The 72089-nt window shown below is 40.5% G+C and overlaps 1 protein-coding gene across 4 annotated transcripts; it reads right to left on the bottom strand.

Annotated features, from left to right (window-relative positions):
* Positions 1-918: 918 nt before the first annotated feature.
* On the bottom strand, positions 919-57752 carry Maged1 (MAGE family member D1). Of its 4 annotated transcripts, XM_070040352.1 has the most exons (14): positions 57669-57721; positions 46075-46185; positions 8764-8835; positions 7367-8086; positions 5745-6410; positions 5567-5630; positions 5052-5131; positions 4797-4888; positions 4485-4564; positions 4351-4393; positions 4030-4092; positions 3117-3231; positions 1345-1730; positions 919-1140 (listed from the first exon to the last, which is right to left on the bottom strand). In XM_070040352.1, exons 2-13 carry the CDS (start codon positions 46165-46167, stop codon positions 1353-1355), a joined length of 2466 nt encoding a protein of 821 aa, XP_069896453.1. In that variant the 5' UTR covers positions 46168-46185; positions 57669-57721; the 3' UTR covers positions 919-1140; positions 1345-1352. The 4 variants fall into 4 exon arrangements, with proteins under 4 accessions (XP_069896453.1, XP_069896454.1, XP_069896456.1 ...); XM_070040353.1 differs by lacking the exon at positions 46075-46185 and having other exon boundaries at positions 57669-57752; XM_070040355.1 differs by lacking the exons at positions 46075-46185; positions 57669-57721 and adding an exon at positions 34065-34072.
* Between the last annotated feature and the right edge of the window lie 14337 nt (positions 57753-72089).

A 72089-nucleotide genomic window follows, 5' to 3' on the forward strand; every position in this document is an offset into this window, starting at 1 on the left:
ATGGAGAAAAGGCCATTGAGGATGTCTTCACTGTCCATGAAAACCTATCTCTAGGGCTAAAGGAGCAGCTACCTGCCTAGCAAGCTAGATAGAGGCCAAGTTCAAGCCCCAGTTCTATGAAAGAGAGAGAAGAAAAGAAAGGAAGTACAGACATGTGAAGAAGGGAGGGATGAACAGACTCACTCCTGTAATCCTACGTAGTTAGGAGGCTGAGATCTGAGGACTGAGGTTCAAATCCAGCATCAAGAAAAGTTTCACTAGCCTTGAATGAAAAAGCCAAAGGACAGTGCCCAGGACACAAGTTCAAACTCAAGTAAGCATGCACGCGCACGCGCATGCGCGCGCGCACACACACACACACACCCCAAAAACAAATCTAGTATCTGTAATGAAATTTCCTAAGGAATAGCATTCATAGGAGTCCATTCCTTTATGAACAATGCAGCTACATGACAATTCTCACAGAAACTTAGGTACCTGGCTTCAACAGTTCTTAAATTTCTACTCCTTCCTCCATCCTTGATTTACTTCATTTTCCAGAGAACTTAGCACCCTGGAATCAGAATCCACTGACTTTTCTCTCCCCACTCTGGATCTTGTCATCACCTATATGTTCTAACTTACCAGTCCTTAAATTCAACTGTCTATTAACAGACTCAAATTTCACTATTCCATTTCTAATGTTTGAAATGGAATGAATGACCCCAGCATACTTACATGGAATTTACTGAATAATATTAGTTATTGGGTCTCATTAACACTTACATTCACTGATCCCTCTGTTCATTGATTCATAATTAGCAAGATACACACATATTTCTATCAGCTTAAAAGCTGATCTGCCCTTAGCTTAGAGCTAATTTTTCCCATTAAAGGCATTATCTCCCTAAATACAGAATAAAAACAAAGCACATAAAATTCACTTTGCAATTTCAATGTTTATTTCTGATACCAAAACTTGACAGCACACAAGAAAAAAAAAACAAAGCAATAGACAGGAACAGCAAATAAAGTTATCTTGCATGCCACTTTCTATCAACAGGATGTGGCTCTCTAGATAAGATGGGTTTAGAAGGAATCTGAGGCTTCAGCCTCACTCGAGGGAAAAACTATTCCAATTGATGATGAGTATCCATGAACCTAAGAAAGAAATTTTTTTTAAAAATCCTTGATATATATTAAATAGATGCAACATGACACCAAATACTGCTTCCTTTATTTCCCTCACCTCCACACCATGGCTTTTCTATGGCTCCTACTTTATGCATACAAATTTGACCTCATCAAGCCTATATCCCTAACTCCCAAGAACCCCAGTTGCCCAATCCAAAGTGATATACTTACCCAACATCTTACTCGACCCAGAAAAAACCAATGGCACCAAAGCTGGCAGCAAAGTTGGCACTGGCTGTACCACCAGGACCAATAATAGGACCAGTAAAGGTCTGAGGAAACCTGGAGCGGGCATTCTGGTGGTATCTAGCCCAGAAGGTAAATGGGATTCTGGACCACGGATCTCCAAAATCTCCTTCCTCGTCCCAGGTCAGCAGCTCAAACTCAATGTCATCCCAGCTCCACGGACCAGACACAGCCTCATCTCCAATCCCCATTCGGCTTCTTGCTTCAGCCCGGGCCTCAGCCTCAGCTGCTGCAGCATCGAGAGCATCCAAAGCCTCATCTGCAGCCTCCATGAACTGTGCAGTCCAGTCACGAGGATCCCTCTTCTGAACCTGAGATGAAAAATACAAAATAAAATAAAACTCAATTCACAATATAGCCAAACATACAATCATAAGTGTATTCTAATAGATGAACAAAAAATTGTGATATATATATATACACATACATGTATGTACACACACACACACACACACACACACACACACACACACACACACACACACACACTAATGGAAAATTACTCAGCTTTTGGTATCAATAAAACCCAACTATTTGTTGTCAGTATGGACAAAGCTAAAGGAAACTGTGCTAAGCAATCAAGATACAGCAAGACAAATACTGTATAATCTCTTATTGGTAGAGTCTACAAAAAGCCAAATTCATAGTAGAGTAGACCGGTAATTGCCAAGACCTGGAGCAAAGTGAGCAAGCAATAGAAAGATATTATTTAAAGGATATGAAGTTTCTGGTAGACAGGGTTAGATGAGTCCTGGAGACCTATCATATATAATCATGATTATGTATTAATGATTAATGATTATGTATTACATATTTGAAAACTGCTAAGAGATTGGGCTTTAAATGTTATTAACTGAAAAAAGGTAAATATGTGAAGTAATGGATCATACACAATAAACATAACATAATACTGAACCCCACAAATACATACAATTTTTACTAATAAATTAAAAATAAGTGAAAAGAACAGTCAACACTTAAGAATAAATCATGTTGTAGCCCATAAATATTATCTATTTCTGTCAGCTATACTGTAAAGTTTAGGGGAAATTTTTCGTTTTTAAAATATGGCATTTTATCTGCAGAACTTATTCATCTGCTCTAACTGAAATTTCATACTCTTTAACCAGCATCCTCCAATTCCCTATCCCATCCCCAGCCCTGGCAAGTCCCATTCTGTTCTTTTATAAGTGCAACTCTTTTTAAGAGTCCACATTGAGATCATTCAGCAAAATAAAAAAATGTGTCTGTCTTGTGACTCTAAACTTAGGGCTTAGATGCTGTCCCTGAGCTTTGTTGCTCAATGGTACTAATCTCCTACCTGAACCACAGCTCCATTTCAGGGGTTTGGGGGTTGGTAGTTAACTGGAGTTAAGAGTTTTATGAATTTTCCTGCCTGGACTGGCTTTGAACCTTGATTCTCAAATCTTAGCTTCTTGAGTAGCTAGGATTACAGGTGTGAGCGACCAGCACCCAGCAATAATTTTTTTAAATCTTAATATGCATTAACCATCTAACATACATATCAACATATCAATGACCCTATTTGGTTACTGCTCACAGAGCAAGCAATATACCTAGGATATCATCATTCTTACTCTTGGCCATGGATATACCTCATCTTTTAACTTATCTTTCCCAGACACAGATATACCTCATCCCTTAACCTAACAATTTTAGAACAGTTCTTCTATTACCTCTGCAATGAATCGCAACACTTTCATCTTGCTAGTCTCATGGTAGGAACGAAGGCCCCAGAGGAACTCATACTCCGGAGGGTTGCTATTGGGCACTCGTCTATAGTCCAGATATCTGAAAGAGTGAAAAAGTCTGTGTCTACCTATCCAGGCAGAATAAAAGCCCACCAATACCTAAGAATCTCAGTTTGAAATTTATTTCAAGTAGTAACTCTCTTACCCTATATTCATTCCCAGACACAATTTAGGACATTTACTTATTAGGCCTTTGAATCCTGTGCCAGTTATTGTACACTAAGCAATCACTCACAGCTAAAGTTTGTACAATCACAGAAAAGAAAACATTAATCTTACCGTAAACCTATGCCAAAGCTCTAGCTCCACATTCTTGTTAATCCTGTTGAGCCATAGATAGGCCAATACCATCATTACACTACTGTGCAAATACCTCTACCTGACACAGCCTTGAGAATGTCTATAGTGAAGACTATGGACAAGTTTCACTTATAAGATAACTATATATGGCAGAAACATTCAACCTTAAGAAGTATAATCAATAAACACAGTACAGATTTGCTTCTCTATGAACCTATATACCGAACACTGTTAAAAAACAAAGAAGCGCTGGGTGCCAGTGGCTCTCGCCTGTAATCTTAGCTACTCAGAAGGCTGAGATCTGAGGATCACAGTTCAAAGCCAGCCTGGGCAAAAAAAGCTGTGAAACTCTAATCTCCAACAAACTACTCAGAAAAACTGGAAGTGGCACTGTGGCTCAAGTGGTAGAGTGCTAGCCTTGAGCTGAAGAGCTAAAGGACAGCGCCCAGGCCCAGAGTTCAAGCCCCATGACTGACAAAAAAGAAAAAAGAAAAAAAAAGAAGCATGGACAAGAAAAGGATCCATATACATTACTTACTTCTGCTTTACAAACTCATAGGTAAGAAGTTTTCTTAGGTCTCCTAGAAGGGGATGCCTCACCCTGATAGTTTAAAAAAAGAAAAAAGAAAAACTTAATCAGACTATGACTTTGTCCAAAGGCAAAGGACTTTCCAGCACCAGGTCAGAAATATGAAAAGAGGCAGAATTCAAGACTTTCTATATCCCTCTATCCACCCTTGGGCTATGAACCTCCCCAAACAAACCTCTCCTCCAACACAACCAGGTTAATGCAATTCTGTGACCATCTTCTGTTGCCAAAATATGATTCAAACAAGCAAGAGATGAGAGCCAATCATACCCTGGTCGCAGTCCCATTTTGCGTAGTGCCTCCCAGAGGACAGCTACAGTGGGAGGCAAGGAGAGACAAGACATACAAAATGAGCTTGGAAATCAGGTTGTGGCCAACCCCCTACTGCAAGTCCAGCCACTCACCCTCACTGGCACGGTTGCCATTCATAAAGATGATGCCCAGTATCACTAAGAGGAGACCCAGCTTGGGTGTGTCTTTGGTCCTAAAGGAGTAAAAAGAATATATTTTCAGTAGCTATTTGCATGAGCAAACCTCAGCCACTTTACCCAGGTAGCCTCCTCAATACAGTTAGATAGGAGAGAATTACACCCCCCCCCAGCTCTGCTCATGACCTCCTTTATCACCCTAAACCCTCAATAATTTGAAACTCTTGGAAATGGTTTAACCATCACTAAGAAAGGTCATTTTCCTTTCCACCTCCTTTCCCAGCTTACGTTCCCAGTATGCCAGCAAGAGATTCAGGGGTACTGATGAGAATATACAGGTGTTCTTCCTTGTCAATTTCCTTCAGTTGAATCCCAAATTTCTATAGGGGTAAGAAAACAGACTATGAAATTACAAATCTGGCTACCCATAGGTAGTCACTCAGGTCTCTGTGAGACTTGCCCCAAATACCCAACAGGAATCCCATGAATCTTTGAAATCAAGACTTTTCCCATCATTCCATTCCTTCAAGGCTTCATTCTTACCTTCTCCAAGACAAAGCAAGCACGTTCAATGATTTCTGGATAAACATCAGTGTATTCTCGGATAATGTCCCTCAGCATTTCTGTAGAAGGGGGCAACTGGAGTGAGTGAGGGGAACAAAGCAGTAGTCCCTTTGCCAACCCTGCTCAAAGGTGGAAAGACGGTACCATGCATGTATGGAAGGAAAAGGACAGGAAACTAAAGGGTACCAGGCACCAAGGAGTCATGCTACAATCCTAGCTACTCAGGAAGCTTGAGAGCTGAGAATCACAGTTCAAAGGCAATCCAGGGAAGGAAAGTTCATGAGAACCTTATCTGCAATTTACAACCAAACAAAAATTGGAATTGGAGGTGTGGCCCCAGTGAAAGAGCACCAGCCTTGAGTAAAAAAGCTCAAGGGACAGTGATCAGACCCTGGGTTCAAATGCTAGTACCAGCACACACTACATAAGGAAAAGACATAAGCAAAAGCAAAGGGATGTCAACAGAGCATATGGAAGGGGCCCTGGATTCCTACCTGAACGCTTGATGGGTACCTTTGTGTAGTCTTTAAGCATCAGGTACTTGACCAACTTATTTGCCTTGGAAGAGAAAAAGAAATAATCATATTTGTAAAAAATTTGGCTAAATATAAATTAAAGGACAATAATAATAATAAAAAGAAGGAAAGTAAAAAGTGGAAGGACAGCTCTTACTCTTTCCTGAAGAAGGGCCACATCTCGGGGCTGTGGGGCACCTAGATTCTGAGAGGCACGAGAGTTGGGGGAAGGTCGAAGATTAGGTGAGGGTCGCAGGTTCTGCCAGTCAGGTGGAATTGGCCAATCAGGAGTGATCCAGTCAGGTGGAATTGGCCAGTCAGTGGGAAGTGACCAATCAGGTGGCAGTGGCCAATCAGGCGGTAGTGGCCAATCAGGAGGGCCTTGCCAGTCTGGAGGGCCTTGCCAGCTTGCTGCGGTCTGCCATCCTGATGGGGCCTGCCATCCAGGAGGATTCTGCCAGGCTACGGGGTTTGGCCAGACAACTGGGCCAGACCAGACAATGGGATTTGGCCAGATCACTGGATTCTGCCATATCACTGGGCTTGGCCAGATTACTGGATTTTGCCAAGCAACTGGATTCTGCCAGGCTGGTGGAGTCTGCCTAGCCACAGGGCTCTGACGTGCTGCTGGGTTCTGCCTGGCTGTCTGGTTTTGCCAGCCAGATGGATTCTGCCAAGCCAGTGGGGTCTGCCAGAGCACATGAGGGGGTACACCAGGTGCATTCTGAGTGGTCACTGGAACAGGTGGAGATCTCCATGTTCCTGCAGCCAGTGGAGGCTGTCTCTGATCCCCACTGTTCTCTTCCACATTTAAGTTATTAATCTGCATGATCAGAAATAAGTAAAGTCTGAGGTTACTAGTTGGTCCTATGCCTTTATTGTATCTACTTTGGGAAGGTCCTCTAAACATTCACTTATAATGACAGCAGGATCACTAGCTACTGGTCACCTTGAACCCTAGACTTGTCTTTTACTGTCTTACAGGAAGGAATTTTCTCTCCAAACCAAACCAAGAGCAACCAAAGGCAAGGTCTAAGGCTTTTCCTCTTCTTATTCCCACCATTGCTTAGCTTATATAGCCCTGGATTCATGTCATTTCATCTTTCTTACACGTATGCTTCCTTCTCTGTAAAACTGAGACTAGGAGTTTCAGTGTGATGGTTCATACCTTCAACCTCAGCTACTGAGGAGGTGGAAGACAGGATTGTGGTTTGAGGCCAGCCATGGCAAAAAAATTAATAATAAAGTTATTGAGACCCTATCCTCATTTGCACCTGAGAACTCAGCTCACAGGAGTTGAAGTTAGGAGGATCCTAACCCAAAGCTAGGCCTGAAAAAACTAAAACAAAAGGGCTGGGGGGCATGGCTCAAGTAGTAGAGCACTAGCAAGCACAAGGCCCTGAGTTCAAACCCCAGTACCACCAAAACAAAAAGTGACAACCAAAACAAAAAACCCTCAGACTATGATCCCAAGCTAATAAGGAGGTACCTGTAATTACAGATTTAATGAAGAAACCTGTATGAGTGTGCCTAGCTTGAGCCCTAACACATAGTGGCTGCTATATGAATGTAAGATGAATTGTACACAGGTAGTATATATTATCTGTGTCTCTGTATTAACTGTCCATCAATTTGTGGACAGAAGTAAGCATTTAACTCAACATCTACTACAAACTAGTTGAACAAATATAGGCAGTTATATTTATATGTGTTTTTGTTTAAAACAAACCTCAAAGAAAGGATAAAACCAAAGCAAAGTGATGTTAGTAGAGATCTCACCTTGCGGGTTCTCTTGCCTCGAATTATAGTCCGAGACTCCAGATTCTGAGCCTGGGAACCATCTGATGTCTGTGCAGCTGCACCATCAGGTTCATATATACCTAAGTTGGTCTCTATGTCACCCTGGGAATTGGCCATTTTGGCATCAATTAAGTTCTGGCTCTGGCTATCAGCTGTAGGAGCCTTAGTGGTATCATTCCACACCTTGAAGGTTGTCTTAGGCTGGTTGTTAGCTATCTCATTGGCCTTAGGAGATGGAGACAAATTGTAGTTGTCATTTGGGCCCACCTTAGTAGTGGCTTTCTGAGCCTTAAAGGCCAACTCAGACTTGGTAGTGGCTAATTCACCAGTACTTCCAGCATGGGAAAAATCACAGGCAGTATTTGGACCCCTCAGAGTGGTATTGTGGTACTTAACAGCTGCCTTAGGCTGGGTATTGGGCATCTCCTTGGCATTATGTGTCTGAGAGAAATCATAGACACCATTTGGGCCTTTTGTGGTAGCATTCTGGGCTCTAAAAGCTGTCTTAGGCCTAGTGGCTGCTACTGAGACTTCAGTGTCAACCACTGCATTGGCAGTTAAAGGCTGTAAACTCTGGGGACTAGCAGTCTGGCTGCTGGCAACTGCTGTGGCAGGGTTAGTAGGTGGAGCCTCTGAGATGTGGATGGCCTCCATCAAGGTCTGCATAAGCAAGGCGCTGTCTTCTACAGAGGCCTCAGCCTGAAAATACAAGAGAGAAAAAATTAAATCCCAGGCCTCAAAAGCCAGATAAGGAGTGGCAGAGCTGAGAAAGCTCAGAGGAGGCAGACACTGTAACAGTGTAAAAAAGAGGCCGGCCAGAGACAGAGATCTAGGGGCAGACCCCGGTCCAGGGAAGGAGGAGGAGGAGGCAGGCCAAGTACAAACTGGTAAATATGGGGGAGGGGCAAAGGGGTGGAGTTGCGCGAAGAGACTGCGTGGAGTGGGGTGGGGCACTGAGAAGGGCCCACGAGGTTTGCAGTGGGAACTCAGTATTGTGAGGCGGAACTAGGAGTTGAGGCTAAGGAGAATTGCAAAGGGTGAAGAAAGGTAGAGGTGGGAGTTTGGGGGAAGGGACGACAGACTGCTCTGCACGCATCAGGGCTAGGGCGGGGGGGGGGGGGGGGGGGGGGAGGCTCCTTACAAACCAGCAGTCTCTGGGCAAATTGCCTTACTAACAGGGTCTCCCCTTTCTCTGAGCAGGGACTAATAGCAAAACGGGACGCCCCTCCCCCCTTCCCTAAATGCTGAGAATGAGCAAGTCAACGGACTCTAGGCACGAAAGGGCAAACTAGATCCTGGCAATTGGGCAACTGAAGAAGCCCAAAGGGGGAGGCTTGTCCACTTTGAGAAATGGCGGGGTGAGGAGAGGAGCTCACCTGGAAGCCGAGAAGGCCCGCACCACAGTCCATTTTCTGAGCCATGGCTCCCGTCTCCAGCAAGAGCGGAGCCTAGGAGGTGGGGTAGTAAAAGAGGGGCGAGGCATTACACTACAGAAGGCAAATACAAGGGGCCGGATAGGGGGTGTGGTCTGGTGGGAAGCAGAGGAGAGAACTGTGGAGATGGGTTTGAAGAACCGGCCAGAATGGGGCGGGAAAAGTAAATGGCTTTCCCAATGGAGATTCAAAATGTCCAGTAGCTGGCAGGGAAGGGCTTCAAATTTGCGGTTCAGGAAGTATTAAGAAGCGTGGGTGGGGGGGTGAGGTTAGGTTGGAATTCGAATATGGGGAGTTTAACGGACATTCAAACTAGATATTGTTAAATGCTACAGACTGAGGTAAAAACAAAACACTAACAAAAAAACTGAGGGTTCTGTGAAGTGGGTTCAGAGAATGAGGGTTTCAAATCAGGAAAGATTGGGGGGGGGGTAATTCGGGCTTCAGGCAGCGGAAGGGGGTTCTGAATCGAGAGGTAAAGGAACTGGAAATTTTTTTTTAAATGGAGGGGATCCGCCTGTACGACGGGGCAGATGCCCTGTGGGGGGTAAATCTCACCTTGCCTTCCGCAGCCCCAACCCTAACCCCCTCGGTGCTTGCCTTCTTCACGACTCAGGATCAGGACTGCGTTGTTTGGCTCAGCACTGCACTCTCTCCTAGTCCAGGAGAAAATGCCAGCGCGGCAGCAACGACGACCCCGCCTCTTCAACTAATATACCACCCACTGCTTGAGGAAGCGGCGCGCATGCGTAAGACCTAACTGACCAAATAAATGTCCCGCCTCCTTTCCCAACAAAAGCTTCATCCAGGAGACCACTGTGCGCATGTGTGCACCAGAGGAACAGCCTCTCCTTCTCACCCCCCACCCCATTCACCGCTTTGCCAATACACCACTCGCCACAAACCAAGTCCACAGGGTAAAAAGACTCTTCCTCTTTCTGTGCACGCCTCCCTGACAGAGGAGCCTATAGCTCTAGGTTCTACCCTTAGCTCCTCAAAGAGCTCCCTACCTATTCCGCAATGCGTGTCTATTCTGTCCCTTGAAACTCCCCTATTCAGAGCCCCTCCAGCCAGGTCCTCTTGTCTCTCTCCCCTGTTGCCAAGCACCACTTAGGTCTTAATTGAGGTATCAATATACGGGGTCTCATTGCAACAAGTGTTTGACCTCTGTGGAGTTGACCTACTTTCTGACACAGGAAATAACAAGACTGAAAAAGCCAGAGAGTATGGAGTTAAAGTAGCAATACTTCACAAGACTCCATGTTACCCACTCCCCTCTAGCTGCCAGACTAAGAAAGAACAGTAGATTCTTTCCTGTTCTTTTTTTTTTTCAACTCCAGACATGAAAATACTTTTCGAAATGTGGGGGAGGAAAAGGCACAGCTCATACTTCACAGCAGGGTCTGTGCTGGGGCTTGCTTCCTTTTCACAGTAGCCTTGAGAAATTGGTGCCAGCACCCCCATTTAAAAACAACTAGAAGCTGAGACACTAGTCAGACAAGGCAAATTTTGATTTGCATTTTCCTGACTGCAAAGCCCATGCAACCTCCCCTACCCCAACACCTGCCCAACATGAAATAAATGTGTTATGTTCTAGAAGGCCTAAACTCATGCTCTGAGTTCTATGGGGGTCCAGCCAAAAGTGGAACTTGTGCCTTGAGGTCCATTCTGTGCTCCCACCCACAGGCCTCTTCCTATGAGTAATGTTGTCACACTGTCCCTCAGGCCTTCCTTGTGCCTGCTAAACCTGAAAGAACAGTCAGATGCGTATGTGTCTGCCCTGCAGGGAGAAACTGGACTGGACCTCAGAATTCCAGGGACTGAATACTGGCTGCCTTTCTCCAACTGTGTGAGCCTCCTTGTGACACTCAACTACTCTAAGCCTCATTTCTCAATATTCAAAAACACAGCAAGTGAGTCTTGCCCCCCCCTAAAAAAAAAAACCACACAGGTTTCTGTGCTTCTAGGATGACTGGAAAAATTCACCAAAGCAGAAGATGACATACAGATGTAAGGTGACTCAATCAAACTAAACTGATAATGCTTCAAAACCCAAGGTAGAACTTCATGGATGTCCTATTAATTCTACCATTAGCTCCATCCAGGAGCCTGAATATGAAAGGAAGCTAATGGTAGGAAGGACTGCAACATTTGGTCCCCAAGGGCCAACATCAATTCTACCTGGCTGGATGACTTTCCTCTTGTGTTGCATAGCAACCTACCTCTGTCAGCTGCCTGTATTTCTTCAGCACTTCCTCTGTAAAGTGTCTGCAGTAGGACGTGATCAGACTCAGCAAAAGAGATTCAAGATACATCTATCAACATCCATGAATTCTAGATCTGTAATCTAATCAAGTACTTCACTTCATAAACTGCATATCTTTCAGTATTTCTCCATATGTATTCTCCTTTCCACCATCCCTTCTCCATATGCCTTCTCTCTCCACATCAGAATATAAGCCTTTTAGGCTGATGAATTTTTGTCTGTTTTATTCATGTTATATATCCTCAGTACCTAGAATAATATTGGTACATTTTATATGTTTAATACTTTTTAATCAGGAAATTAATCACGTCTGCCTTATTGCTAAAGAAATCTAAGAAGCAGTTTTGCTTTGATAATCAGGAAATTAATCACTCTGCCTAATTGCTAAAGTAAGAAATCCAAGAAGCAGTTTTACTTTGATAAGTTCACTTCATCACACAAATATTTATTTTTTGTAGAAATAATGCACAGATTACAAAAACTCAAACACTATCTAAAATATTTTAAAAATTAAGTAGACATCACTTTAAATGTCACTACTTTGTGATGAATGCTAATCTTATGTATCTTTTATATAGCTCATACAGCAAATACAGATGTGCATTCTTGTTATCAATGACATTATAGATATACTTTATTTTTAAATTACAGTATTTTGCCTGTTTATTCTTTCACTTCTATCTCCACCTGTCAGACATGCTTTAGCCCCATGTTTGTACTTCCATGCCCCAAAGGTCATAGTTTATTTTATAATAAATAAGATCATATTTTGTAAACTTTTTTGCATCTGATTTGTATTATTTACAACCTACTTCTTTAAATTGATTCTTTTGAATAGGAATATAATCCATGATAGTTATGTACCACAATGTATTCAAGCATTCCCCACAGATAAGACTTTAATGTTAGTTTAAGACCTTCAGCAGAAACACATGCAAACAACACTACAATCAAAGTACCTATGTGTATATTCATTTCAATGCCTAATGCATTTTTATTTCTATGTCAGCATATACCCAACAGTAAGAATGAAATACTTTTTAGTACTTGATAACAGACTTGTCCCTTATTTTGCCAATTTAATGTGTATTTTTGTCATTTACTGGTAGTTTTAATTTGTTTTTCTGCTAAGTGATGTGGGAGAATACACTTTTATAAAATAATAGAAACATAAAAATTCAACATAAAATATGTACAAGTCTTTTATCTATTTTAGGAAGAGATTGCTTTATCTTTATCTTATTGTTTTTTGGGAGTCCTTCAACAGAGCTTATTAAAAACTTCGATGCTGAACTCCAGGAAATAGAAAAACCAAACAACAACCAAAAACAGTGGGAGATGGGAAAGGATGGGAAGGGGAAACAAAGGAGGAGGCAACAATGCTTGATAAGAAATGTACTCATTATCTTGCCCATGTAATTATAACCCCTCTATACAATATTTTCACACAAAAAAAATTGGGGCTGAAGCTGGGAATCGGTGGCTCACGCCTGTAATCCTCGCTACTCAGGAGGCTCAGATCTGAGGATCGCAGTTCAAAGCCAGCCCCAGCAGGAAAGTCCATGAGATTCTTATCTCCAATAAACCACTAGAAAACTGGAAGTGGCACTGTGGCTCAAAAGGTAGAGCACTAAGTAGAGCACTCGCCTTGAACTGAAGAGCTGAGGGATGGCGCCCAATCCCAGAGTTCAAGCCCCACGACCGACCAAAACAAAAAAAAATTGGGGCTTAGCCAGGGGCTGATGATTCATATCTGTAATCCTAGCTACTAAAAGGCTGAGATATGAGAATCGTGGTTCGAAGCTAGCCCAGTCAGGAAAGTTCATGAGACTATCTCCAATTAACTACGAAAAGCCAGAAGTGAAGCTGTGGCTCAAGTGATACAGCACTAGCCTTGAACTCAAAAGCTCGGGGTCAGTGCCTAGATGGGAGTTCAAGCCCCAGAACCAGCACAGAAAACAACAACCAAAAACAAACAAATTGGGGACTGGTTAGATGTATTTAAGATTTATTTTTCCAATTTGTGTGTGTGTGTGTGTGTGTGTGTGTGTGTGTGTGTGTGTGTGTGTGTGTGTGTATAAGTTCCCATTTCCCTGGTGAGGGGGAGGGGAATAATCCAGAAATGCAATTTTGAGGATTTATAGTAAATTCATGTTAGTTTTACCAAAAACTACTGAACTTTCCTGGAGCAATCTTATCATTCCATCAGCATTATCTACCCAGCATTTGTTATCTATATTTTTAGCAACTGATGTGTAGGAACATCTCAGTGTGGTTTTGATACCCCTAATTTGTGGTTTTGATATCCCTAATCATTTAATATGTGGATATTTTTCCATGTGCTTATTTTCCATCCATGTATCTTTTGCCCATTTTTGAATTTTTTTTGTTTTAAAAGGTTGCTTTGATAAACTATACTCATGTTGACGTATTGAATTGTTAACTATTTAACGATAATAAAAGTGTAATTAAAGACAATAAAAATAAATTATGAGCCTTTTCGTCAAATATTGTGTTTTCTCTTGATTTATAGCTTGACTTTTCATCCTTTTCATACAGTCTTTTTGAGAAATTAGGCCTTCCCACCTAGGCAAAACATAGCATTAGGGAGGGGCTCCAAAATGGTTCAAGTTCGAAGATGAAGGGGGGAAAGCATGACTCAGCAAGATGCATGTTCCATGAGGGAGGTAGAGGATGACTCATCAAGATACTAGTTCAATGGTGGAGATGATGACTCAGCAAGAGTCTTGCCCCTTGTGGCTATGTCCTGGTAAGTGCCTCTATCCACTCAAGAGCCCCTTCTGTATTCTTTTTTTTTTTCTGTCAGTCATGGGGCTTGAACTCTGGGCCTGGTACTGTCCCTGAGCTCTTCAGATCAAGGTGAGCACTCTACCACTTGAGCCACAGCACCACTTCCAGTTTTCTGTTGGTTAATTGGAGATAAGAGTCTCACAGACATTCCTGCTTGGGCTGGCTTTGAACCGTGATCCTCAGTCTCAGCCTCCTGAGTAGCTAGGATTAACATGTGGCTCATTCTGTATTCTTGTACTGCATGGAGATGGGAGAACCAATTGTGAGATTCCACTTGGTGCATGTCTACTCCTTGACCAACTCAACCAGGATACTCTAAAGGGAAAGAGGCAAGGGACATCAGAAAAATCCTCATGGAACTCAGTTTATGACAGACGTTTCCAGATTTCATGTTATGAAACAAAGTTGACCTGAGAAATGCTGAAAAAATGGTCTATTCCTACCCAATCATAGCATATGTATTTGCATATGGATAAGTGCAAGTAATACACATCATCTGAATTTTTTTGACAGTGCTGGGGCTTGAACTCTGGGCATGGGCATTGTCCCTGAGGTCCTTTTGCTCAAAGCTAGCACTCTACCATTTGAGCCACAGCCCTACTTCCAGGTTTTCTGGGATTAATTGGAGATCAGAATCTGACAAACTTTCATACCCAGGCTGGCTTTAAACTGCTATCCTCAGATCTCAGTCTTCTGAGTAATTAGGATTTCAGGCATGAGCCACTGGCACCTGGATAATCTGAGACTTTTGCACATAGCACAATACTCTATCACAATTATTCTGACAACATTTTGCATAACATTATAAAGCCGCCTACTCTGGATATTCCATCATAGACATTTACGTACTTGACTAAAAAAATATCATTTCTATTTATTTTTGTTCATTAAATTATCATTGTGGAACCCCCAACACACACACACACACACACACACACACACACACACACACACACACACACACACACACACACACACACCTCTGTACAAATGCTCTTTTGTTTCCTTATGGTATGTTATTAGAAGTAGAATTATTCAGGCCACCTGAAGTGGCTCATATTTGTAATGCCAGCAACTTTGGAGGAAGGTATCAAGATTGCAGAGGCAAGCCTGGCAAAAATGAGACCACATAACTTGCATTTCCACTTAGACGTTTCCCAAGATAGAAGTATGACCTTAAGATACCCTTAGAATATGTGGGTACATATTTGACCCAAATTCTTCCTCAAATCCCTAATTTTGAATGAGTTTCTTATTCTCAGGAAGAACTCATGTGATAACAACAACAAAAGCAACTGTCATGAACACAACTTGATATCTAATACATAGCAATAGAGAAGGTCAAAAAAGTGTAAAAGGAACAAGAAAACATTTAAAAAATGAACCAAGGAAGTGGAGGTGGTTCAAGTGGTAGAATACTAGCCAGGAGAAAGCCAGGCCATAGCATAAGGTCTTCAGATTACAGTAGAACATTCCCATCCCCACAAGTTGAACAGAAATAAGAGACAATAGTTTTCAAGACATTAGACACCAGTCAATGAAAAATAGTGATCCTTGACATGTTGAAAATGTAGAGCCCTTACTGCTTAAGAGGTACCTCAGACAGAGGTGACTGAGATGGAAGACAGGAAAAGTCCAAGGTTGCTGAAGTTCACAGAACCTATTGCCAGAAAGGAGAAAGTTATACATAAGAGAACTCGAGAGATCTTTGAAGGATTGCCAGCAGAGTATGGATCAGTAAATTTATAAAAGGAAAGTACCAAAACTTACAGAAAGAACCAATTGAAAGGATTCGAGATAATAAGTGCCAAAAATGATTAGAGGCTGGGCACAGGTGGCTCACACCTGTGATCTTAGCTACTCAGGAACCTGAGATCAGAAGATCACAGTTCAAAGCCAGCAGGAAAGTCCATGAGACTCTTATCTCCAATTAACCACCAGAAAACTGGAAATGGCACTGTGGTTCAAATGCTGGAGCACTCACCATGAGGTGAAGAGTTCAGGGACAGCATCCAGGCTCAGAGTTCAAGTCCCATGATTGACAAAAAAAAATGATTAGAGGAAACAAGTACTAGAAGTTCAAACAGTTCTGGGGACCATGTTAGTTCCCACCAAATAAAACCAAATTCATGTGGCATGGGATATTTATTTATATGGGCCTGGCCTCTGCAGTTGTGGCTAATAAGTTTTCAGCTTATTTCTTGCGTGGCCCTGTCTAACACATTATTTTGTATGTGTGTTCTAATCCTGGAGCTTGAAATCAGGACCTGGGCACTTTTTTGCTCAAGTCTAGTGCTCTAGGGGCTGGGAAGTTGGCTCAGTGATAGAATGCTTGCTCACATGCATGAAGCCCTGGGTTCGATTCCTCAGCACCACATAAGCAGAAAAAAGCTGGAAGTGGTGCTGTGGCTCAAGTGGTAGAGTGCTAGCCTTGAGCTGAAGAGCTCAGGGACAGTGCCCAGGCCCAGAGTTCAAGCCCCATGACCAACAAAAAAAAAAAAAAGTCTAGTATTCTACTATTTGAACCACAACTTCACTTTCAGCATTTTTTTGTGTTTAAATGGAGATAAGAGTATCCTGGACTTTCCTGCCTGGGCTGGCTTTAAACCTAGATCCTCAAATCTCAGCCTCCAGAGTATCTAAGATTACAGGCATGAACTAGTAGCATCCAGCTTGCCTAACAAATTCTTAAAGGCAAAACTTTGGGCTGGGTGTAGTGACTAATGCCTGTAATTCTAACTATTCAGAGGTGGATATATCAAGGATAGCAGTACCAGGCCAACCAATGCAACCAATAAAAAGCTAGGCAAAGTGGCAAGAGCCTGTCATCCTTGCTACGTAGGAAGCATAGATAGGAAGAACATCATCCAGGCCAGCCTGGGCATAAACATAAAGATTCTATGAAAACAATAAAGCAAAAAAAAAAAAAAAACTGGAAGGGCATGGCTCAATGTAGTATAACACTTGCCTTGCAGGTATAAATCCCTGAGTTCAAACTCTAGTACTGAAAAAAAAGACTTGAAAATATCTATTTTAAATAAGTGTACCGCCAAACAAAGCTCAGGAAGATTTATATAAACATTAAAACATCTAACACCAAAAACCAAAACTCTAGCAAAATTTCATACTAAAAATATGGCCAGCCCTATTCATACACTCATTCAAAATTTTCATTCACTGTGATCTCATACATGCTCAAGTGTGTTATTCTGTCCTCATGGACAGACTTCCCACTTTCCTTAGCATTACACACAGATCTATCAGTCCCTATCTTCCACTATCATATTATACTTATCCAGACTACCCATTCTGCAATCCTACTATTCAAAATGTTCCACATAAATTTTCACATATAATGATCCCAGTGTCTCACTATCATCCTGTCCTTTCCCTACATAATCATTACTTTTCCTTTCTCGCACACACAACCTTATGCATGCACATAAACAATTCTCATTATTCATATTACTATATATACGGTGACAAATACCACTATCATTCTTAGCTCTCCCTGTGACTTTCACTCCCTTTGTTCCTGCTTACATTAGCACAGGGATGTCCAGTTCTCAACTATTACTCATATTGTCCTCTTGTTACCATTATCACACAAACTTTCCCACATACTTTCACTTTACATTGTTATAATATTCTCCATGAAACACATGACCTAGATCACCCATCCAATGAAATGTCATTCTAATTTCCTCTCTTCTCCTCTTCTCTGGGATTCCTTTACTTTCCCTTTCCCTCTCTACCTTCTTGCCTTCTACCATACCATATACATTATTGTGTTAACCTTACATGAAACCAGATATCATAGTAAATGTCTTTCTTGAAGCCTCATTATAAAATTCTAGCAAGTATTAAGTGAAGGAACATATAGTGCTCAAAACGTACAATGTTAACCAGGCTTTGTGGCTCATGCCTATAAGTCTAGCTACTCAGGAGGCTGAGATCTGAGAATCACAGGTCAGCCTGAGTAGAAAAGTCTGTGAGACTCTTATCTCCAATTAACTAGCAAAAACCTGTGTAAGTATAGCTCAAGTGGAACAGTGCCAACCTTGAGCAAAAAAGTCAAGTGAGAGTATGAGGCACTGAGTTGAAGACACAGTACTGACGTGTGCACATGCATACACACAACAGTACAATGTTTACTGTTCTCACTTGCTAGATAATGATGAATAAATTTCTTTTGGTACATTTGCATTTAAATAACATTTCCACATTCTTTATTATACCATTTGTTGGAGTTTTTAATATATTCTTGGTATGTTATTAATTTGAAACTCTGCAGTTGAGCTATTTGTACAGTACTTCAATATTCCTAAAATACCAGTTTTGTTACAGTAAAATTTGTTATTTTTGGTCAGGTTCAAGCAAATGACAGTACTGAATATATCGCTGAGCTGTGTTATAGAGAACACTTAATCTTACTTCTATTTCCAAGTGGACTATTAGTTAGCCTATTTCCAATTAGACTAACACTCCTGATTTTCTCTCCACAGGATAAGGAATGAGTTATATGACAAGTATGTTTAGAATAAACAGTTGAGTAAGCTTGGGTTAGGTTCTTACCCTCTGCTTTCCTCCCAGGAGCCTATATGCTTAAGGAAATCCAACATTCTGACTGCCTCCTGGCCTTACAATGATGAACACTTTTGGTTAAAGTCTTATGGTTGTTGTTTTTTTTCCCCAGAATTGCTTGTGATTGAGTAAAACTGCTATATTTTATGTTCCAGTTTTGTGAAGTCCATACTAAAATCATTTTCTCGTCATCTTCATCAGTAAGGAAGATCATGTTTTAATCTTTTTATTTGACTCCCATTATCTTTCCATTTCAATTGCTTCTGAACCTACTCAGAAAATGAGTACTATTTATTGAAGACCTACAAGTTCCATGTATGATAAGCCAGCAAAGTCATATAAACTCTTTGTTAGAGAAGGTGCTATCCAGATTTTAACACAAATGGAGTACAGTTTTTATTACCACTTAAGACAAATACTGGTAACAGGATCAGGCCTAAACAAGAAAATTGTATTGCCAATACCCCTAGAAGGAATGGTTCCCTAGGACTATGGATTCAAATTCTGAAGAGGTGTTGCTACCTTAATACAGTAAGTGAATAGCAGGGAAAAGTACTAACATCCAAAATATACAAGGAATGCATACAACTCAATGCAATATGTATGTGTATATGTGTGTTAAAAATTAAAAGCCAGTTGGTAGAGTGCTATCCAATGAGCAAAAGCAGCAGGTACTGAGTTTGAGTGCCAGTCTCAGACTTAAAAAAAAATTAAAAGCCAAGTGCTAGTGTCGTACGCCTGTTATCCTTCTCAGGAGGCGGAGGTCTGAGGACAGCAGCTCAAAGCCAGCTCAGGTAGGAAAGTCCATGAGACTCTTATCTCCAATTAACCAGCAAAAAAATGGAAGTGGAGCTGTGCCTCGAGGGGTAAAGCACTGGTGTTAAGCAAAAAAAAAAAAAAAAAAAAAGCTCAGGATCCGAGCACACTGGTGGCTCATGCCTCCTAGATACTTAGGAGGCTGAGATCTGAGGATTGCAGATTGAAAGCAGGAAAGGCCAAGAGACTCTTATCTCCAATAACTACAAGTGTTGCTATGGCTCAAATAGTAGAGCACTAGCCTTTAGGAAAAGAAGTTCAGGGACAGTGTCCAGGCTCTGAGTTCAAGTCCCAGGACTGGCATAACAAAAACGAGGCAAAGGATCTGAACAAACAACAATGCAATGCAAAACACGCACGCATGCATGCACACATACCAAGCTTTTCTTTAATATGCAATCTGAAAATATTTTTTCTGATAAGCTAAGAATATTGGAGAACATTAGTTACAGCATTGGTGAAACTGATAACATGAAAATAAAAAATATATTTGGAGTTATAATTTATAATTCTCATTAATCTTACTCTTCCATGAAACCAACTAAAAAAGAATTTGGTGTTCAAGACTGACAATTAGCAAGTTGCTGTGAAAGAAACTGAGGAAGAAACTATGGAAATCTAAGTGTTGTTCAATAATGCAAATATGTATGTGTGCATACACATACATATATACATATATATTATATGCATTTTACATGTGAGAGTTACAGTACTCATCAATGAACAAAATGTTCAATAATTAGTGTCCCATCCTATTTAAATGACCCATGGGTGGTACATACTGACTCTAGAAAGAACTGCTTATGTTGTGTTTAATTTGTGGTGGTTGTGTTTTGCAGTTATTATCTACAGTCATTTTAGAATGTGGTAAAGAGCAATGGTATGTACCCTTTTCTAAACATCCTGGATAATGTGGTCTAGGGAAAGTAGGCAAAATGAACATCCTACTATGAGTAAGATTTTGGCAATGAATAGCTACTCTGGTGTTCACTGCATTATCATTACACAACACTGGATAAAAATTGAAACTTAATGTACATATGTGTATTGATAAATGTATGTGTATGTTTTATGTGTGAATTTCATTTATATCTTAATATAATTTTCATTAAAAGCAATTGTATACATGTTCTACAGTTATAAACAGGACATGGTATGTTTTAATTGTTTCATTTTTTCTAATATTGAAGCCTTCATACCTCATGCAAGTTTATGTCTGAGGCCATGAGGAGTAACTGATATTCCATAGCAGAGCTGAGTATGTGGTTCTCCATACTCCTCCGATAACTTATTGTACAATTACATTAATAATAAAATATTGTTTCCAACATTAAATAGTTAAAGGAAATATTCAGAGCTGTAAGATAATTCCAAAAACATTAAATAACATTATCTTATATTGTATTATTTTTCTAAGCTATTTTTTCATGGACACTGATGAATTCTGGATGTTTCTTAAAACTACCAAAGAAATCAATAAAATAATAACCTACTAATATCTATATCACAAGAGTATCAAAAGGATGATCAAGAGAAGGGAGAACAAAGAAGCATGTATTCTATGATCACATCTGTATGAATATGTTGTTCTGGGAATTATTTTGTTACAGACTTAATCACAGTCCACAATTTACTTTTAAAAATATTAAGCAGTATAAAATTGTTTAAATACAAGTAGTATCTATACTTTACAATGGTCTCAATATAACATCTTATGCGAAGTATTCAGATGACATTACATACTTTTTACACTGAAAAAGAAAAACACAACTTCCAGGATCAGGAGTAAAAATAATCCAGATTGGACAAGGACAGAAAGCTCTAGAAAAGAGATTTCTAGAAAGTAGATTTTTTTTTTTGTTGGATAATATGACTTATTTGAGCATATTGCAAAATTAAGAAACTAGACATATGATAGGTCTAATGGAAACACGGATAGACAAATAGTATGTAGATGAAAGGAAATAAATGCAGAAATTATACAAATATATGAAAGAAATAATCACAGTTTAATTATCTGCCTCTTTAGTGTGACAAGTGTTTGCACAACCACACAGTCTACACACCATCATTAAGCAATAGGCAAATATAACAATTTTGAAAGGAAAAAAAGGGAAGTGGGGAGAAAAGGTAAAATTTTAATGCTTCATCTACCCTAAAAAGCAACAGCTAATGCATGAAATAATTAAACCAAGAAATAATTGTACAGCTGTATTGTTTAGACTTGAGATTTTTAAAAAACTGGCTAGCTATAAAATTTATACAAAACTGTATACAAATATAGTCTGGACGTAGGAAAAGGTGAAACTAAGTACTGATCATGTATGAGTCAAGAGGAAAAGGTCAGATAATGTGATGTCAGGAAAATGAACCTTTAGATGTGTATTTTAAGGTTTTTTTCTTTCATGCATGTGTTTCTAACGCATTTATAAGATTATCTCTTTGTTGCTTTGTATGTCCCTCCCCCACAGTATAACCCCTGCTTTCACTATATTTGATGTCAGTATAACTTGTGGAGGAGATGGGGAAAAACCAGTTGTTTAAGGATACAGGTGGACCTGTTGCAACAATGAGAAGTACAAGTTGTCATGTCCAAAACGAGCTTTACAACGTCGGTGCGGGGGGGGGGGGGGGGGGGGGGGGAGGAAAAGGATTGGGATTGGGGGGGAGGGGGGAGGCTGGGAAGGGATGTGAAGGGTAAACACAGGAGGAGGCTGCAATGCTTGGTAAGAAATGTACGCATTATCCTGCCCATGTAATTGTAACTCCTCTGTACAGTAATGCTCACAAATAAAATAAAATAAAATTTAAAACAAACAAACAAAAAAAAAAAACGTGGAAAGGAATCCAACCTCTCATTAACACCAGGGGTTGTTTTTTTTCCTCTTTTGCAATTGGTTGGTAGAGGGATTCCAATGTAGGGTCATGGACTCAAGAGACAGAAGATAGAAGAGAACTTATTCTTGGAAATACTTGCCACAAGAGGGCACAACTAGAATGCACTTAGATCCTATAGCTGCCTTCCCACCTCTCTTGTAATTCATTCTCAGCTTTTTTCACCCTTCCTTAAAATGCGTAGATCTGGGCAATTCTACTTTGAACGCTTTTGTTTCTATGCTTGTTTTTTGTTTTATAAGACAGGGTTTCCATATGTAGCACAGGATGTATCTGAACTCAGGACACTCCTGCCTCATCTTCTTAAGTACTGAAATTACAGGTATCACCACTCCTGATCCCTCTTTCTCTGGCCATATCTTCCTCCTCTTTCCCCTTTCCCTTTCCCTTCCCCTTCCTGCTTCCTTGTTCTCTTTAAAATCTCACTCACATACTGTTCTAGGATGATTTCACTAATACCCCCATTAAAACAATCTCTATCTGGGCACAAGTGGCTCATGACTGGAATCCTTACCTACTAAAGAGGCTGAGATATGAGGATCACAGTTCAAAGCCAACTGAGGCAGAAAAAAGCCCAAGAAACTTTTATCTTCAATTAACCAGCATAAAGCTGGAGGCGGAGGTGTGGCTTAAGTAGTATAGCTCCAGCCTTGAGCAAAAAAGCCAAGGAAGTGCTGGAAGCCCTGAGTTCAAGCTCCAAATACTGGCATAAACACAATGCTTGATAAGAAATGTACTCATTATCTTGCCCATGTAATTGTAACCCCTCCATACCATTTTTTCACAATAAAAAAAAAAACCAACTGTAAACAACCGCTATACTAGACGACTCCCAGACCTGTACTTTTGTACTGCCGTGGCTTCCTTCAGAGCCATATGATGCCTATCTGATAATTAGATAATTCCGCAGGATGTTGCAAAGGGATGTTCAGATATGCTTGTTCAAAATTGAACTAATCACTTTCCACTGCAAGGACTGGTTTTTACCAAAGCACAAAGAAAACAGAACCATCCTAGATCCCTGCTTCCCTATCAGCTTCTCCTATAAATCAGTGGCTGAATTCCTAATGTCTTGCACAGATGGCTTCTCATTTTTTGTCAGTTGTGGGGCTTGAACTCAGGGCCTGAGCACTGTCTCTGATCTTTTGGCTCAAGGCTAGAGCTCTACCACTTTGAGCTACAGCTCCATTTCCATTTTTTAGTGGTTAATTGGAGATAAAGAGTCTCATGGGGACTTTTTCTTTTGCCCAAGCTGGCTTTGAACAATGATCCTCAGATCTCAGCCTCCTGAGTAGCTAAGATTATAGGCATGAACCACTGACATCCATGAAGATGTCTTCTCATTTAATTATTACTGTCTTCACCCAGATTTCAACACCTCTTCTCCACTTTAAACATCACATGCTCATCCTCAGGATCTTCCTAAAAAGCAAATCTGATTCTGCCTTAATTCCCTAATTAACATTCTCAAATGTCTCTTTAGTGTTCTAGGTATGATATCCAAGGCTCAGCATAACTCCAATCTAACCTTTATCTCTCTTTTATTGCTATTAGTAGTAGTAGTAGTAGTATCTTTAAGGATTTCAATTCAATGGGTCAGTTTATGAACACAATGCATCTTATCCCCAATTCTTTCTTACTATGGCTCCTCTATACTCTAATTACACTATGTTTCTCTAACATAAGACATACTATAGAGACTGAGCATGCTGGCTCATGCTTGTTGTTCTAGTTACTTGGGAAACAGAGGTCAGGAGGACCACCAATCCAGACAAAAGTTTGTGAAACTCTATCCCAATAAAAAAGGTAGACATAGTGTTCATGTCTATAATCCCAGCTATGTGGGAGACATAGGTATGAGGCTTGTGCTCACAGGCAAAAGCAAGGCCCTATATAAAATATAATGTACTGTTTTGCTCATGGTGCTACTACATAGCCCTATGTTTCCACTAACATCTACATACTTGTTAAGACAACGTAAGCTGGGGCTAGGAAGGTGGCTCAGTGGTAGAGCGCTTGCCTTGCATGCCTGAGGCCCTGGGTTCAATTCCTCAGCACCACATAAGCATTGTGGCATTGTGGCTCAAGTGGTAGAGCGCTAGCCTTGAGCTGAAGAGCTGAGGGACAGCGCCCAGGCCCAGAGTTCAGGCCCCACGACCAGACGCCCCCCCCCCCAAAAAAAACCAATGCAGTAAGGTTCCCTTCTGTCCACATCCCCTCCAGCATTTGTTGTTATTAGAGTTCTTGATTTTAGCCATTCTATCTGGGGTGAGGTGGTATCTCAATGTTGTTTTGATTTGCATTTCTTTTATGGCTAGGGAGGTTGAGCATTTCTTCATGTGTCTATTGGCCATCCTTCTTTCTTCTTCAGAGAAGTTTCTCTTTAAGTCTTTAGCCCACTTATTTATTGGGCAGTTGTTTCTTTGAAGATTTGTTGTTGGGGGATTTAATTTTTTGAGTTCCAGGTATATTTTAGATATGAGACCCTTGTCCATTATATGGATAGTGAAGATCTCCCAATCTGTGGGCTTTCTATTGACCTTGCTAGCTATGATCTTTGCCATGCAGAAGCTCTGCAATTTCATGCAGTCCCATTTGTCCAAACTTTCTTTGATTTGTTGTGTTTCTGGGTCTCTATTAAGAAAATTTCAGCCTGTGCCAAGGAGACCTAGGGTTTCTCCTATTCCATCCTGTAATGTTTTCAGTGTGTCTGCTTTAACTCCGAGGTCTTTGATCCATTTGGAGTTGATTCTGATGCAGGGTGATATATAAGGATCTAGCTTTAGTTTTCTACAAGTAGTTAACCAATTTTGCCAGCACCATTTACTGAAGAGGCTGTCTTTCTTCCATTCCATTTTTTTAGCTCCCTTATTGAAGATTAGATGGCTAAGGTCTTTAGGTTCATTTCTGGGTTTTCAATTCTATTCCATTGGTCCTGAGGTCTGTTCTTGTGCCAGTACCAAGCTGTTTTGATTACTATGGCTTTATAGTAGAGTTTGAAATTTGGTATTGATATTTCTCCAGCACTGTTCTTTCTGTTGAGGATCGTTTTTGCTATTCGGGGTCTTTTATTGTTCCATATGTATTTAGAAGAAAGAAATTTAAAAAACATTGGAAGATGGAAAGAACTCTCCCATACTCATGGATTAACAAATTATTATCATGGAAATGGCCATACTTCCAGAAGCAATCTCTGGATACAACAGAATATCAAATCCCCAATATAATTCCTCACAAATTATAGAAATCAATCAAAAAATTCATATGGAGGCATAAAAGATCCAAGCAAAAAACCAATCCCAGGCAAAAAGAGCACCACTGAAGGTATCACAATACCAGGCTCCAAATTATACTGCAGAACCATAGTAACAAAAGCAGTTTGGTACCAGCACACACAAAAAAATACAGAAGACCCTGGAATAAAACCACATAGCTACAGTCAACTGATTTCTGACAAAGGAGCCAAAACCATACAATAGAGAAGAACCAATCTCTTCAACAAACGATGCTGTGAACAGTAAATATCAATCCACCTGCAGCAAACTAAAACTGTATCTCTACCTCTTTCCCTGTATAAAAATCAACTCTAGTTGAATCAAAGAGCTCAAAGTAACACCTGAAACCTTAAATCTACTATAGAAAACATAGGATAAATTCTGGAAGTTATAGGCACAAGTAAATTTTTTTCTGAATGGATCTTGAAACATCCAGAACCTTGGAGCAAGAATTCACAAACAGGACTACATCAAATTAATCACTGTGCAACAAAAACACCAATTCTCAGAACCAAGAAACAAGCTTGTATTGTTAGAAAATCTTGACTAATTGGTAATGGATTAATATCTAGAATATACAAAGAACTCAAAAATTAATCCAATAAATAAATGAGCAGGTAAACTGAACAGAGTACTCACAAGAAGAAATCCAAATTGCTAATAGATAGATGAAAAGTTCAATATCCTTATCCATAAAGGAAATGCAAATCAAAATCAAAAGTCCCAAATATTGCCAGATGCCTATGGCTGATGCCTATAATCCTAGCTACTCAGGAGGCTGAGATCTGAGGTTCAAAGCCATCCCAGACAGGAAAGTCCATGAGATGTTCATCTCCAATGAACTACTCAAAGTCAGAAATGGTATAGTGCTTGCCTTGAGCAAAAGTGAAGGGACAGCACCCAGGCCTTGAGTTCAAGCACAAGGACCAGTACGAAGAAAACAAACAAAATACAAACACCCCTAAAAAATTATGAGATAACTTGCTTAAATTTAGTGGGATTCTGAGGTATATCCAACTTGAGCCCCAGTATTATCGTATTTGGGCTATCATGAGAGTTTGCCAATGCTACCTTTCAGTACCAATTAGTGCCCTTTTAGCTGTAGTAAAATCTTTTGGTAAATTCTGCATTCTAATTGGGTCAAACTGACTATTTGTTCATTCATCCAAGCGTCTTTTTCTTTCGTTTACTTCCTTTATTTTCTTTTGTTACTGAGGTTGGGTCTACCTTGTTTATATTTATAAATCTTTTGCCACAGACAGCCTCAAATCAGCATTGTCATAGTAAGGGGTCATCTTGATTGCAATGATGGTTGTACAGGATTTAAGGATCAGGGCCATACATTGGGTTTTAATTACCTGTCACCCTATGCCAAGGATGTTTTTCCCTGTAATACCAAGGAGCAGAAATTTTGTTGTAAGAGCTACAAAGGAGGAGGCAACAATTCTTGATAAAAAATGTACTCATCTTGCCCATGTAATTGTAACCCCTCTGTATGGTATTTTCACAATAAAAAAAGATATAAGTAACAGCAACAATCAAGGTATTCAACCACTTTCCCTTAAGTGTGTAGACTACAACAAGCCACAAAATGGCTGCTTCTTTTCCATTTCCCTGATAGCATTCTCCCCAGGGCAGATACTCAGCCCCACCCACTACATTTACTGGGCAGCCTGTAGGCCCCAGCTCCACCCAGGCCTGCACATGCAGAGTACCTTCCCTCTAGCCCTGGAGTTATAAGCTACTCACAAGATGGGGGCAGATGCCATATTGCCCATTCTCCTGTGGGGAGATTGCTCCACCAATAAATCTCCTTATAATCCTCCTCCTGTATGTGACTTGTCTCTTTGTGGTTCTCTGGGATGGCTGGGGTGGATTCTACACTCCCTAATGACTGTTCTTTCACTAAAGTCTCTTCCTAATAACTTCCCTCAAGATCCATCAGCTATCAGAATCAAACTCAGGTTGAGACTTTGAGCCATATAAGCAACTAGTCAAGAAGCGAGGTTTAAATTACACACAAAGATATGGGCCTTGGATGCATGATCCAGGGTTACTCTAAGGTGGTCCTCAAACATATAGTTCTATCCCTATATGCTATTAAATTATCTATAAACTTCTGAATTGGCTAAATCTGTAAGAGGACCTGTGGGAATCAAATCGGCCAAGGTGAGGGTTCCCTCATGCAGGAAGGCTCTGGCATGATCTCTGAATGTTTTCTCAGCTTCAAATGAGAAAGAAGCCACCCACATTTATTTTTTCCTTTCTTTCTTTCTTTCTTTCTTTGATTCTTTTTTTTTTTTTTTTTTTTTTTTTTTGGTGCTGGTATTGGGGATTGAACTCACGGCTTTATGCTCTTGCTTGACTTTTCACTAAAGGATGGGACTTCCATCCCACATTTTCTTTTCCATTTTATTTTACTTTATTTTATTTTTTTTGTCGGTTATGGGGGTTGAACTTTGGGCCTGGGTACTGTCCCTCAGCTCTTCAGATCAAGGCGAGCACTCTATCACTTGAGCCACAGCACCACTTCTGATTTTCTGGTGGTTTACTGGAAATAAGAATTTCACAGCTGTTCCTGCCCAGGCTGGCTTTGAACCGTGATCCTCAGATCTCAGCCTCCTGAGTAGCTAGGATTACACGTGTGAGCCACTGGTGCCTGGCTCCACATTTTCTTATCAGCTTGTTTAGATGCAGGATAAAAGTTGAAGATGTAGAAATGAAGCTTAAAAGAGGCCAGAAGTCAAATTATTTTTAAGTCACATTCTTCATTATGCAATCATATATTTCTGGTGGTAATGTAAAAATGATACAACCACACTGCAAACAGTTTGTCAGATCTTCAAAAGTTAAATACAGGGGTAAGACATAGTTCTAGTGATAGAGCAACTGCAATATAGTTACCAAGCCAGGTGTCAGATTGCTGTAATCCTAGCTACTCAGAAAGCTAAGACCTGAGTAGCCTCTTTCAAAACCAGCTCAGGCAGACAAATCAGAGAGTTTTTTTTTTTTTGCCAGTCCTGAGACATCAACTTAAGGCCTGGGCACTGTCCCTGAGCTTCTTTTGCTCGAGGCTAACACTCTACCACTTGAGCCACAGCAGCACATCTTGGTTTTTCTATTTATGTGGTACTGAGGAATCGAAGCCAGGGCTTCATGCATGCTAAGCAAGCACTCTACCACTAAGCCACATTCATTCCCAACCCCAGAGAGATTCTTATCTCTTAAACCACCCTAATTGAAGGTGACTCAAGTGACAGAGCCTTGAGTGCAAAAGCTAAATGAGCTCAAGACCCTGAGTTCAAGCCCTAGTATCAGCACTAAATAAAAAACAAAGCCTTAAAACCCAATAATTCCATTCCTGGGTATATGCCCTAGATAAAGAAAATACAATTGCACAAATACATAATCAAATTTCATAGCACAGTATTCCTAATAAGTAGTAGGTCTTTCCATCAATTATCGAATAAATAGATCACAAATGGTTATATACTCATACCATGGAATGTCATTCAGCCATAAAAAGGATATATGCTACAATATGGATAGTTGGAAATCTTATGCAAAGTGGAAGAAGACAGGCTCAAAAGGCCACATATAGCAAGACTCCATTTATGAAATGTCTAGACAGACAAATTCAGAGATAGAAAGTGGTTGCCTGGAGCTGAGAGAATGGTGAAGAAAAATTAAGTACTAATGAGTCTGATATGTCTTTAGAGGGCAGTGAAAAAATGTCCAGGAATCAGATAGAGATGATAGTGACATAACTGTGAATATACTAAAAACTGCTGAATTTCACACCATAAAATGTGAAATTTTTATAGGGTATGGGTGGGATTGGGAAAGATGAAAGAAGTGACATAATCAAAAGGCATTTTACTTATAAACTGATTTGTAAGTCCCCTTTTGTACAACTAGAGATTTTTTAAATATTTAATGTTGAGTTTTATTTTTTATGTACTAGGTCTCAATTAACAAAAATAATTTAAATATTTCCAGTTAGACAAAACCTGGAAGAACTGGTTGCTAACAGCTGCTTCCTGTCTTGCAAGAAATACAAAAAAAAATTCTTAAGGTTGAAAAGGGGAGACTCCAGATAGTGAACACACACACACACACACACAACACACACACACACACACACACACACACACACACGTGTGCGCAAAATAAAGGCAGTTTTAAGGTAAAATATAAAAACAATACAATTACATATTCAACTTGAACTCCAGGTCTTCCACTTGCTTGCTTGGCACTCTCCAGTCCAGTTGGGGTTTTATTGTTTTTGTTTGTTTTGGTTTTTTTTGGTTATTTTAGAGATGGAATCTACCAAACTTTTCTGAGTTTGCTGCAAATTACAAACCTCTGGATCTAACTTCTTAAGTAGCTAAGATTATAGGCATAAGTAACTGGCACCCAGCATACATATTTTGTTGTTGCTTTCCTTTTTAATATATATTAAGTGTCCAAGGAGATTTCACTGTGATGTTACCATACATGCATAAAATGTACTTTGATTAAAGTCACCTTCTATTACTCTTCTTAATCCACTGATCCTCTTTTTTGTGCCAGTCCTGGGCTTGACCTTAGGGCCTGGGCACTGTTCCTGAGCTTTTTTTTTTTTTTTTTTTTTTGTCGGTCGTGGGCTTGAACTCTGGGCCTGAGCGCTGTCCCTCAGCTCTTCAGCTCAAGGCGAGCGCTCTACCACTTGAGCTACAGCGCCACTTCCGGTTTTCTGGTGGTTTTATTGGAGATAGGAGTTTCACGGTCTCTCCTGCCCGGGCTGGCTTTAAACCGCGATCCTCAGATCTCAGCCTCCAGAGTAGCTAGGATTACAGGCGTGAGCCACCAGCGCCCGGCTGTTCCTGAGCTTTTGTGCTGAAGAACAGAGCTCTACCACTTGAGCCACAGATCCATTTCTGAAGTTTTGGTGGTTAATTGAATATAAGAGTCTAATGGACATTCCTGTCCAGGCTTACTTCAAACAATGATACTCAAATCTCAGCCTCCCCAACAGCTAGAATTATAGGCATAAGCCAACAGTGCCCAGATTCCCCTCTCCCCTTTTAAAAACAATTTCAAGAACTGGGCTCCAGTGTCTCACACTAATAATCATAGCTACTCAAGAAGCTGAGTTCTGAGGGTTGAGGTTCAAAGCCAGCTTGGGCAAGAAAGTCAGTGAAATTTTTATTAAGTTCTTTTTCTTTATTGTGAAAATACTGTACAGAGGGGTTACAATTACATGAGCAAGGTAATGAGTACATTTCTTAACAAGCATTGTTGCCTCCTCCTTTGTTTCCCCTTCCCATCCCTTCCCATCTTCCCCCTCACCCCTGCTTCCCCCTCCCCCTCACCCCCCTTCCCCAGGCCAAAGTCGTAAAGTTCGTTTTTCGACATAACATATTGTACATCTCATTTTTGCAATGGGTCCACCTGTATCCCTATTTAAACGATTTGTTTCTTCCTTTCCCCTCCACAAATTATACCAACATCAAATACAGTGAAAGCAGGGGTTATACCGTGGGAGAGGGCCATACAAAGCAACAAAAATCAGTGAAACTCTTATCTCCAATGAACCACCAAAATGCCAGAAGTTGAGTTGTGGCTTAAGTGGTACAGTGCCAGTTTTGAGCAAAAAAGCTAACAAATAATGCCCAGGTCCTGAGATCATATGAGCAAGTCCTAGTACTAGCACCCAAAAAAAAATCAATAGGTTGCACTGACTCTCAATTTAGCATCCACCCCTCCCTCTGGTATCTTTTCCTCCCCATCAAAATCAGTTTTAATTACTGTCATTCATTTTCTTTAGTGCATATTAATTGTACAAAAGGGGCACTGATGGCTCATACCTGTAACACCAGCCACTCAAGAGGCTGAGATCTGCCGGGCTCCGGTGGCTCACGCCTGTAATCCTAGCTACTCAGGAGGCTGAGATCTGAGGGTCTCGGTTCAAAGTCAGCCAGGGCAGGAAAGTCCGAGAGATTCTTATCTCCAATAAAAACCACTAGAAAACTGGAAGTGGCACTGTGGCTCAAGTGGTAGAGTGCTCGCTTTGAGCTGAAGAGTGCAGGGACAGTGCCCAGGCCCAGAGTTCAAGTCCCATGACCGACAAAAAAAAAAGAGGCTGAGATATAAAGATCAAGATTCAAAGTCAATCAAGGTAGAAAAGACCATGAGACTTTTTATCTCCAATTAACCATTCAAAAGAAGCCAGAAATGGAGCTGTGGATCAAGTGTAGAATGCTAGTATTGAGCAAAATTCCTTAGGCATAACACCCAGGCCCTGAATTCAGACCCCAGGCCTGGCACAAAAAAGGAAGAGGGCTCACCACAGTGTTCAATGCTTGTATACACTATATCTAACATTTTAAAGACTTGACTGGCACTGTATCTCTGTACTAGTCCTCTAAAAAAGCCATATTCTAGTCCAAGCAGGTCAAAAATATCAGATAAGCTTAAATTGAGGAATATTTTTCTACAAAAGATCTAAACAATACTCCTCATGTTTGTTAAAGATCATCAAAAATGAGAAAAGTCTAAGAAACTGTTATAACCCAGGGAAATATAAGGAGATATAATAAATAAGCACAATATGATATTGCTAGAAAACAAAGAAAACCTAAGAAAATATAATGAAGTATGGACTTTTTGTTAAAATAATGTAAGAGAAATGTATATTGGTTATGTAAGATATTAGCAATAGAAGAAACTGAGCATGAGATAATGGTGCACACACATACCTATGTATAAAATTTATGTACATATAAACATTCTAAAATAAAAATGGGATTTAATCTACGCTCCAGTGGCTCATGCCTGTAATTCTAGCTACTGGGGAGGTTGAGACCTGGAAGATCACATTTCAAACCCAGCCTGGGCAGAAAAGTCTTTGAAATTCCCTCTATAAAATTCACCAGTAACGATTAGAGCTGAACAGGTAGGGGAGTGGCAGAACATGAAGGAGAAGGTAATACTGTTCAAAAGCAAATGTGCTTATTACCTTACTTACGTAACTGTAACTTCACTGTACATCATACAATAAAATTTAAGTTAAAAAAATGTAGAGCTGGGCTGGGAAGGTGGCTCAGTGGTAGAGCGCTTGCCTTGCATGCTCAAGGCCCTGGGTTCGATTCCTCAGCACCACATAAGCAAAAAGAAAAAAAGCCGGAAGTAGCTCTGTGGCTCAAGTGGTAGAGCGCTAGCCTTGAGCTGAAGAGCTGAGGGACAGCGCCCAGGCCCAGAGTTCAGGCCCCACGACCGGACCCAAAAAAAAAAAAAAAAAATGTAGAGCTGAGCCGGGCGCTGGTGGCTCACGCCTGTAATCCTAGCTACTCAGGAGGCTGAGATCTGAGGATCTCGGTTCAAAGCCAGCCCGGGCAGGAGAGACCGTGAGACTCCTATCTCCAATAAACCACCAGAAAACCGGAAGTGGCGCTGTAGCTCAAGTGGTAGAGCACTCGCCTTGAGCTGAAGAGCTGAGGGACAGCACCCAGGCCCACAGTTCAAGCCCCACTACCAACACACACACAAAAAAAGTAGAGCTGAAGGTATGCCAGCTGAGCAAGAAGAAAATCAAGTGTGAGGTCTTGAGTTCAAACTCCAGTACCAGCACACAAAAAATAGGTTATTTAAAAATTATGTGTCATAGGGCGGGAAGGTGGCTCAGTGGTAGAGCGCTTGCTTTTCATGCTTGAGGCCCTGGGTTCGATTCCTCGATTTCCTAAGCAAAAAGAAAAAAGCCGGAAGTGGCGCTGTGGCTCAAGTGGTAGAGCGCTAGCTTGAGCTGAAGAGCTGAGGAACAGCGCCCAGGCCCAGAGTTCAGGCCCCATGACCAGAACAAAAAAAAAAATTATGTCTCATAGCTGGATGCCAGTGGCTCACGCCTGTAATATTAGCTACTCAGGAGGCTGAGATCTGAGGATCATGGTTCAGAGCCAGTTTAGGCAGGAAGTCTAAGAGACTCTTACCTCCAATAAACCACCAGAAAACCAGAAGTGGCGCTGTAGCTCAAGTGGTAGAGCACTAGCCTTGAGCTGAAGAGCTGAGGGATACTGCCCAAGTCCAGAGTTCAAGATATAGCTCAATGATAAAATGTTTCCTCAGCATGTATGTATGTACATGTCCTTTACTTTACAGAAGGGCCATACTGCTTTAAGCAATCTCATTCATCCTGTGGTTTTAACTATATTTTCTATGCCAATAAATCCTCAAAAACAATGGTCCACTTAAACTCGGGGCCTCACACTCTTGCTTGCCTTTTTTGCTCAAGATTCATGCTTTGTTGCTTGAACCATACTTCCATGTCCAGCTTTTTACTGATTAATTGGAGGTAAGAGTCTCTTAGGGGAGAGAGAGGGGAAGATGGCGGAGGAGAAGCTGGAATCTGAACAAGCTCTCGCATAGAAAGCAGTTTTAGAGTTCCAGTGAACAGTCCTAAGCCAGAGAATCACACCAAGTGTGCCATCACAAGACAGAGAGTTAGACAAGAGAGGGGAAGCCAAGGCAAAAAGACACATCTGAGCGCCTGCCAGCAGCCGCCGCCGCGGCGGCGGCAGGGTCGCGGCGGAGAACGCAGCCGGCCATACCTGAGCACTCACACAGAGAGTCCGGGACGAAGGAGCCAGACACAGCGGGCGAGAGGATCCTACTCAACACCAGCAAGAACCGACAAGGAGCGGAAATCTTCATCCTGCAGTTTGCAGACCAGAGACGACCCAGGATCCAAGACTCGACGTGAGTACAAGCCCAACGTCCTCACTCCTCGGGGAGCAGAGGAGGGAAGGCCACCCCTCCCCCCCCCAGCACCGGTGATCTCCATCTTGGATACCGACAAAGCTCGGAGGAGCTGCCAGCTCCAACCCAGGCCTTGGAATAAAAAGAGTCATTTAGCAGGTCACAAGAACTTAACCGCGGCGAAGTGACCTGCCAGACTCGGCTCCATCCAGGGAAAAGTCACCCAGCTCAGACACCAGCCATTGGACTGGCTTTCCTAACTGGGTAACCAGAGCCAGAGGCTGCCCCTCCCTCTAGCAGCCTCAACAATCAATTGAAAAACAGAAACCCTGAGAACGGCTCCAGGCTGGGCTCTGTGAGTTTGTTTGTTTGTTTGTTTGTTTGTTTTCACAAAATAGCCCCAGGAAGAAGCTACTGATTGTTGAAAGGCCTCAACTCAACCCAGAACCTAGCCTTACCACTGCATCCCCCTCTTTTGTGATTCTCAAAGCAGATCACCCTCCCAGTAAACTAATCTGGGAGGGGGATCTCAAAATCTTGGGTAAAGCAGAGCATTTTTCTGCCTGTTTGAACAAACTGACTTAAGAAACCAATCAAGCCACAGGACCTTAACCTGACCAGAGACTCCAACAAGAGGCTGTTTACAGACAAAAGGGAGATACAGGATTCTTCCCACCCCTCCCAAAAAAATAAAAAAAAAAAAAATCAAAGAACTTTTTTTTTTCTTCTCTTCCTCTTCTTTTTTTTTCTTTTTTCTTTTTGGTACCTTATATATATATAATTTTTTTCCTTTTCTAAAAATTTTATTAATCTTTAATTTTTGCCTTTTTTGAAAAAATAATTGTTTTCCAGTAACTTTTTTTCCTCTTATAATTTTTATTTTAGGAATACATGAATGTGCCTTTTCCTTTCTTTTCTTGTCTTCTTTCTCTTTTTCTTTCTTTCTTAACTATATTTTTGTTTTTTTGTCTAGCTCTACTGAACTTCTGATCTTTTTCTCTCCCTTTCTAATCCCTTTCACCTTTTCCTCTCTTTTGATCTTCTGTATGTGACTTAACTCTTGTCCTGCACATCCTCAGATAAACCCGTAGTTAACTAGTAGACCCTATCCCCCATTGTGTACACACTTAATCCACAAATTTATTACTCAATTCAAAACCTCTGAGACTTTAATTCCTTAATAGCAGTACTACCTCTTTATACCTATATAATATCTTAAGCATTTTCTTAAGTTTTTCACTTCTCCTCTATGTCCCTACCCTTCTATTAATATACTCACATTCCTCTCTAAATAGATGGTCTTTTAATCTCCATAATAATATTAATTTTTACGTTTCTATTTTTTCTGGTCTCTTTTCATTTACCTTTCCCTTTCTTCCTTTTCTCTCTCTCTCTACTTGTCACCTACCCAACCCATTTCCTGCATTGAGATTAGGACATAGTTAACTCTCCCTGTGCCTCCCCACACCAATCTATTCCTATTTTTTACCCACATCTCTCCCTAACCCTAAAAATTTCTGGTTTTCCAAATTCTTCTCTGCGGTTCGAAACCCAATAACATATAGTTGTTTGATGTTGAATAGATGTATCTGTTGAACTAGATGGTATCTGTAGACTATTGACTGTATAAATGCAAACGTTGGTTGATGGTTGCCTTAAGATAGTGTTCTAGCACAAAACTGGTGCTATTTTCATCTCAAATGGGCAGAGTAAGCCGGAAAAACACAAGAAAAATGGCAAATCCGGGTATCTCAATTCCCAATCTTGATAATCAGGGGTCAAATCAGATAATGAACAACCCAGAGGAGAGTTCCCAAATAGCCCTACAAACACTGGTGGCAAACATGATGAATGAGAAGTTTGACAACTTACAAAGGTCTCTGTATGAGCGTGATAGGGAGAGAGAGGAGGCATCCCAAAAGTTTATACAGGAATATCATAAGCTTGAGGAAGCTACTCAAAAAGTGATACAGGATTTGCGTGAACAACTTGAGAATACTCAAAGAGAAAGGGAGGAATGGCGTGAGCAGGCAGAGAACACTCAAAGAGAACTGCAGGAATCCCACGAACGGGAAGAAAGAGAACTGCAGGAATCCCACAGACAGGAGGAAGCTAATCAAAGAGTAATTCAGGAATTGAGAGACCAGGTAGAGAATACACAAAGATCACTAAAGGCATTCATGGAATCCATTAACAAAGAGCTGAAGGAAGTCAGGGAGACCACAAAGGGAATGCTGAATGGAACCCAACAGAAGGAATGGGAGTCCAAAGAAACCATAACCAATCAACTAAGTGATTTGAGAACAAACACTGAACACCAAATTAAGGAAGTAAAGAAATTCATACAAGACCTAAAACAGAGCTTCAACAAAGAACTTGAAGCCATCAAAGCTGACCAATTAGAAGGAAAAGAGATAAAAAACAAAGTAGAGAGTCTTGACAGCAGGTTAGACCATGCAGAAGATCGAATCTCAGGGATTGAAGACAGCCTAGATATTATAGAGAAAGAACATACAACCATCCAAGACAAGTCCAAGAAATATGATAGATCTATCCAACACCTGGAAGACATCATCAGAAGGCCTAATCTAAGGATAATGGGTGTAGAGGAGCACCTAGAAACAGAAGTTAATGGTCTAGGAAATTTGTTTAACAGGATCAGAGCAGAGAACTTCCCAAACATAAAAAAAGATAGGCTTATTCAGATACAAGAAGCTTTTAGAACCCCAAATAGACCAGACCAAAATAGGACATTCGACCTTCACATTATAATCCACACAGGATCAACTCAGACCAAGGAAAAGATCCTTAAAGCTGTCAAGGAGAAGAGGGTAATCACCTATAAAGGGAAACCAATTAGAATCACCTCAGATTTCTCAGCAGAGACAATCAAAGCAAGAAGAGCTTGGAATGACATATGCCATGCCCTAAAAACAAACAACTATCAACCAAGAATATTGTACCCAGCTAAACTCTCCTTCATAACTGAAGGCCAAATAAAAACCTTCCATAGCAAAGAAAAATTGAAACAATACATCTCCACCAAACCAGCCCTACAAAAGATTCTTAAAGATGTCCTACACATAGAAAACCAACAAGACCGCAACAAAGGCCAAGAAACTGCACCCAAACTGAGAATCCAAGAACCATAGGAAGAACCCAGTTTTCACAGCCCCCAAGAAGGTGGATAACATGGCAGGAAATCCCAAATACCTCTCAGTCCTATCTCTTAACGTTAATGGACTGAACTCTCCAATTAAGCGACATAGACTGTCTAGTTGGATTAAAAAACAAGACCCTTCTATCTGCTGCCTGCAGGAGTCACATCTTGCCCATAAAAACAAACACATTTTCAATGTGAAAGGCTGGAACAAAATCTACCAAGCAAACGGCCCCCATAAACAGGCGGGAGTTGCAATCCTAATATCAGATAAAATAGACTTCAAATTAAAATTCGTGAGAAGAGATAAAGAAGGTCGCTACATACTAATTAAAGGATCTCTCCTTCAGGAGGATATTACAATTCTAAATATCTATTCGCCAAACAATGGAGCACCCAAATTTATCAAAGAAACACTACTTTCCCTCAAATCCCATATAGATCCAAAGACATTAATTGTTGGGGATTTTAACACACCACTCTCCCCACTAGATAGATCAACTCGGCAAAAACTCAACAGAGAAACCACAGATCTAAACAGCTGCATAGATCAACTAGACTTAACAGATATCTACCGAACATTTCACCCAGCAGCATCAGAATACACGTTTTTCTCAGCAGCACATGGAACGTTTTCTAAAATAGACCACATTTTAGGCCACAAAGCAAACTTGTCTAAATTCAGAAACATTGAAGTTATACCTTGCATTCTCTCTGACCACAAGGGAATAAAATTAGAACTCAACACCAAAAGCCACGAAAGAAAGTCCGGCATCACATGGAGGCTGAACAACACACTGCTGAATCATGAGTGGGTCATGGAAGAGATTAGAAAGGAAATTCAAATGTTCATGCTATTCAACAAAAATGAACACACAAATTACCAGCTCCTCTGGGACACAGCAAAGGCAGTACTCAGAGGCAAGTTTATAGCTCTGAGCTCCTACATCAACAAATTGGAGAGATCTGAAACTAACAATTTAATGACACATCTAAACCTCCTTGAAAAAGAGCAACAAGATAAACCCCAATCCACTAGATGGAAAGAAATAATCAAAATTAAATCAGAATTAAATGAATTAGAATCCAAAAAAACTATAGAAAGAATCAACAAAATAAAGAGTTGTTTCTTTGAAAAACTTAACAAAATTGACAGACCCTTAGCAAATCTTATCAGAAAAAGGAGAGAACACACCCAAATTAATAAACTCAGAGATGAGAATGGAAACATCACCATGGAAACAACCAAGATTCAGAACAATATAAGGGAATACTTCTCAAAACTTTATGCTAATAAGTTTGAGAACTTGACAGAAATGGACCTTTTCCTAGCAAATATTGACATGCCAAAACTAAACCAAGATGAGTTAAACCAGCTCAACAGGCCCATATCAAGCATTGAAATAGAAACAGCAATAAGAGACCTCCCAGCTAAGAAAAGTCCAGGACCAGATGGTTTTACAGCGGAATTTTACAAGGCCTTCAAAGCAGACCTCACACCAATACTCCTCCAACTCTTCAATGAAATTGAAAGAGAAAGCTCACTACCGAACACATTCTATGAAGCCATCATAACCCTCATCCCAAAACCAGGCAGGGACTCATCAAAGAAAGAGAACTATAGACCCATTTCTTTGATGAACATTGATGCAAAACTTCTCAACAAAATTTTGGCCAATCGACTTCAACAATTCATCCAAAAAATCATACACCATGATCAAACAGGATTCATTTCAGGGATGCAAAGCTGGTTCGATATACGCAAATCAATTAATATTATTCATCACATCAACAGGAGCAAGAATAAGAACCACATGGTTATTTCAAAAGATGCAGAAAAAGCATTCGACAAGATCCAACACCCCTTTATGATGAAGGTTTTGGAAAAATTAGGAATCCATGGAACATTCCTCAATATAATAAAGGCTGTATATGACAAACCTACAGCCAGCATTATACTCAATGGTGAAAAACTAAAGCCATTTCCTCTTAACTCAGGAACAAGACAAGGATGCCCACTCTCTCCACTTCTCTTCAATCTAGTATTAGAATGCCTAGCTACAGCAATAAGAAAAGATGCAGACATAAAGGGGATCCAAATAGGGAAAGAAGAAATAAAACTCTCCCTCTTTGCAGATGACATGATCTTTTATCTAAAGAATCCCGTAGACTCCACTCCAAAATTACTCAAGCTGATTCAAAACTTTGGCAAAGTAGCAGGGTATAAAATTAACCCCCAAAAATCAAGGGCTTTTCTGTATGCCAACAATGAGAAAAGCGTGGCTGAAATTAGGAAAGCAACTCCATTTGTAATAGCCCCACAAAAAATAAAATACCTAGGAATTAACTTAACTAAAGAAGTGAAGGACCTCTATGATGAAAACTTTAAAATCTTAAAAAAGGAAATCAACACAGAACTTAAAAAATGGCAAAACCTCCCATGCTCCTGGATTGGAAAGATTAACATTGTGAAAATGGCAATTCTTCCCAAGGTTATCTACGAATTCAACGCAATACCTATCAAAATTCCAACCTCATTCTTCAAGGAAATAGAAGAGGCAATCCAAAAATTCATATGGAAAAATAAAAGACCCCGAATACCAAAAACGCTCCTCAACGGAAAGAACACTGCTGGAGGAATATCAATACCAAACTTCAAACTCTACTATAAAGCCATAGTAATCAAAACAGCTTGGTATTGGCATAAGAACAGACCTCAGGACCAATGGAATAGAATTGAAAACCCAGAAATGAACCTACAGACCTATAGCCATCTAATCTTCGATAAAGGAGCTAAAACAATAGAATGGAAGAAAGACAACCTCTTCAGTAAATGGTGTTGGCAAAATTGGTTAACTACATGTAGAAAATTAAAGCTAGATCCTTATATATCACCCTGCACCAGAATCAACTCCAAATGGATCAAAGACCTTGAAGTCAAAGCAGACACTCTGAAAACATTACAGGATGGAATAGGAGAAACCCTAGGTCTCCTTGGCTCAGGTCGAAATTTTCTGAATAGAGACCCGGAAACACAACAAATCAAAGAAAGGTTGGACAAATGGGATTGCATAACGTTGCAGAGCTTCTGCAGGGCAAATGACATAGCTAGCAAGATCAATAGAAAACTCATGGATTGGGAGAAGATCTTTACTAGCCATACAACGGACAAGGGTCTCATATCTAAAATATACTTGGAACTCAAAAAATTAAACCCCCCAACAACAAATCCTCAAAGAAACAACTGCCCAATAAATAAGTGGGCGAAAGATTTAAAAAGAAACTTCTCTGTAGAAGAAAGAAGGATGGCCAATAGACACATGAAGAAATGTTCAACATCCCTAGCCATAACAGAAATGCAAATCAAAACAACATTGAGCTATCACCTCACTCCAGTTAGAATAGCAAAAATCAAGAACTCTAACAACAACAGATGCTGGAGGGGATGTGGACAGAAAGGAACTTTACTTCATTGTTGGTGGGAATGTAAACTTGTTCAACCACTTTGGAAAGCAGTATGGAGGTTCCTCAAAAGACTTCACATAGAATTCCCCTATGACCCAGCAATCCCACTTTTGGGCATTTACCCAAATGTTTACAAACAAGACCACACTAAAGCTACCAGCACAACTATGTTTATTGCAGCATTATTTACCATAGCTAAGATATGGAACCAACCCAGATGCCCCTCAGTAGATGAATGGATCAAGAAAATGTGGTATATATACACAATGGAATTCTATGCCTCCATCAGAAAGAATGACATTGCCCCATTTGTTAAGACATGGAAAAACTTGGAAAAAATTATATTAAGTGAAGTAAGCCAGGCCCAAAGAAACATAGGTCCCATGGTTTCCCTTATTTGTAATATCTAGTATATGTATGAGTCAAGCGGAAAAGTTCAGATAATGTGATGTCAGGAAAATGAACCCTTAGATGTGTATTTTAAGGTTTTTTTTCTTTCATGCATGTGTTTCTAATGCATTTATAAGATTATCTCTTTGTTGCTTTGTATGTCCCTCCCCCACAGTATAACCCCTGCTTTCACTATATTTGATGTCAGTATAACTTGTGGAGGAGATGGGGAAAAACCAGTTCTATAAGGATACAGGTGGACCTGTTGCAACAATGAGAAGCACAAGTTGTCATGTCCAAAACGAGCTTTACAACGTCGGTGTGGTGGGGGGGGTGGAGGGGGGGAAGGAATAGGATTGGGATGGGGGGAGGGGGGAGGCTGGGAAGGGATATGAAGGGTAAACAAAGGAGGAGGCTGCAATGCTTGGTAAGAAATGTACGCATTATCCTGCCCATGTAATTGTAACTCCTCTGTACAGTATGTTCACAAATTAAATTAAATTAAATTTAAAAAAAAAAAAAAGAGTCTCTTAGATTTGCCTGTCTGGGTTGGCTTCAAACCAAAATCCTCAAATCTCAAAACTGGTTAACTAACTTTAAATCCTCAATTTTTATCTTCACTTCAGATGTTAACTCCAAACTTAAAACTGCCAAACAAATACACCTGTCTTATTACTCCTCCAATATGAAAGTAAATCCGACCTCATTTCTACTACTGTGTTTAAACTCAGTAAACAGCACCCCATCTACTGCATTACTGAAGCTGGAAATAAACACAGCAGCACCCTACAATCGTCCCTCAAATTCCATATTTAGCTATATGACTCATTCATGTTGATGTTCTTTCTGCCTACCTCCTTAACTTTATCCCTAAGATACTGAAAAATAGTTTCTTTCCATTCTAATCCATTTTTTAAAGTGTAGTATCTTTTTCCCAAAACAAAATGTTATCCAAAGATCTATTAAATAAAAAATAGACAAAGTTTGTTAGTTCATACTGTAATCCCAAAACACAGCAGGCTAAAACATGAGGATCACAAATTCAAGGCCAGCCTGGGCTATACATCAACTCTCAGACTAGCCAGGATTACATAGAAAGACATTGCATTAAAAAAAAGCATAACCAGGCATGGTGGCCCACACCTGTAAATCCTACCTACTCAGAAAGTACACTAGGTTTACAGTTCAAAGCCAACCCTGGCAAAAAGTTCATAAAACACCATTCTCAATAAGTAAAAGTTGGATGTGAGCTGGGTGCTGGTAACTCACACCATTAAGGTTCAAAACCAGCTCTGGCAGTCAAATCTCAGATTCTTATTCCAATTAACCACCAAGAAGCAGGAAGTAGAGTTGTGGTTAAACTGGTAGAGAATCAGAGGAGCAAAAAAGTTAAGCAAGGGGCTGGGAAGGTGGCTCAGTAGTAGAGCGCTTGCCTTGCATGCCAGAGGCCCTGGGTTCGATTCCTCAGCACCACATAAGCAAAATAAAAAAAGCCGGAAGTGGCGCTGTGGCTCAAGTGGTAGAGCACTAGCCTTGAGCTAGTGGAGGGACAGCGCCCAGGCCCAGAGTTCAGGCCCCACGACCAGACCCAAAAAAAAAAAAAAAAGCGGCAGTACACGTCTATTAGCTACATGGGAAACATAAAAAGATTACAGTCCAGGATGGCCCAGGCATAAACTTGAGACCACATTCAAAAAATAACTAAAGCAAAAGAGCTGGGAACATAATTCAAGTGGTAGAATGGCTTCTGGCAAGTTATAGACCTTGAGTTCAATCTCTTGGGGGTGGGGCTGGGGGGGGGGGAGGAAAGAGGGAGGGACAGAAGGAAGGAGGGAGGGAGAAAAAAGAAAGAGAAGATGGCAGGGAGTGAGGGAGGAAGGAAGCCAGGGAGGGTGAACAAAATAATTCTTGAGACACCAAGTTAAAAATCCTGCCTTCCCTTCCTTACCTGAAGTTTCTGGAAAGGCTAAAAGAATACAATTTGGAATAATCTCAGTGCTAAATTGACACATAAAATTATATTATTCCATATTTTTCTAAAATTCTAAGTACTCATTTTTGAAATGGTAATGCTTATTTGAGAACCAGAGACAGATTTGCAAAGGTAACAGTGTTAAACACACTCTTCAAAAACCATACTATATATGGAATATGCTGTCTTACTCAATGAGCATTTTCAATTCCAGGTAACAGTGATCTTTCTAAAAGAATAATAATTGGGCTGGGAAGGTGGCTCGGTGGGAGAGTGCTTGCCTTGCATGCATGAGGCCTTGGGTTCGATTCCTCAGTACTACATAAACAGAAAAACAGAAGTGGTGCTGTGGCTCAGAGTAGTAGAGCGCTACCCTTGAGCTGAAGAACTGAGAAACAGTGCCCAAGCCTAAAGTTCAGGCCTCACGACCGACCAAAAAAAAAAAAAAAAAAAAAAGAAGAATTAAAATAATAATCAACGTACCACATGCACCTATTCAAACCTGTCCTTATTAAATTCCAGCCTGTTAATATAAAAAATGCCCTCTATAACTTTGCCTACTATCTATCTCCTACCTGTGTCTTTATCTATTAACTTAAACCTAGTATTAATGATATCTCCATGCAAAAGAATTCCTTACTACCTGTACACTGCAATTTGAAAGCACTCCCCTCCCTTTGAGCTCACAGTACACCTCCTTACAATCTCCATCAGCATCCCCTGAACACTGGCTCCAGGACTTCCTGTTGATACTAAAATCTGAAGATGTTCAAATCCTTTGCATCTTATTTATACATTACTACACACATCCTATTTGTACTTCAAATCACCTCTACATGGTGTGTAATATTAGCATAATACACATGATATGTAAATAGGTATTACCATTGTTTAGGCAATAATGACAATGGAAAAAGTCAGCACATGTTTAATATAAAGACATTGCTCTCATCCTTTCTGCAGTTGAATGCACAGGTATGAAACTCAAGGATATAGAGTCCACATATTCAAAAGGATTAATTGTACTTAACCTATGTAGAGCATCAGCCATAAGCAAAAAAGCTCCAAATTCAAGCCCTACCATCAGCACAAAAAAATTATAATTTTACTTAAAAGTTTCCTTACAAAAATACAATTATCCAGCACTGTTGGCTCACACCTGTAATCCTAGCTACTCAGGAGGTTGAGATCTCAGGATCGCAGTTCAAAGCCGGCCTGGGCATGAAAAAGTCTATGAGATTCTGATCTTCAATTAACCACGAGAAAACCAGAAGCTGCACTGTGGCTCAAGTGGTGGAGTGCCTGCCTTAAGCTGAAGAGCTTAGGGTTAGCACCCAGGCCCAGAGTTCAAGCCCCATGACTGACAAAAAAAATACAATTGCTGGGCTGGGAATGTGGCCTAGTGGTAGAGTGCTTGTCTAGCATGCATGAAGCCCTGGGTTCAATTCCTCAGTACCACATAGACAGAAAAAGCCAAAAACAGTGCTGTGGCTCAAGTGGTAGAGTGCTAGCCTTCAGCAAAAGAAGCTCAGGGACAGTGCCCAGGACTCAGTTCAAGACCTAGGACTGGCCAAAAAAAAAAAAAAAAAAAGAATACAATTGCTATGAGTTTTGAAGCCAGAAACCTGGATTTGAATCCCAGTTCAGCAGACTACTGTAAGTGAATTCACCCTGATTTAAGTTTATCCACCTCACAGGGTTGTTGACATGATCCTGAGAACTGTACAAAGCCTCAGAGACAAGGCACAAAATGCATCTTCAATATCCAAGTATTTTCTTAAGTTTTTTCATGTTGTAAGTAGAAAATGAAAATTTCATGGTATGCTAGATTGTTACTGTTCACAGAGTAAGACCTGGGAATGCGCGTCTGGTAAGCAGAAAGTGCACTACACCATGCGGGCATAGACAAAATTTATTAAAATGTCACATGCTTATATACAACATGCAGACATAAAAGTAATTCTTCACTCAGGGGGCAGAAAGTTAATCTTAGTTTTACTGGAATACAGACAGTGAGAGTTAACCTTTAGTTTGTGAGCACGAAGAGTTAATCCTCATCAACAAATTTGAGGTAATTCCAGTGATCAAAGGTTACGAAGAACAAAAGCAAGGTATAGGTGGGCTTCCTCAGACAAACAAAGGGAGTCTAGAGGCATTGTTCTACAGGATTCATGGCAAGAGGACAAAGGGCACTTTCCACATACCTTCACCTGAGGCTTATGGCGGGGCATCCGGACTTAGGCCCAGACTTGGAAGGGGTGTTTCCCTCTCTTCCCCAGGGAATGCATGCCTGCATATGCACCCTCACAGCACACAAGTCCTCAGATGGGGTCACAAGAGCCAGTACCTCTGATACTAGATAAAATAGAAGAAGCTACTCTTCTATGAAGGCTATAGCATTAATTTAACCAGTTATGAATCTATTCCTTTCCACTTGTACCCTTTCTCTAGCTCTACTATATATAGACCATGGAATAGCCTCTCAAATGTCCATTTGTTTCTGTACTTCTCTAGGTCAAATCTAGGTGGCACATGCATCTAGTTAGCTCCTAGGTCTAAATGACCACTTGCTCTCAGGTCCCACTCAAGAGAATTCTAAACCATTGCCAGGTGAACAGATACTTTCAAGGCAAAAGTCAGTTCTTTTACATCATCTCTTCCAGAAAGCCTTCTCTGAGATACCAGTTTGAGTTAGAGGATACTACAGTTTCTGTTGCTACCACTGCACCCTTCCATCAATGTCATCCCAGACTCAGTAGAAAATAGTATCCTAATTATCCATTAATTATCTACTAATTAATGAACTGTCTTAAGGCTTCTAATCAATCCATCTCTATTGGTCTTCTACCATAAATGTTCTAAGCCTGTACACATTTCCCTTTCTCACCTTCTCTGATTTCTTCCTTTGTTCACTCAAATTCTTTTCTGCTGGGGCTCCAGGAAAAATATTCTTCTGATAATCAGAAACATAGCAGGCCATATTAAAGTGGCACTCTTCCTGAAGAGATAAAGTGTCAATCTTCAGTGAAAAGCCAAGAGAGAGAATGAGATCCTGAGACCAATCCCTAGTACTTGGGTGCACGCACATGCATGTGCACACACACACACAAACACACTCAAAAAAAGTTGCTCACAGTTATGGAAGCTGAGAACGCAACATGAAAAGGCTGTATCAATTCTGCCACTTGTGAAGACTCAAAAGACTTGTGAAGACTCAACAGCACCACAGTTGGGCACACTTAAGAAGGAGTGATCCCCTAGCAAGATAGGAAGCCAGAAAGCAGGGGGGGCAGCACTCTGGTTTTATAACTCAAGTGTCATACATAACCTTAAGATCTATGTTAATTCCTTCCAAAATTAGTGCACTTAGTGACTAATCACTATTCACCAGGCCTCACCTATTAAAGGTTCCACCAACCTCCATTATTATCATACTAAGGATCAGGCCTCCAACACACAAACCTTTCTAGAACAAGCCACATACAAAGCATAGCACAAGCTATCCCAATTCCCCCTTGCCCTTCTTCCCATCTGGAATATTTCCTTTGTGACCTCTAGAATCCTTCTTAGAAAATAAACCTGCCAGCTGGGCGCCGGTGGTTCACGCCTGTAATGCTAGCTACTCAGGAGGCTGAGAACTGAGGATAACAGTTCAAAGTCAGCCCAGTCAGGAAAGTCTGTGAGACTCTTATCTCCAATAAACCACTAGAAACCGGAAAAGGCACTATGGTTCAAGCAGTAGAGTGCTCGCCTTGAGCTGAAGAGCACAGGGAAAGCATCCAAGCCCAGAGTTCAAGCCCCACAACCAACAAAAAAAGAAAAGAAAAGAAACCTGCCTACACTTTTCAATAATTAATTATACATTTTCTTCACCTCTTGCCCACAAATGAGACATGGGTATGTCCTAAGCCTGCTTATTTTCCCATTACCCTAAACTCCCAAATGCCTAACTGCTAAGCCACAACACTGGTATGCCCCCAAACCTGTGTGTAGCATTCTATTTAAGCAATATGCTAGATGGACAGCCTCAGGTAGTTTGGTTCACAAAACAGAGAACAGCACATGATGTTAAGAGCCAACAGGGCAACTGTAATGGCCAAATGATAATAAAGAAAGAAGATAACCAGATACTGGTGGCTCCTATCTATAATCCTAGCTACTCAAGAGGCTGAGATCTAAATATCAGTGTTTGAGGCCTGCCTAGACAGAAAAGTTCATACAATTCTTATCTCCAATTAACCATTCAAAATGCTGGACGTGAAATTTTGGCTCCAGTTGTAGAGCACCAGGCTTGAGCAAATAAAGCTCAGGGACAGTTCCAGGCCCTGAGTTTAAGCCCCAGTAACAATACAAGGCAGAAAGAGGAAGAGGCAGAGAGAAAAGAAGGAAAGTAAGAAGGAAAGAAAGGAAGAGGAAGAAAGGAAAAAAGAGAGAAAGAGAAAGAATGGAGAAAGAAAAGGAAAGAAGGGAGGGACAGAAAGGAAGGAAAGGAAAGAATGAAAGGAAAGGGAAAAGGAAGGAAGGAACAAAAGGAAAGAACGAAGGAAACATTTCCTGGAATGCCTTTGACTTATGAATAAATAGAGGTATACCCAGGGTATGAAACAGGTTAACACAAACAGGATGAACAGAGATCATGTGAGAACCCACAATAAATATGCCATTATTTTCAATGTAGTATCTTAGAAATTTATACTCATTACTTACGGAGATTACAAAAATTATAGTACAAAGTAGTAAAAATAGGAAAGCACAAAAAATTAAATCTCCCAACAGCAAATCCTCAAAGAAACAACTGTCCAATAAATAAGTGGGCTAAAGACTTAAAGAGAAACTTCTCTGAAGAGGAAAGGATGGCCAACAGACAAATGAAGAAATACTCAACCTCCCTAGCTATAAAAGAAATGCAAATCAAAACAACATTGAGATACCACCTCACCCCAGTTAGAATGGCTATCAACAAGAACTCTAATAACAACAGATGCTGGAGGGGATGTGGACAGAAGGGAACTTTACTACATTGTTGGTGGGAGTGTAAACTTGTTCAACCACTTTGGAAAGTAATAGGGAGGTTCCTCAAAAGACTCCACATAGAGCTCCCCTATGACCCAGCAATCCCACTTTTGGGCATTTACCCAAATGATCACAAACAAGACCACACTAAAGCTACCAGCACAACTATGTTTATTGCAGCATTATTTACTATAGCTAAGATATGGAACCAACCCAGATGTCTCTCAATAGATGAATAGATCAAGAAAATGTGACATATATACACAATGGAATTCTATGCCTCCATCAGAAAGAATGACATTGCCCCATTTGTTAAGAAATGGAAAGACTTAGAAAAAATTATATGAAGTGAAGTAAGCCAGGCCCAAAGAAACATAGGTCCCATGGTTTCCCTTATTTGCAATAACTAGTTTATGTCTGAGACAAACAGAAACTGTCTGACAAGTTGATGTTAGGTGAAATGAACCCCAAGATAAGGATTCAAATGTTATTTTTATTTTCTTCGATTGTTTCTAACATATTTATAAGATGATTTCTTTTTTGCTTTGTATGTACCTCCCCCAGGGTATAAGCCCTGCTTTCACTGTATTTGATGTTGATATAATTTGTGGAGGGAAAGGGTAAAAACAAACTGTTTAAATAGGGTTACAGGTGAACCCATTACAACGAGATGTAGAAGATGTTATGTCGAAAAACAAACTTTAGAACTTTGGCGGAGTGGAGGGTAGGGGGGTGGGGATGGTGATGGTAGGGGGGTGTGGGGGTGGGGTGGAGAGGGGAAGGGATGCTATGGGGAAACAAAGGAGGAGGCAACAATGCTTGATAAGAAATGTACTCACTATCTTGCCCATGTAATTGTAACCCCTCTGTATGGTATTTTCACAATAAAAAAAAAATAAAGAAAAAAAATTTTAAAAGAAAGCATTGAGGGGCTGGGAAGATGGCTCAGTGGTAGAGCGCTTGCCTTGCATGCATGAGGCCCTGGGTTCGATTCCTCAGCACCACATAAGCAAAAAGAAAAAAGCCGGAAGTGGCGCTGTGGCTCAAGTGGTAGAGTGCTAGCCTTAAGCTGAAGAGCTGAGGGACAGCACCCAGGCCCCCCCCCAAAAAAAGAAAGCATTGAGCTAAAACATAAGCACTACTTATTTTAAATATGTTGTTTGGGGGGGGGGGGGAAGTAGGGATTGTGCTGGTCTTGCGGCTTGAATGCAAGACCCAGGCATTGTCCCTGAGCTTTTTATGCACAAAGCTAGTGTTCTACCACTTGATATAGTTCCACTTTCAGCTTTTTTTTTGTAGTATACTGGAGATAAGATTCTAATGGACTTTCCTGACTGAGCTGGCTTTGAACCTGAGATCTCAAACTCTTGGATAGCTAAGATTACAAGCATGAGGGGCTGGGAAGTTGGCTCAGTGGTAGAGCATTTGCCTTGCATGCCTGAGGCCCTAGGTTCAATTCCTCAGCACCATATAAGCAAAAAGAAAAAAGCTGGAAGTGGCGCTGTGGCTCAAGTGGTAGAGCACTAGCCTTGAGCTGAAGAACTGAGGAACAGCGTTCAGGCCCCACAACCGGACCCAAAACATAAATAAATAAATAGATAGATAGATAAATAAATAAATAAAAATTACAAGCATGAGTCATCAGTGCCTTTTCTTAAATGTGTTTTAGTTTTAATAAAATAACTAAAAATATAGTCAGACACAAGAACATTAAATGCAAATTTTCCAGTACTGGAGATTAAACACTGGGCTCCATGTGTGCCAGGCAAGCGCTCTACCACTTGAGCCACTCCCTTAGTACTAAGTCTTATATAAATTTTTGCTGAATTAATGGTTAAATAAACAAATGAACACCATATTTAGTAATGATCTCAGCTTCTGGAGTAGCTAGGATTACAGTAGTAAGCCACCAGTGCCTGGCAGAACTGATAATTTTTTAAATTGACAATCAATTATCAATTATATTAAAACTTGATAATTTTTTTTGTCAGTCATAGGGCCTGAACCTTGGGCCTGGGCGCTGTCCCTTAGCTCTTCAGCTCAAGGCTACCGCCCTACCACTTGAGCCACAGCACCACTTCCAGCTTTTTCTGCTTATGTGGTGCTGAAGAATCAAACCCAGGGCCTCATACATGAAAAGCAAGCACTCTACCACTGAGCCACCTTCCCAGCCCCCCAAGAAATTGATATTTTTTAAATGATCAATTATTGTTCATTTACAAAATCATAAAAATACTGAATCTGGTAAGAAATAAAACCACACAACTACAATCATATGATCTTTAAAAAAATACCTAATACACTGAAAAAAGACTCACTAACAAGTAGTGCTGGAAAACTGGCTAATTGCATGTCATCACTGAAATTAGACACCTATCTCTCACTCCGTACAAATATCAATTCCAAGTGAATCAAAGATCTTAATTCAAGAAAGATTTGAAACCTTACAACTATTACAGGAAAATAGAAAAAACTCTAGAAGATATAGGTAGATAATTATTTTCCAATAGTTCAGCAAATAAGAGCAGGCATATATGCATATGACTACATAAAATTTAAATTTTGGCAGCTGACAATATGGCTTAGTGGTAGAGTGCTTGCCTAGCATACATGAAGGCCTAGGTTCAATTCCTCAGTACCACAAAAACAGAAAAAGCCGGAAGTAGCGCTGTGGCTCATGTGGTAGAGTGCTAGTCTTGAGCACAGAGAGGCTCAGGGACAGTGCCCAGGCTCTGAGGTCAAGCCCAAGGATTGGCAAAGAATAAAATTTAAATTTTTGGCTGGGAGCCCTACCTACTCAGGAAGCTGAGATTCAAGGCTAGATGAACAAAGCCAGCCTTGGCTGGCAAATCAAATATCTTATATCCAGTTAACCACCAAAAAGCCAGAAGTGAAGGTGTGGCTCAAGTGGTAAAACACCAACTTTGAGCAGAAAAGCTCAAACAAAAACATTAGAGAGGGGCTGGGAAGGTAGCTCAGTGGTAGAGTGCTTGCCTTGTATGCCTGAGGCCCTGGGTTGGATTCCTCAGCACCACATAAGCAAAAAGAAAAAAGCCAGAAGTGGCATTGTGGCTCAAGTGGTAGAGCGCTAGCCTTAAGCTGAAGAACTGAGGGACAGAGCCCAGGCCCAGAGTTCAGGCCCCACAACTGGACCCCTTCCCCCCAAAAAAAAGAACATTAGAGAAAAAAAAAAGAATATTAGGCCCTGAGTTCAAGCCCTCATATCAGCACAAAATAATTCTATAAATCGAAAGAAACAATTAAGCCAGGCACCAGTGGTTCATACCTGTAATCATAGGTACTCAGGAGGCTGAGGATCACAGTTCAAAACCAGCCCAGGCAGCAAAGTCCATGAGATGTGAGACTCTTATCTTCAATAAACCACCACAAAACGGGAAGTGGTGCCCAGACCCAGAATTCAAGCCCCACAACCCACCCCCAAAAAAGGAAAAAAGAAACAAAGAAACGATTACCAGAATCAAGAGACAACTCACAGAATGGAAGAAAATCTTTGGATAATTCTATGGATAAAAGATTAATACTCAGGTTATAAAAAGAGCTGAAAACTTTGAACTCCAGAACAAATAATGCAACAGTTTTCATGAAGGAATACAAATGGCTAATAAAAACATGAAGAACTGTTCAAAATCCAGATTCCATTTCAGTGGCAATCATCAAGAAAACAAACAACAAAGCCAGGCACAAAAGTTCAGGAACAGTGCTCAGGCCCCAAGTTCAAGATCCAGGACTGGCACCAAACAAAAAAACAAAAACAAACAACGAATACTGATGAGGATGGGGTGCCTCATACACTGTGGCAATCATCATGTTAAGCAAGAGGTAAGCCAACCCATGTTCTCTATCTTTGTGGAGTATAACCTAAACTGATGATGATGACAATAGTAATACTATTGAGACATTTATGTTAGTAGGGAGACTAGGAAAGGATTAGAATGAGGGGAAAAGGAAGGGATACTGAAAGAAGAGGCTGAAATCCACAGGAAAGTTTTTCAAAAGAAGGGAGGGAGGAGCAACGGAAATAAAGGACAAAAATGTATTCCAACATACAGTGTACATATACAGAAATCTCACAATGAAATTCCCTCATAAACATATTAATTTAAAAAATAAAAATAAAAAATTTAAAACTGAAAATGCAGATCACTGAAGTTTGCAGCACATATGGCTAACAAAATACCCATATACATAATTCAAAAAGAGTTCCTAGCCAGGTGCTGGTGGCTCATGCCTGTAATCCTAACTACTCAGGAGGCTGAGATCTGAGGATCTCGGTTCAAAGCCAGCCCTGTGAGACTCTTATCTCCAATAAACCACTAGAAATCAGGAAGTGGCACTGTGGCTCAAGTGGTAGAGCACTGGCCTTGAGCTGAAGAGCTGAGGGACAGCGCCCAAGCCCAGAGTTCAAGCCTCACGACCGACCAAGAAAAAAAAAAAAAGAGTTCCTACAGCTGGGCTATGGTGGCTCACTCCTGTAATCCTAGCTACTCAGGAAGCTGAGATCTGAATATCATGGTTCAAAGCCAGCCAGAGCAGAAAAGTCTACGATACTCTTATCTCCAATAAACTACCCCACAAAAGCCAGAAATGGAATTGTGGCTCAAGTGGTAGAACACTAGCCTTGAGCGAAAGAAGCTCAGAAACAATGCCCAAGTCCTGAGTTCAAGCCTCAGAATGGGCACTAAGAAGTTAAAAAAAATAGATAAAACAAGCAAGCAAAAAACAAACCAACAGTGGTAGAGAGTCCATGAAAAAAACTAGTCAAAAGATTTAACTATCTCATAAAAGACATTCAAATGGCTAATAATGGAAGGAATATCATCAGGAAACTGAAGCAAAACCCAGTACAGTAGAGCCTTCTTTTAATCAAAAAGAAAAGATAATGATTACTAACAGCAATATTATAAATCATCTTGAACTCTTAAAAATTTGTTACATGTGGGGCTGGGAAACTGGTTCAGTGGTAAAGAGCTTGCCTTGCATGCCTGAGGCCCTGGGTTCGATTCCTCAGCACCACATAAGCAAAAAAGAAAAACCTGGAAGTGGTTCTGTGACTCAAGTGGTAGAGCGCTAGCCTTGAGCTGGAGAGCTGAGGGACAGTGCCCAGGCCCAGAGTTCAGGCCCCACGACCGGACCCCCAAAAAAAATTTGTTACAAGTATTTTAATATAATTGCTTTTAAGAACAAGTTGACAACCAAGAACTGGTTCAAAGCCAGTCCAGGCAGTAAAAATCCATAAAATTCTTATCTCCAATTAACCAGCCAAAAGCCAGAAGTGGACCTGTGGCTCAAGTGACTGAGCACTAGTCTTGAGTTCAAGACCTGGTACAGATTCAGAAAAAAAAAGTTGACAAGATCTATTTAACTTAATTATGTACATAGACTATGATTCAGCACCTATCACCAAACAACATGCAAAAGAATCTTCACAGTACAATTTGCAAATCCAGAATGAAGGCAATCATACTGCCCATCTACAATAAATAGGCTATACTGTTGCATACTGATATGAAATACTATATATTTTGAAAATAAAAGAATTATTACTATCCCAAATATCATGAATTCTAAAAGAATCTTAAGTCAAAGACCACAGACTTTAAAAAGTATGCACATAGCGTGATTACATTTCTATAAAATTCAAAAACAGCAAATTACTCATGTGCTTGTGGGCTCACACCTGAAATCCTTACTACTCAGAAGGCTGAGATCTAGAATCACAGTAGACAACATTGCAGGAAATTCTGTGAGACTCTTATCTCTAATTAACTAATCCGGAAGTGTAGCTATGGCTTATGTAGTACAGCACCAAAAAAGCTAAGGGATGGTGCCCAGGCCCTAAGCCCAAGCCCCAGTACTGGTACATGCACACACTACACGCATGTACACACACATGCACACACACACACATACCAAGAGAAACCAGCAAAATTAAATGATTAAAGCCTTAACTCGGATATTTCCCAGTTAAATTGTAAGAGGTTAGGAACACATTCAAGGCCTTTCAGCTGTCGATGGAGCTCCATTTCTTTCTGTGGGGTGACAGGGGTGAATTCGGGGCCTACATGCTCACTTAGCTTTTTTTACTCAAGTGAAAAAAGACTCTTGACTCCAAGAATCTCATGGACTTTCCTGCCTAGACTGGCTTCAAACTCTCATATCTAAGCCTCCTAAGTAAGCTAGGATTACAGGCATGTGCAATCAGTGCCTGGAATGTTCTATTTCTTAGTCACCATACTAATTACACTAGTGTGTTGACTTAGTGAACAGTACACTGCAAGTTTTTACTTAAAAATGTTTGCACCAAGCACCAGTGGTTCATATCTATAATCCTAGTTACTTAAGAGGCTAAGATCTTAAGATTGTGGTTTAAAGCCAGCCTGGGCAGTTAAGTCTGTAAAATTCTTATCTCCATTGAATCACAAAATCACAGAAAAAGCTAGAAGGAGTTCAGGGACAGTGCCCAGGCCAAGAGTTCAAGCCCCAGGACAAATAATAATAATAATAATAATAATAATAATAATAATAATAATAATAATAATACTTGAAGTCCCAAATGATTCAGCTGAAATAGATTATAAAACAGACTGAGACAAGAACACGCACAAGTAAACCAAATCATTCAATATATGTTCTGAGTATAAAAGCACTTATTGTACACTTTCAATTTCTAGTAATTTAAATTTTTTTGAAAAAAAATTCCAGGTAAAAAGTCATCATATCCGGATGTATTGGTGTATAAATTCCGCACTTGGAAGGCTCAGACAGGAGAATTTAATTGGAGCCCTGCCTGGGCTACATAGCAAACCTAGGCCACCCAAAAAACAGTAACAAAGCTCCCCTAGCTCTTAGTTACTAGAAGTTATTCAAGCAAGTAATAAGACCTAACTTGGGAGAGGAAACTAATTTTTAAATGTAAATGTTATAAGTAGATAGGTCTTATACTTAAAAATATCTGTATTTTTTCTTTTTTTTTTTTTTACTTTTTTTTTTTTTTTTGTTGGTCGTGGGGCTTGAACTCTGGGCCTGGGCGTTGTCCCTCAGCTCTTCAGCTCAAGGCGATCGCTCTACCACTTGAGCTACAGCGCCACTTCCGGTTTTCTGGTGGTTTATTGGAGATAGGAGTCTCACGGTCTTTCTTGCCCGGGCTGGCTTTGAACCGCGATCCTCAGATCTCAGCCTCCTGAGTAGCTAGGATTACAGGCGTGAGCCACCAGCGCCCGGCAATATCTGTATTTTTTCTACTCATTAATAAACGGAGAGTGAAATTTAGATTAGGAAATAATACCTCAGACTCATGAACTACATTAGTTTAGTGACTTATTACAGACTTCTGAACTTTGGTTTTATTCATCAGTAAAGCTATGTTAATAATTACCTAAAAAAGTTGTGAACTTTAGGCAAGAAATATAGTTAAAAGCTTACCTAGAAAGGGAAGCGGTGACATTGTCCAAAAAGAAATGTACTCATTGCCTGACTTATGAAACAACAACTCCTCTGTACAACACCTTAATAATAAATTTTTAAAAATCAAAATTTTTATAAAGCATATCTATGTACTAGGGGCATGGCAGTGCTTTCTTATCAAGTGCATGGCCTAGAGTTCAAACTCCACTACAGGAAAAATTTTTGGAAAAGTTTTACAGCTTACCTGTTAGAGACAAGCATTCAATACTTTGAACTTACTAAATACTTATGGGCAAAATTTGTGAATACTCAGTGATAAGATATATAGGAGGGATAAACAAATATGCAAATACACTGTAGAACAACACACAATGCACTAGCAACAAATGGGAAGACAAGATGGGAATAGGGTAACATTCCTAGAGGGGCTGTTGGCAACTGACATTCCATTGAAATGATAGTAAGAAGCCCTCCAGAAGAAATAGAAAATGAGGAATTCATGCTGAGGAATTCAAGTTGATTATAATGCTGAATGAATGCCAGGCAGAAAAGTAAGCAGTTAGGGAACAAGGGGGTTGGAGGATAGAAGGAATGCAGTAAACAGTGTGAACAAGAAATGTGAAGACCATAACACATATGTCTCGTTTTTCCATTAATATCTGCATAGTTAGTGCCTGCACATCCTTAAGGTCTTGGTTCAGATATAATTTGAACAGTGGGACCTCTTCAGGTCTGAAAAACCATAAAGCCTAAATTTAATGATCACTTGTTAATGAAATCAATTGTGATTACCAAAATACTCTAAAAAGTAAACCACATGATAACGTATGGACCATAAAAACAATATTAGCTCTCTCTGCCCTCTCTCTGCTCTCTCTCCTCTCTCTCCTCTCTCTCTGCTCTTTTCTCTCTCTCTTTCCTCTCTTTCCCAGCTCTCGCTCTTTCCCAGGCCTTTCCAAGCCACGTGGAGTGCCAACCTTGCCTGGTCCCAGCAGGTCTACTGAATAAACCTACCCCTTACCTGAAAAAAAAACAATATTAAACAGTTAAATATTTGAAAATCTCCCCCAAAATATTTGAAAAAATCTACTGATTTGCTGGCGTTAAAGGTAATCATAAAATTATTTACGCAATAAATTAACCCATATGAAATAACATATTTGTGACTGGATGTCATTCTAGCGAAGCACTTCTCCCCTGAAAGGTTTTAGGTGGAATGGAAAAGGTTCTACATTTTGAAGCAGATAGCGGATTAAGGGCAAAATCCAGTTTGACTCTCTTTCCCAGCCCTCCTTGCCTCCACGCCCCTCCCATTCCCACCACCACTCACCACTATCCTCGGATTCGCCAGAAATTTGGGGGGGGTTGCTCTAGGCCAGCATTAGAAAACAAATGAAATGAATGGAAGGCAGAAACCCTGTAATCATAGCTAAAAGATTTTGTTTAAAGTAAAAAATAGGTAAACCTTGAATAAATCCCTATAACTTCTATGCTCCTAAAATGAGCTTCTTTGTTCATTGTTTCATACACAAGCTTCTTTGCTCATTAAAAAATAAGAAAAGACAAACAAGCACAATATAATCGTGATTTTGAAGTTGCTCAAGCTTTGGGGGAAGATGCATAATTCTCTGGTTAGGAGAGGAGAGAGCGAAAGCAGCTAGGGAGGAAAATACTGTTGCTAGGAGGAGGGTGGAGGGAAGGAAGAATGAGTTGGGGACGGAGCTTGCTAAGTCTGGAGGGTAAAATGTGCCTAGTGAAAAGTGGGTATGAACAATCGAAAAGGAAAAATGAAGGCTCAGGAGAGAAACCGCATAACCACAGGTGAAGAGCTTAAAAAGACAGCAGGAGGGAAGAACGGGAAAATGGGTGTGGGAGTCCATGTCTAATCGACCGCAGTACGGTCGCCAAGAACATCTTACAATGTTTTCCAGGCAGCAAGAGTTCTCATCCTATCCGCCCCCACGTTAAGATAAGAAGGGAAACCTTCCAGTACTTTACTGAGCTAATTTGATGAGAACTACCTGTCCCCTATTTGACACTCACCTGGGCAAAGAAGGTAGAGACTGCGGCGTGACCAGTACTTAATGCTCTTTCGTTAGACGGAAGCTTTAGCTTCTGCAGCTCCCACCCTCCCGACAACTTCCTGTGTCTATTGTGTGAGATCAGCGGATGCTTTAATTTCATTGGCTGTCTAACCGGATCCGAACCCGCGTAGCATTGTAAACACGTTGTAGTCAATTCGGGGACTGCAATGTCGCCTCCAAACCTAATATGCACAATTTGTGGCCTTATTAGCCTTAGAACTATCTCCCATCGACAATTAGCGCACACTAGAAAAAAAATGAGCTGCATGATGAAACAAATAGGGATGGATAGTAGTGGAAAGGGGAAGGGCGAACAGAAAGCATAAAAGAAAAGGTCTGTAGACAAACAGGTACACAGGTGAACACAGAACAAATAAGCTTGTGATTGGTTTGGAAATGGAAATGAGAGATGAGGAAAAGTTATGGAGGGTGAGTCTGATCAAAGTACATTGCATATGTGGTCATATCAAAATCAAACTCCTATGTGTAACTGATGCCAATAAAAATGTAGAAAAAAGAAATATTTTTCATCATCTTAGTCATTTAACTCATAGTTACTTCTACCTCCTGTGACTATGGATACATATTTACCATACAGGTTTAAAATTTTTTTATTTCAATCTTTAAAAAAATCTTAGCTGGGTGCTTGGTTACTCATGGCTGTAATCCTACTCAGGGAGCTGAGAAAAGTCAGTGAAATCCTTATCTACAATTAACCAGCAAAAAGCTGGAAATGGAGCTATGGCTAGACTTCAGCACAAGCCCTCAGGGACAAAGCCCAGGCCCTGAGTTCAAACCCCAGGACCAGCACAAAACATAAACTTAAATCACATCACTTTTATCTTGTGATATTTTCCACTGAGTCACATGCCATATTCAAATTTCTAAGTAAAGATGAACTTATTTAGAAAACATGTATGCATATTCCCCAAAGACAGGGGAAAAAAACAAAAACAAGGAAAAAAATGTTTCAGTAAGAACAGTCCTAGCTGGGAGCTGGTGGCTCATGCCTGTGTAGCTACTCGGGAGGCTGAGATCTGAGGACTACGGTTCAAAGCCCACCCAGGGAGGAAAGTCAGTGAGACTCTTATCTCCAATAAACTTCTTAGAAAAAAGCCAAAAACGGCACTGTATCACAAGTGGTAGAGCATTCACCTTGAGAAAAAAGAAACTGGGACAGCTGGCTTTGAGTTCAATCCCCAAGACTGGCCAAAAAAAGGAAGGAAGGAAGGAAGGAAGGAAGGAAGGAAGGAAGGAAGGAAGGAAGGAAGGAAGGAAGGAAGGAAGGAAGGAAGGAAGGAAGGAAGAAAGAAAGAAAGAAAGAAAAAAGTCCCTTTACAACAAGTTCAGTATTTAGTTAATATGGTCAGTGAAACCATATTTCTCAACTCCAAGCCCAAAAGTTCAGGAGTCCCTTGTTAATTCCAAAAACGTATTACCATATACCACATAAAGTAACCACATGATGAATGACAGAGAATGGGACGACAGGACAATAATATATCTTCAGCTATGTTCAGAAATACAAACTTTGGCTCAGATTAAATATGGAGAATTGTGATAAGGAAGTGAGAAAGTTATAAGTAGTTAAAATAGTCCTGAGTCACAGATATGTTTGATTGTTATGTGATTGTCTTCCAAAACCACCTCCTTCTGTGAAGGAGAATTTAACGCTTTCCTACTGTTTAGGAGGATCACAAACAAATGGCCTAGAGGGTGTTTTCCCAAGCTTTGACTGTTATCTCTTTAAGATGATAATTAAGATGTAACTAAGTAGAGCCACTCTGTTAGGCAGTTTACCTTCATTGACGTGATGCTTACTTGTGAATTCTGATAATAGCAAGGACTTAAGAGGGAGAGGAGCTGTGCCTAGCTTTTAATTAGTTTGCAAGGGCTGAGAAGATGGCTCAGTGGTAGAGTTTTTGCCTCACATGCATGAGGCCCTCTGTTCAATTCCTCAGCACCACATAAACAGAATAAGCCAAAAGTGGCGCTGTGGCTCAAGTAGTAGAGAGCTGGCCTTGAGCTGAAGAGCTGAGGGACAGCGCCCAGGCTGAGTTCAGGCCCCATGACCCACAAAAAAAAAAAATTAGTTTCCAAGCCCAGCAAAAGTAGCTTTTCACTTTTCATTTGCCTTTTTCCTCCAGAAATATCTTCTGGGTCCAAAATCAGTACCACAGTTCTCTTTTACTTAATTTCAGACAATCTACCAAATTACATGGAGCAACTACTATGTCCTCAAAACTATGCTGCACCCAGAGCACTGAACTAGGATCCTACAGCCTAGGGGCTAAAAGTAACCTTTAAATGGTTAAGAGCCTACTATAAACAGATTTTTGTCATTTGTTGAATGAATAAATAGGCAAAATGTAGTCCAGACAATGAGGAAGACCAACACAAAGTTCTTTTTTGCTGGTATTTTTATAATTTAATAATTTAATAATTTAGTCACATTTCTTTATTCAACCAACATAGTTTGAACACTAACTCACTTAAACATTTTGTTCCTGATGCTGTTTATAGAAAGAAAATTAGCTGGGTGCCAGTGGCTCACACCTATAATCCTAGCTACTCAGGAGGCTGAGATCTGAGGAATGCCATTCAAAGCCAGCCTGGGCAGGAACATCTGTGAGACTCTTACCTCCAATTAACCACCAGAAAAACATAAGTGACTCTGTAGCTCTACACGCTAGCCTTGAGCTGAGAGCTCAGGAACAGAGCCCAGGCCCAGAGTTCAAGACCTATGACAGAAAAAGAGAAAGAAAGGAAAAAAAGGAAGGAAGGAAGGAAGGAAGGAAGGAAGGAAGAAAACCCAGTCTTAGATTTTCATACCTTCCACCCAGTGGGGGATACAAATGAATAAACAATAGCAGCACCATAATGTGATATTAATAACTAGGAGACAAGGGAAAAATTACAAACATAAAAGAGATGTTATCTCCTACAGCACAATCCATAGCCACATATAATGATAAATAAATTGTTGAATGGATAAGTGAAAGGGAAGCATGACAGTGAAGTTGAAGTATAGCCATAAAGGAGGAGTGATGAAATATGAGACTAGAGGGGCTGAAAAGGTGGCTCAGTGGTAGAGTGCTTGCCTTGCATGCATGAGGCCCTGGGTTCGATTCCTCAACACCACATAAGCAGAAAAAGCTGGAAGTGGTGCTATGTCTCCAATGGTGGAGGGCTAGCCTTGAGCTGAAGAGCTGAGGAACAGCACCCACACCCACAGTTCTGGCCCCACAGCCGACAAAAACAAAAACAAAAAAGAAAGGAAGGAAGGAAGGAAGGAAGAAATACGAGACTGGAGATGCTGGAGGCCAGAGACAGAAGACCTTTTTAGGCAAGGCTCTCTTCTGTCCTCAAACAAATTACTGAAGTAGGGAGATTGGGTCTGGACAGTGCCATCTTGACCACATAGTGAATAGTAGGCTCTGGCATCTTGTCTTCAGGGTGGGGGAAGGTGAAGACCCTGCCTGCCACGTGATGATCATGGCTAAATCTCTGGAAGCAGGGGCTGGCACATGTCCCCATGCTCATGTCCTGTCTCCCGTCTTCTGGGTCTTTGCAAGTCACCCACCATGGTGTCCCACTTTAGTTCTCCATTGGAGCTCAATTGGTTTGTTGTTTATTGTTTTTGTTCTTCCTTTTTTTTTTTGCACTGGTTATTCATTTTTATTTCAGATCATAGCCTATTAAGGATAACTACCTATTTGACTTTGCATCCTGCAGAAAATTAGAACATGTAAATTAGGAGATAAATTGACAAATGCTGGTACATGAACGACAGAACAGTATTTTAAAAATCAAATAACGGGGCTGGGAAGGTGGCTCAGTGGTAGAGCGTTTGCCTTGCATGCATGAGGCCCTGGGCTCGATTCCTCAGCACTACATAAGCAAAAAGAAAAAAGCCAGAAGTGGTGCTGTGGCTCAAGTGGTAGAGCGCTAGCCTTGAGCTGAAGAGCAGAGGGACAGCGCCCAGGCCCAGAGTTCAGGCCCCATGACCGGACCCCCCCCGAAAAAAAATCAAATAACCATATGAGAATAAAGGAGATAAACATTTGGTTTAGGGTTAATTTCTAATGGATGTTTGCTTAAAATATCATGTTATAATAGTAAGCACCTCTGTGTGTGGGGGTGGGGTTTAGGGGTGTGGGGGTGTGGGTGCATGTATATGCGTGCGCTAATGCTTGTCCTAGGGCTTGAAATCAAGGCCTGGGTGTTATTGCTGAGCTTTTTTTTTTCTCCTCAAGGCTGTACCATTTCAGCCACAGCTCTACTTCCAGCTTTTTGCTGGTTAAATGGAGGTAAGAGGGGCTGGCTTCGAATTATGATCCCCAGATCTCAGCCTACTGAGTAGCTAGGATTACAGCCATCAGCATTGTCTCTCTTTGTTTTTTGTTTTGTTGCTGTACCTTCATTTTTATTTATTTTTGTATATATTTTTATTGCAAAAATACTGTACAAGAGGGGTTATAGTTACATGAGTAAGGTAATGAGTACATTTCCTATCAAGCATTGTTACCTCCTCCTTTGTTTTTCCCCTACCATCCCTTCCCTCCCCATCTCCCCAACTCCTCCCTTCCCTACCCCCTGAAGTTATAAAGTTCATTTTCAACACAGGTCTTTACATCTCATTGTTACAATGGGTCATTCTGTATTCCTATTTCAGCATTTTGTTATTTCCCTTTCCCTCCCCAAATTAGAAAAAATACATATACAAGATGCAGGGCACAGGAATCAAATACAGTGAAATCAGAGGTTATACCATGGGGGAAGAACATACAAAAGAAACAAAAAAAAATCACATGGTACATTATAAATCCATTAAAAACAACAGCAAGAAAGATAAAACCACTTGTGTCCCTATCTGGGGGTTCATTTCACTAAGCATCATCTTATATGGTCATATGTACATAACTTTTGACCTTTTCTGCTTGTCCCAGACATATATTAGTTATTGCAAATAAGGGAAACCATGGGACCTATGTTTCTTTGGGCCTGGCTTACTTCACTTAATATAATTTTTTCCAAGTCTTTCCATTTTCTAACAAATGGGGCAATGTCATTCTTTCTGATGGAGGGATAGAATCCTATTGTGTATATATACCACATTTTCTTGATCCATTCTTCTACTGAGAGGCATCTGGGTTGGTTCCATATCTTAGCTATGGTAAATAATGCTGCAATAAACATAGTTATGCTGGTAGCTTTAGTATGGTCTTGTTTGTGATCATTTGGGTAAATGCCCCAAAGTGGGATTGCTGGGTCATAGGGAAGCTCTATGTGTAGTCTTTTTTTTTGGCGGGGGGAGGTCTGGGCGTGGGGCCTGAACTCTGGGCCTGGGCACTGTCCCTCAGCTCTTCAGCTCAAGGTGAGTGCTCTACTACTTGAGCCACAGCGCCACTTCCGGCCTTTTTTTTTTCTGCTTATGTGGTGCTGAGGAATCGAACCCAGGGCCTCATGTATGCAAGGCAAGCGCTCAACCACTGAGCCACCTTCCCAGCCCTCTATATGTAGTCTTTTGAGGAATCTCCATGCTGCTTTCCAAAGTGGTTGAACAAGTTTACACTCCCACCAACAATGCAGTAGGGTTCCCTTTTGGCCACATCCCCTCCAACTTCTGTTGTTATTATATTTCTTGATTATAGCCATTCTAACTGGGGTGAGGTGGAATCTCAATATTATCTTGATTTGCATTTCTTTTATGGCTAGAGAAATTGAGCATTTCTTCATGTGTCTATTGGCCATTCTTATTTCCTCCTCAGAGAAGTTTAAGAAGTTTAAGTCTTTAGCCCACTTATTAATTGGGTAGTTGTTTGTTTAAGGATTTGTTGTTGGGGGATTTAATTGCTTGAGTTCTAAGTATATTTTAGATATGAGACCCTTGTCTGTTGTATGGCTACTGAAGATCTCTGAATCCATGGGCTTTCTATTGATCTTGCTAGCTATGTCCTTTGCCATGCAGAAGCTCTGCAGTTTCATCCAATCCCAATTGTCCAACCCTTCTTTGATTTGTTGTGTTTCTGAATGTTTTTGTTCCTTCTTTCCTCTCCCACCTTCATGGCTCAGTTTCCTAATGGTGTTAAGTGTATTTGCTGGCTGCTGTTCTTTGAGACTGGATTCCACCATGCAAGTGCCGGCCTTGGAATAAAAACTCCAAGACTCAACCTCTCAAAATGTGGCTTCTCTCTTTTCTTACCATAGAGCATAACAGTCTTGTATAAGACAATTGTGTGTGCGCACACACAAGTCCTGGGGCTTGAACTCAGGAGCCTGGGCACTGTCCCTGAATTTTCCTTGCTCAAGTTGAATGCTCTACCACTTGAGCCAAATCTCCACTTCTGGATTTTGGGTGGGTAATTGGAGATGAGAGTTTTATGGACTTTCCTGCACAAGCTGGCTTCAAACCATACTCCTCAGATCTCAGCCTCCTGAGCAGCTATGATTACAAGTATTAGCCGCCAGTACCCAGAAATAATAAAAATTTCAAGAAAATAAATGCTAAAATGTGACAGAGGCAGCCAGATTCTGATGGTTCATGCCTGTAATCCTAGCTGCTCAAATGGCTAGGACCCTAAAAGATATCAGTTCAAAGCTAGCCTGGGCAAAAACATCTGCAAGACTCCATCTGCAATTAATTAGCAAATGGGCTCAAATGGTAGAGTACCTACCAACCGTGAGTGAACAAGCTGCATAAGAACAAGAGGTACACTGAGTTCAAGCGTTGGTATCAGGACCCTGAAAAAAATGACTATGAAAAACAAAGTGTTATCACCCCAGTCACTTACTCTTCCTTTGGCTTCTTGACTATGAGGTAAAGGAATTTTCTCTGCCATACATTGTTGCCATCATGTACTACCTTGGCATAGTCACCATCAATGGAGCCAAATGATCATGGACTAGAACCTTATGGTTTTCCTTATTTGCAATAATTAGTATATGTCTAGAATAATCTTAGATGAGCAGAAAAGCTCAAAAGCTATGTACATATGAGATGATGCTAAGCAAAATGAAACCCAAGATATGGACACAAGAGGTTTTTCATTGTTGTTTTTAATGTACTATGTGATTTCTTTTTTGTTCTTTTGTATGTTCTTCCTCCTATGGTAAATCCTCCATTGTCACTGTATTTGATTTTGGTACCCTACATCTTGTATATACATTTACCTAATTTGAGGAGGGGAAGGGGAATAACAAAATGTAGAGACAAGAACACAGGATGACCCATTGCAACAATGATACTCACAATGTTGAAAATGAACTTTACAACTTTGTCGGGGGAGTGGAGGAGGTGTGGGAAGGAAGGGATTGTAGGAGAAAAACAAAGGAGAGGGTAACAATGCTGGACAAGAAATTTACTCATTACCTTACTCATGTAACTGTAACCCCTCTGTACAGCATCTTTACAATAAAAGAAAAGAAGAGAAAAAAACTGGGAACCAAAAAGAAAAACAAAGTGTGTAAGTAAGATACCAATGTCCATGGGTAAGGGAAAACTGAGTTGTCTTTCTAGAAGGGCTCTAAAAACAGTGATGTATGATCAACATTCATGGACCTCTACCAGTCACCAGAATCACTATTGTATGTCATGTCCTCTATACTTTCGCCCCAAATCCTAACTTCTTAATATTGTTTACAAAAGTTGTGGTACTCTCTCTCCCTCTCCCTCTACCACTCATAAACTTGAAATTGGGGAAAAGTACAACAAAATCTCAAGTCTCTGTTTTCATACTCTGGTAATCATTATTTACCTTTCAAAGGTCAGCTTATGTTTCAACTTGTTCATGAAAACCTCTGTCTTCTTCCTTCCTTTCCTTAACTCAAACCAAACAACAGTCTCTGCTTCTGCCATAGAATCTGACTCATCACTTTTATTCACTCTGAAAACATTGTCTGATTAACTACTGTGTAGGTATCATATTCAGGGCAGTAAAAATAAATCTATAAACAAGGGTAAAAAAATCTTTCCCCTTTGGAATCTTGCATTTTAGAGAGAAGAAAACCATAAACAAAATAATATGTTGAATATGAGGCTTAAAGAACACTTTCCAACTCCCAGTGTCCTAATCTAGGAGAGATTTCTGAATTTTTTTTCAGTACAAATGAATCTAAAGTTCTAGGGGTAAAATAAGATTAGATTAGATTTGTTGTAAGAAAGACTATTGTGGTTTCTTTTTGTTTGTCGGTTGTGAGGCCTGAACTCTGAGCCTGGGCACTGACCCCAGCTCTTCAGCTGTAGACTAGTGCTCTATCGCTTGAGCCTCAGCCCTACTTCTGGCTTTTTCTGCTTATGTGGTGCTGAGGAATTGAACCAAAGGCCTCATGCATGCAAGGCAAGCACTATACCACTAGGCCACATTCCCAGCCTCCCAATAGACACTTATCTTCAATTAACCACCAGAAAACTGGAAATAGAGCTTTGAAGTGGTAGAATGCTAGCCTTGAGGAAAGAGCTTAGGGACAACGCCCAGGCCCTGAGTTCAAGCCCCATGACAAAAAAAAAAAAAAAGAAAGAGAGAGAGAGAAAGGAAGAAATAAGGAAAGAGAAAGAAGGCAGGAAGGAAGGGAAAGAAAGAAAAATAAGTGAGCACATACATAGCTAAACAAAAGTCCATATTAATTGCTGGTTAATGGTTGCCTCTGAAGCAGATTAGGAAAAGCAAGTGTAAAGAGGATCTTATAGCTTGAGTTAATTTGTGATTAATTATTTTTTATGGACATCTGAGTTCAGGACAGTTCATTATACTATTATAATTTGAAATATATTACATACATTATTTTGTATGTGTCATATATGTCAGTGGAAAGATAAAAGTTATTTGTGTGTGTGTGTGTGTGTGTGTGTGTGTGTGTGTGTGCCTAGTCGTGCTGCTTAAACTCACCATCTGGGTGCTGTCTGTTAGGTTTTTAAAAAGAGGTAGGTGAGTAAGAACCGCACCAGCACGCACATGGTATTCAGATAAGGGGTAGGTTTATTCAGTAGACCTGCTTGGACCAGGCAAGGGTGGCACTCCACGTGGCTGGGAAAGGCCTGGGAATGAGAGAGAGCTGGGAAGAGAGGAAAGAGAGAGAAAAGAGCAGAGAGAGGGGTAAGAACAGTAGCACTCACGTGGTATTCAGGTAAGGGGTAGACCTGCTGGGACCAGGCAAGGTTGGCACTCCACGTGGCTGGGAAAGAGAGAGAGCAAGAGAGCAAGAAAAGAGCAGCAAGAGCTAGAAACGAACAGAGAGAGAAAAAAGAGGGAGAGTCTGGGCCTGGGCTAGGCCTTATGTAGGGTATGGGCGGGGAAAGGTGTGGCCACATCAAATTCAGAGGTGACCTCTTCCAGGTGTCCCAGTTGCCTAGGTAACGCAGGTACTGGGTGGAGACTTTGCTGCGAGGAGGGTGGAGTCTGCTGGCCATCCAGGAGCGGACCTTACACTGTCCCTGATTGTTTTCACCCAAGGCTAGTGCTCTATCACTTGAGCCACAGATCCATTTCCAGTTTTTGGTAATTTATTGGCAATAAAAGTCTCACAGACTTTCCTGTCCAGGCTGGCTTTGAACAGCTATCCTCAGATCATAGCCTCCTGAGTAACTAGGATTATAGGCATGGGCCTCTGGTGCCTGGCTAAAATTAACTTTTTTCTTTTTTCTTTTTTTTGTCAGTGGTGGGGCTTGAACTCTGGGTTTGGGTGCTATCCCTGTGTTCTTTAGCTCAAGGCGAGCATTCTACTGCTTGAGCCACAGCGTCACTTCCTAAAATTAACTTTTAATCAATTGCAGTACTTGACTTTTTTGTATATATACTTTCTTTTTTTAACATATGAATTCATTCACATTTTCTTTTTTGTTAACTCTACTACTTTCTTATCTTTTTGTTCCTGTGGATCAAAAGGCAGGCCTTTTGGTTGCTAGGCAAGTGGTATCACTGAGCTACATCCTAGCCCATAATATAAATGTACATAAGCATCAACATTAGTAACCATATTACAATCAACATTTGGAGCAGTTTCTGATCCCATAAATGAGATGTAAATAGAAACATACAATAAACAACCTTCACAGATAGGTTTCTTTTTTTCTTTTTAATATATATTTTTATTGTAAAAATACTGTACAGTGGGGTTACAGTTACATGAGCAAGTTAATAAGTCCATTTTCAATGAAGCACTGTTACACCCTCCTTTATTTTTCCCCTATCAACTCTTTCTTCCCCATTTCCCCAACTCCCCCCACCCAAAGTAGTAAAGTTCATTTTCAACGTACTGTCTTGTACATCTCATTGTTACAATGGGTCGTCCTGTATCCTTATTTCAGCACTTTGTTATTTCCCTTCCCCTCCTCAAATTAGAAAAATTAATGCCTGTAAGATTTATTCAAGCTGGTACATTTATCAATCATTAGTTACTTTTCATTTCTGAGTAGTATTGCTTGCTATGGATCTGCCACAAATTATACATTAACCCATTTAAAGACATTTTCATTACTACTTTTTCACTATTGCTTATTATTTAATTCTTCTTTAGCTGGAGAACATATAGGGTACAAATATCACTTTTTCTCTATTTTTGTGTGCATGCCAGTCTGGGCTTGAACTCAAGGCCTTGTGTTCTCATCAGTTTTTTCATACACAGCTGGCACTCTAACACATGAGCCACATTTCCACTTCCAGTTTATGCTGGCTAATTGGAAATAAGAGTCTTGCTTCCATGTCTGAATACATTCTGTATATTTAGTCATTTATAGATAAATCATCAAGCCTCATTCTGACTTTAAATAATTCTTGTACTTTCCAAGGTTATAAGTGAGCCATCAGCACCCAGAAAGGGCTATGATTTTCCTCCAGGATGATGATGCCACTAGAATTTGGTATTTCTCCTTCCAAATGGTAAAGACTCTATATCAAATATGGCAGGTTGAATTTACTGAGGTCTTTCATCCATGTTTGCTTATAAAGTACAGGCTCTCTCCAGTTAGAACAGCAAAAATCAAGAACTCTAATAACAACAGATGCTGGAGGGGATGTGGACAGAAAGGAACCTTACTTCATTGTTGGTGGGAATGTAAACTTGTTCAACCACTTTGGAAAGCAGTATGGAGGTTCCTCAAAAGACTTCACATAGATCTCCCCTATGATCCAGCAATCCCACTTTTGGGCATTTACCCAAATGTTTACAAACAAGACCACACTAAAGCTACCAGCACAACTATGTTTATTGCAGCATTATTTACCATAGCTAAGATATGGAACCAACCCAGATGCCCCTCAGTAGATGAATGGATCAAGAAAATGTGGTATATATACACAATGGAATTCTATGCCTCCATCAGAAAGAATGACATTTCCCCATTTGTTAGGAAATGGAAAGGTTTGGAAAAAATTATATTAAGTGAAGTAAGCCAGGCCCAAAGAAGCATAGGTCCCATGGTTTCCCTTATTTGCAATATCTAGTATAGGTATGAGTCAAGCGGAAAAGGTCAGATAATGTGATGTTAGGAAAATGAACCCTTAAATATGTATTTTAATGTTTTCGTTTCTTTCATGCATGTGTTTCTAATGCATTTATAAGATTATTTCTTTGTTGCTTTGTATGTCCCTCCCCCACAGTGTAACCCCTGCTTTCACTATATTTGATGTCAGTATAACATGTGGAGGAGATGGGGACAAACAAGTCGTTTAAGGATTCAGGTGGACCTGTTGCAACAATGAGAAGTACAAAATGTCATGTCAAAACCAGCTTTACAATGTCGGTGTGGAGGGGGAGGGGGGTATAATTGGGTGGGGGGAGGGGGGTAAAATTGGGTGGGGGGAGGGGGGAGGCGGGGAAGGGAAGTGAAGGGTAAACAAAGGAGGAGGCTGCAATGCTTGGTAAGAAATGTATGCATTATCCTGCCCATGTAATTGTAGCCCCTCTGTACAGTATGTTCTCAAATAAAATAAAATACAATTAAAAAAATAAAATAAAATAAAATAAAATAAAATAAATAAAAAAAAATAAAGTACAGGCTCTATATCAGAATAAGGAAGCCAATAAGACCAAGGTCGAATGTACCCACCTAGTGCCAAACTCATTAAAGCAAGGACTTCATTCTGATTGAAGCAGTCCATTTTCCCCACCCCAAGCTCCAAGCTCCAAGCTCCACAGCAGTAGTGTAGCAATTTTGCCTAGTAGCAGGACTGGCCAAAAGAACAGTGAACCCAAAGCTCTCCCCAGTGAAACCGACTTTATTTGAAACCTCAAAAACAATGGACTTTTTGATGGTAAGCTTTAGAAACTGTGTGGTAAATCCATGAAAGCAACAAAACAAACCATCAGCCACAGAGGATCAGGGAAAGAAAACTAGCAAGAGTCTACAAGAAATCAAAAGAAATTTCAGAGATGAGGTTCCAAAAAAGAGTAACTTGTTGTAGAAAATCTTTTGCATAGATTTGTGTGTGTGTGCGCGGGCACAAGCGTGTGCATGTTGGTCCTGGGACTTGAACTCAGGGCCTTGGCCCGATCCCTGAGCTTCTTTTGCTCTACAACTTGAGTCAGAGCTCAACTTTTGGCTTTTTTGCTCCAACCAGTTGCTGAACCATCCAAAACTTTTGCACTGAAACTACCAAATTTCCACAAAGTACATCACATATATACATGAATAAGCTTGTAATCGGTCTGGTTTTATGCAAATACTCACATACCAAACACAGTTGAGCATTGTTATCATTTTTCTATTTTTGTTGTTGTTGTTGTTTTGTGCCAGTCCTGGGACTTGAACTCATAGCCTTGGAGCTGTCCTTCAGCTCTAACACTTTTTTTTGTTTGTTTTTTGTTTTTGCCAGTCATGGGGCCTGAACTTTAGGCCTGGGCACTGTCCCTGAGCTCTTCAGCTCAAGGCTAGCACTTTACCACTTGAGCTACAGTGCCACTTCCAGCTTTTTCTGCTTATGTGGTACCGAGGAATCAAACCCAGGGCCTCATGCATGCAAGGCAAGCACTCTACCATTGAGTCACCTTCCCCTTGAGCTCTAACTCTTGAACTGTAGTGGGGAGGTGCAGTGAGACCACTCAGTCCTCAGTGAAAATGTAAAAGATTTTATTGAGTGAAAAGTGCTGACAGGCCAGGATCGCACCTGGAGTTGGGATCCAAGGAAACGCCCGAGTACCAGCCCACATTGGCTTTTAAGCATTTTGGGCTAGGGCAGGGAAAGGGAGAGGTTGGGTGTAGGTTTTAGCCAATGATAGAAGAAATTCAAACCTTAAGTTTAAATTTCCCTCCATGGTTTTGCTGGCAGGAGGCAGGGGAATAGAACAAAGGTGGTGATGGTTCCACTGGGTTAGGACTCCCATTGCAGACATTAGAGTTACAGAGTTACAGGGTTACAGGGTTACAATTACAGTTACTAGCTAACATAGCTAGCTACCAGAGAAGTCTTATCCACAGCATACTTACATTTATATCTTAAAATCGTTCATTATCCATTTTACATGATCCAAGTCAGATATTATATTCCATCTTTACTTTCTCCACCATATCAGAACCACCACTCCACTTAGGGCTTTTTGGTAGTTAAATAGAGATAAGTCTCACACAGTTTCCAGTACAGGCCTTGAACCACAATCTTCACATCACCGTCTCCTGAGTAGCTAAGATTACAGGCATGTAGAGTATTTTTAATGCCATAAATTTTAAATCATATAACCCAGCTAATGGAAGAAAGAAATTGTAGAACTTAAAATTGAAATAACTTGTCAAAGGGAATATGGGTGAAATCCATCAGTCTTGTGAGGTTTTTTACCTTAGATAATTTTCGGGATCATGATGTGGCCTACATGAGAAGATGTCATTTTGTGGGCAAGACACCCACTAAAAGGAAAAAAGAAATCAGCTGATAAGAAAACACAAAGAGCTAGGAAAAGGAAACATGGAGTTCAGACTTGCAAACCGGTCTATATTTAAAAGTAAAAATGAGGAGGGGGGACCAAGATGGCGACGGGGCAGTAGGGAAACGCCACAGCTCTCTCCAACCAAAAAGAGAGTTCGAGTTCCAACGCTTAATCTCCCCAAGAGACCGACAACAACAAAAAGACGAACACTCAGAGAAAAACCAGAGGCGGAGAATAACAAAAAGAAAGAGAGTAAAAGAAGAATATCAAAACAGAGAAAAGCGAAGACCCCTCCCCCAACCTTTACTGGCCGCGCGGCAGTGCGCCAAGCCGCCGGCCAGCCGGCCCGGCGGGGGCTGTGGGAGCCCCAAGAGACACAGCAGAGACACAGGGGGCCGCTTTCAGAACATCAGGTACTGGTTTGCAGAACAGCAGATCGACAGGAACAGAGAAACCTACCAGCCAGGAGTCTCCACGAGGATCCCACCCCCACCCCTCACTCTCCACCCGAGCAGAGAGGCTC

The sequence above is a fragment of the Dipodomys merriami genome, unplaced genomic scaffold, assembly GCF_024711535.1.
Source record: "Dipodomys merriami isolate MVZ:Mamm:240054 unplaced genomic scaffold, mDipMer1.0.p SCAF_3, whole genome shotgun sequence".
In the NCBI taxonomy this organism is placed as follows: domain Eukaryota; kingdom Metazoa; phylum Chordata; class Mammalia; order Rodentia; family Heteromyidae; genus Dipodomys; species Dipodomys merriami.

What these genes read in the sequence shown, in the direction of transcription:
- Maged1 (XM_070040352.1), bottom strand. Translation starts at nt 46,167, where the DNA reads ATGGCCTGCTATGTTTCTGATTATCAGAAGAATATTTTTCCTGGAGCC. An exon ending in CGGGCCTTCTCGGCTTCCAG is followed by an intron (nt 8,087 to 8,763) that starts GTGAGCTCCTCT and finishes TTGTATTTTCAG; the next exon opens with GCTGAGGCCTCTGTAGAAGA. An exon ending in CTTGCTTTGTCTTGGAGAAG is followed by an intron (nt 4,889 to 5,051) that starts GTAAGAATGAAG and finishes TTACCCCTATAG; the next exon opens with AAATTTGGGATTCAACTGAA.